A 72,089-nucleotide genomic window follows, 5' to 3' on the forward strand; every position below is an offset into this window, starting at 1 on the left:
CCGAACATCTCATACAATTTTTGGTACACAGCCTAGTCATCCAGTACCCAACCATAAATTCTGGTGCTCTACGATTATGGTGTCCCATTCTTTCCTCGTGTTCAAGGGTCTTGTTGTTCACCTTCTGTTTCCATACATCCTTCAACATTCTAGTGAAGTTCTGTAGAAATTCCCGTTCGGCAATATCTTAGGCTTGATCACATCAAATACTAAAGGCATTTGCCTCCCTTGTGTTCCTCATATGACGAGAAAATTGTAACAACACGTGTTTACATATTATACGCTGCTACCATTTATGGTAAGAATAAGTCCCAATCACTGTGACTGCTACTGATGAAATAGCCCAGCATCTTACTGATCACAAGAGCAACGTAATCCATCATTACATTAGTTCCTGGGTTTAGTGTTCTATTCCGCAGTTTGTGAATACGTAATAAGTGACACAATTGCCTCGCTATCTCTAACGTAAGGCAGTGCCATGATCTATGATTATCGTCTCTGAAACGTTAAACTTTGGCACCCAGTTATTTACCATCCCATACACTAATTTGCAAGTCTACTTGGTGGATTCTTCAAACGTAATGTGTAAATACCGTAAACTTCTTCCGAAGCAGATACCATCAGAAGTATAATACACTGTATATTATACGAAATATCATCTTTTCGCTGTAGTTTTATTTAGGCTTATTAATTTATTTTATATGTAACAAACTAGATACTCCTTATCTTGTACTTCCTGGCTTAGAACAGAACTTACCGTATGGCGGCTTGCATTACTTGATAAAATAAATTCCCTTTCATAATCCTGGATGATCAACCTCAGACTAGTAATTCTTAAAATTTTTCAAATGCAACTTGACATTCTGTTGTCCACAGGACACCCTTGTTCAAGAAATACATAGGTGGCCATGCAATATCTGTAAATCCCTTTGTAAAATTCCTGTAATTAATTTCTAATCCCAAGAATGACTGCATCCATTAAGGAAACTTCGTTGTGTACAGCAATCTCACATCTGTTTTTACTCCATCCTGGCTAATAGTGCCTCGTAAGTAATTTACTTTTTTTAATCGTAAACTTTACTTTTCGATCCTTAGCAGCCGTGCAGGATGTAATCTCTTGAAAACGGTCTTCATCAATAATACATATGCTTCCAAATCATTTGAAAATACAGTAATGTTGTCAAGGTACACAACGCATTGTCTCAGCCTCAAATCGCTTAGTACTTCCTCCAGCAATTGTTGAAATGTGGGCATACATTTCCCAAACCAAATGACAATCGCCAATATTGGTAAGGACCCCAAGGAACTGTTAATGTTGTCTTTGACTGTTCCACAGGCACCACGGTTAGCTGATGATTTCCGCTTTTAAGTTCCATTGTGGAAAAGTGCTTACACCATCCCAAGTTATCCAGGATTTCCGTAATATTCGGTGTTAAATATGCATCTGTAACAGTCCTGCAGGTCAAGTAATGACAGTGACAACAGCATCTATATTTCCTTGAAACATTCAATGATTTTTATGGCACAGTAACGGCTGGTGCACCCCACAGACCAGTACTTTCGTTAGCGACGCCATTGTTCCATTGCTGGTAAATGAATTGTCCCAGTACTGGTTGCAAATGATGGGGCACTCTGTATGGCGTACAGTACACAGTTGATTAATCTCCAGTTGGAATCCGGTGCTGCATCACTTGTGTCACCAGCAATAGGCTCTGACGACACAATATGTCCTCGAATTCTAACAATTTCTTTTCCATTGCTATACACTCTGCTCCTTATAAACGTTCCACTTTGTGCATAATGCAGTTATATTAGCGGATTGCTAATGGCTAAGGTCCAAACTTGACCTGTGAAGAGCACCTTCATCTAGAAACGTTAAATTGGCAACTAACTATCCTTTGGACAAAAGTATATCAAGAACACTGGAAATATAGACACTAATGGGAAACATTCGTTCACAGTCTAAATCTTGTATGCACGTGTAATTCCTCATCATCTTCCACTATGTCCACCACAAACAATACAGTTCTGCTCTCGCGTTCACCCAAAGTAGTCTTCCTGCACCTTGCAGCACATTATCACACAAATCGACTATAAATGATTTTTCATGGAATTTAGTTGGTTCCTGCTTCATGAGGGATGAACTTTATGGCAGTACATCACTGGCAACAGCTATGCCTAGCAACAACAATTAAGGTACTGCTGAATATCCGTTTTTTCGTCGTGTTTATACGCGAAATATAAGTCTAGGACTGCAGAGTACATTTGATCTACATATGCAAAACTTCTGTACTTCCCTATAACCATTTTGATCCAGCTTCAGTATCTGATGCACGAAATCTAGTGCCTTGTCATTATCCCCTACTGCACATAAGGTACGTCATAGGTGGTTTAATCACCCCTTCCCACAAGAGGTCCATATTCGCCTCGGACAGAGGAAACACAGTATGTAATAATAATAACAATAATAATAATCTGTGCTCTCCGCCATCTAGTAAGCCAATTAAGGAACACACTGCCTCTGAGTACGGCTTTATATCATCGAGACTTACTTGGAAAGCCGTCAGACGGATCTGGAGTATCCAATGGTATTTCACACCGCCTACCCATACACTACCCCTGCCCAGCAGTTTAACTTCCACAGCAGCGAGTTGGTGCCAAACAATTACAAATTCTTTACACTGTGGTTGAAAACATTGTCTCTGAATGTGACCCAAATGTTCACACTGATAACAGTGCTTATCGGTAGAGATGACGCTCTTTTTATCTTATACTTTTGTTACTAAGTCTCTTCGAGATCCATAGCCGACCTAGTGACACCAGCCGTATCCGTCAAGGATTCTGCCACCACACTTATCGTCCTTATGCGGTAATCTGATTGGGAAAGTATCCAATGAACTATGTCTTGCTTCCAGCAGAGTAATTACGTCGACATCATTATTCCCTGTGAACTCGACGGAATTGGCATAAATCTTTATTATTCTATCCACAAGAATTTCTAGCAATTCTTTACATCTCTGCGATCTCGTATTTAGTAATTCCCCAAAGTTTCTGGGACTATTCTGTTCCTTACATAACACTGCACGAGACCCTATTTCATTTGCTCGAAAGTAAGCCCATTTATTAAATCTTCGCGACATGTAACATACGTCTTTGCTTCCCCATCTTGTCTCGATACATTGTTTACCACAATGGCCAACCTGTGGCAGATGTGACATTTAACTCGTGTTGACCCTGCATTCGGTGCACTATGGCCTAGCAGGTTACAGTGGGTGCTCGTTACTGGACACATGGCAGTTACAACTCAGTAATATCACCTCAAAACTATGAAAGGTCCATGGGTTCCTCAGGTTCGATCTGGCTGTAGACGTCAGAAAATGAAAACGTGACATCTGCTTTAAAAGAAGCTAATCTTTTAGAAGACGTAATCAGTAGGACTGGCAGAAGAAATTTCTGTCGAAAAACGCACCGATATTTCAGAAAATATATACTTGGCGGGTAGAAACGGTTAAAAATTTAAATATCTTGGGAAAGTACTCCAAGAAATAGTTCGGGAAAAGCTGTTATTGAGGAAGGAGTGCAAAAAATGGTAAGGGTACATGGTACAATTAACAACTTCTTTGCTTGTCTAACAATCTAAAAATAAGTACAGACAGTACGTGTAAACGCAGCCTAATATCTAGCTTTAATCTGTAATTTAGATAAATTAGAAATAATATACAATCAAATAATTAGGAGAAATAGGAGGCTGAAGAAAAGCTTCGCAAGGTTGGAAATAATTAGCAAATTTATCGAAACACAGATAATATATGAGAAGGGCTGTGAAAAAGAAGACTCGATGCTTAGGAGATTTATATAGAATGCAAGACAGCAGAATAACGAAAAGGATCTTCAAAAAATTTTGAGATATGAGACCAACAACGCGTTGGACCAACAAAGTAATAAAAAAAAAACTATTAATAAAGAAATAATACGGAAGCTGAAGAAACAACTGAAAGAGAAATGTGTAGGGGAAAATATTTTGACTTTGTAAGGATTCTAAAATATCAGAATGGAAGAAATTTGTACGAGGTGGTCAGAAGACAGGAAGATAAACGCAGTGAACATACAAATCAGAGTACAGAACAATGAATAAGGAACTGAAACTGCCACATGGTCCTTTGTTGGCACATCCAAGAAGAAAAGAAAAGTTTTTTTCTAGAGTACGTTTGTTTGTTTACTACCATGTAATCTATAAGGAAATATTTTGTTTTTGTAGTCTCATTTCGACGAGATCTTGCTCACATAGCTGACTTCACTAACCACTATCATTCTAATTGGCATGTAAGCTGAAATAGTTGAAGAACTGCACCACTGAGCACTAAAATTTATCCAAGAACAGCAGTTATCACGAAAGGAATCGCTGGGCTATATCAGGTTTATTTAATTCACCTCACGTCATATTCCAAATACATTTTGCGGTAAAATTCTTTATTAACTTGGCTGATGTAAACGTGAAAAAAGCATGAGTCGTAACTCGAAAACTGGCACTCAGGTGACAAATTAAGATAGAAAAACGTGCAAAAGGAGTTATATGATTCGGAAAAATTTACGAACAATCGAAGGCAAGGAATTCTATAGCACGCATTTAAAGAAACTAATGTAGAAACGGAAGATTAATTACTTCTCATGATTTTGTGTTTCGACAGCTTCAGTTGTGGAGCGATTCAGTTTAACACTCAAAGGTATGATGTTCTGAACATCTCAAAGAACAACGTTCTTTCAAATGGGCTGATATGTTGCAATATCTAGTAACTCAACACCATCACACAAAACACAAAACAATTAATGAGGCAAGTTGATGTGAAGGTTAAAAGCCGTTTGTTCACTGCATATAATAATATCAAGTTGCTGGACACACAAAAAGCAAAATTCAAAGTCAACGATTTTTTCAAAATTAGCAGACATTCGATTATTTTCGAAAAAAACTGGAATTCAACTGATCACACACATTCAGAATTCGAGCAGTTCAGAAAACGAATCGAAGGAAGTATGTGCTAGAAGATGTCTTGGTGCAACATGTAGCATGAGGTTTTTACAGCACATAACTACAGAAAACCAAATATCCATCCACATACCTACAGGAAATAAAGCTTTCACGAAATGATTAGATTCTGATAGAACATACTATTCCTAGGTAACTTTGCGAAACGGTGCGTGTGGTAGGACTTGGGTGCAAGTAGATAAACAAAGTTTATGCTAGTTTACACCATCCCAGGTGGACAGTTACGCAGTTTCTACCACCACTGGATGAAAAAGTGATGTTGCACATCCTTACCACTGAGAAGTCTCTCATTAGCTCGTTAATTTTTATGTCAGTGCAATACAGATCTATGGTTAGGGGAGTTAAATATGTGTAATACAGTTTGCTTCGAAGCTGACCTATTTGCAAAAACGGGGCTTGGCTTTCGAAGGGGGTTAGAAAGCTGTTGGATGAGTTGATAAAGAGGGAAGATTAGAGTTGAAGGTGCCGTTGGCAATGGCGTCGTTAGCAATGGGGCACAGTGTGGTTTAGGGAAGGGTGGGAAGGAAATTGGCAGTGCCCTTCTTCAAAGGCACCAACCCAGCATTTATTTTAAGTGATTTAGCGAGATCACGTAAAAAACAATAATCTGGATTTGAAGTATCGTCCTTCAGAATGCGAGTCCATTATGCTAAACACCGCTGCTATGGTAATAAATTACTGTGCTGTTACTGGGAGAGTTAATTATTTATTTCAGTGACCTGTTTCTAATTAATAGGCGTGGCTTAAGAAATAGAAATCAGGAGTCAGGTGTGGGGAATGAGTTGGAGAGGGTCATGGTGGTTGAGTAGGGGAGGAGGGGGGTCTTCGATTAGGAAAGGTGTGCATGGCTTAGGAATTGGGCATGGCTTGGTAGGTGGGACATGATAATGTTATGATTTTGCCTCTGCGTATAGTCCTCAAAGATCTAAGGTGAAATTACATCTGACGAGTGCGCTCCTCTCCTACACATAATTGTTTGTCTGGTAGCTATCTATTTCTTCCTTGTATCTTTTTCAGAAGTCCCTCCCAGTTTGTCCTACATACAAGGATTTGCATGAACTACACACTCTTTTACAAATGCGTCATTGTGTGTTCATCAGTCTATGTGTTCATGTTGTGTTGCAGTATTTGTAAAGTTTGCTATGGTTGTGAAAGAAATATTATTGTTTTCCATTCTGAAAAAAATTACTGATTTGTAAGAGAGTCTGATTGTAATGGTATCAAGACAGTGGATTTCTTTTAGTTTTTTTTTGTTTTTTTGTTTTGTTTTCTGTGTAACAGTTGGTTTATCATCGTTTTTCTTTTTCGTTTGAGGATTTAATAAGTGTATCATCTAAGCCACAGATATTTTTTTAAGCTTGCTTAGTTCGCAGTGAGTCACATGTTTATCCAAAGGTTTAGAGGGTGTTTGCCTATTACGGGCACAGACGAAGGCAGCAACAATAGATAACAGTAAAACAAACAGATTTTTCCAATGAACCTAGATCTCGAAAGCAATGGTTTCCTCATTACGAGTTATGAACAAGTGCAGTGACGCCAATAGTAACATTCATTGCTATGTTTATTTCAAAACACTGCAAGATAGGAGTAAATTGTAAAGCTATGGGCTGTCCTCGCTTGATTTTAGCATTGTTTCATATACCTACGTACCTGTAAATAGCGTTTTGGCAAATATATTATTGCTTGTTGCTCACCAATAACATTTTCTCTCATGTCCTTCGGCTTGAATCCACTGTTTTTTTTTTGTGTGTGTGTGTGGGGATATTTAAATACTGTAGTGTATTCTGGCCCTTTTGTTAGTATTGGTGTTGCCTCGGAGAACATTGGGGACGGTTGTGAGCCCATTCATAACAGGTTTGAGATTTTTGAATGTGTATATCCATCGATCAGGAGACGTGGTGAAGCCCGCATTAACGTGCATGGTCTATCCTCAGGTACATGTCTGGAGTTTGGATCTTTGGGGATTCCGTTAAAAGGATCGTGCACTGGGTTGCAACACGTCTTGTTGGGGAAACCGTTAGTTTCCGAATCCATATTTATTAGAAATATTTGCTGCTATCATTATCCTTTACTCGCTACTTTCGTTTGTGCCTTTCAGAGTTAATTAACCTTCAGCACCCAGGATGTTTGCGTGTTGTACGTTGGCTAGATGAGTTGGCTGTGGTGGTGCCTCCCGTTATTTTATTTACTTATGTTCAGTTCTAGTAAGTTTATACTACCAATGTTTTTCATATTCAATAGAAGATTTACACTTATGCCTAGTTCTCAGAATGTATCGATTGTGTTGTTAATATTACTTGTGTCACCACCAATTTAGAGCACTGCATCACAAACATAATATTAGTAGTGAATAATTTTACAAATAGAGAATGATTTCACTGGAAGAGATTTATGTTTCATGTCGTTAATGTATGCAGCGTGAGTCACTAACTATTGCCACCTAGAATAACTCCGAGAGTATGATAGTAGCTGAAACGTTTGTGGGACAAATGTATCGTGGGACAACAGGGGCCATAATATGACGTTGGTATTTTGTTGCTAGGTGGGGTCGCTTCAGAGATATGAAGGTCAACTTGTTTTTTTTTTTTTGTTTTTCTTTTTTTTTTAAATGGGATGCCATAGTTTTGTACTTATTTTCTGATAGCGGCTATCGAGATGAAACCATTAATGTGTAACAGTACGGTCTTTGAAGGTCAACGAATGTAAAAAAGTTGGCATGAACGTCCATTTAGAGAAGATGTTCGAAGTGATGACCATTGGTATCAATGCAGTGCTGCAATCTTCTTATCATGGATTGGGTGGTTTTCCTTATCACTTTGACACTTATCGAAGCACATGCTCCGAAACTGTCTCTCGTACATCGTACAAATAGTAAATATTCGCCGAATACGGCGTATCCATCTAACGTGCCATTGATTTGTAAACACCATCTGAAGTTTTAGCAATACAACAGTAATAGCAACGGTAAGACTAGTATCGTCGAATCAAGCGAATGTGAATGATGTATTCCTTCGAAGAACAAGTCGATATGCTTCTCATTTACGGAGAATGCCAACGAAATTCAGTGAGAGATAGAGACTGATTCACTGAAAGATATCTTTAACGTACTCACCCTACACGCCGGACATTTAAATATGTGTATGATAAATTGAGAACAACTGGATCTTTAACGCATCGGAAATATATCCGGCAAAGGAAAGTTACTAACGAAGAATCTGAAATTGGTACTCTTGCCACTGTGGTTCGAGATCCTTGTGTTAGTTCATGTCAGATCTCAAGGGAATCTGGCTTGAGCCAGAGTAGGGTTTTTCGTGTTCTACATCGACATAAATATCATCCTTACTGTGGTGTCACCGCCAGACACCACACTTGCTAGGTGGTAGCGTTAAATCGGCCGCGGTCCATTAGTACATGTCGGACCCGCGTGTCGCCACTGTCAGGGATCGCAGACCGAGCGCCACCACAAGGCAGGTCTAGAGAGACTGACTAGCACTCGCCCCAGTTGTACGGACGACGTAGCTAGCGATGCACACTGACGAAGCCTCGCTCATTTGCAGAGCAGATAGTTAGAATAGCCTTCAGCTAAGTCAATGGCTACGACCTAGCAAGGCGCCATTAGTAACATTGCATGTATCTATGGAGTCTCACTTATATCGTCAATAGCGATGTATACGACAAGGATGGATTAAAGTTAAGTATTCCAGAAGCTTCGTACTTTTCTTTATGGCATTCATTACGTATCCTGTTACAGACCTATCTCTTGCCTGCGTAAACTAAACGCGTGCCTTTCGGCTACTTCCGTGGCGTGGCTGTCTTGCTGCGCCACAACACTTACCATATCAGTGTCCACCAAGAATTAACTGGTACGGATTGAATTCTGCCTATGGGCTCAACTTCAGATTCAGAGGGATGACACATTTATTAATTTGATTTAATTTACTGACGAGGCTACATTCACGAACCATGGGAATGTTAATTTGCATAACATGCGTTACTGGACAACTGTAAATCCATGCTGACTGCGGCAAATTGCACACCAAAACCGTGGTCGGTGGATGTATGGTGTGGGATAGTGAAGGACAGAATAATAGGCCCCTATTTCATCGAAGGAAGTGTTAACGGTAGGAAGTACACCACATTCCTGCAAAAGACGTAAGGTCTGTTATTGGAAGGTACACCTTTAGGAACAAGGAACAGAATGTGATGTCAGAACGATGGGTGTCCGGCACATTTTTCGCTGATGGCTAGAAATGAGTTGCAGAGACAATTCCCAAATCGTTGGATTGCACACGGAGGTTTTTCGTGGCCGGCTCGTTCGCCAGACATGACACCTCTGGATTTTTTGTTGTGAGGATTCGTAAAAGAAATCGTTTATAAAGACGTTCCCACTACACCTGAAGATACACGAGAGAGAATTGTCAGAGCATGAGCTTCGATAAGTGCCGATGTGATAAGGAATACCACTCAATCCATGATAGGAAGATTGCCGCACTGCATTGGTATCAATGGTCATCATTTTGAACACCTTCTGTAAATGGTCGTTCATGCCACCTTCCTGTCCTTGCTGTTACACATCGTTGGATTCGTCTCGATAGACTTTATCAGATAATAAGAACCAAACTATAGCATCACATTTACTAAAACAAAGCTGACCTTCATATCTCAGCGCCGGCCGGGGTGGCGGAGCGGTTCTGGGCGCTACAGTCCGTAACCGCGCGACTGCTACGGTCGCAGTTTCGAATCCTGCCTCGGGCATGGATCTATGTGATGTCTTTATGTTAGTTACGTTTAAGTAGCTCTAAGTTCTAGGGGACTGATGACCTCAGAAGTTAAGTCCCGTTGTGCTCAGAGCCATTTTTTGCCTTCATATCTCTGAAGTGACCCCACCTAGCAACAAAACACCAACGTCATGTTGTGGCCCCCGTTGTACCACGCAACTTTTGTTCCACAAGCTTTTCAGCTCCTGTCACACTTACAGAGTTATTCTAAGTGGAAATAGCTAGTTACTCACCCATTATATTGGCAATTAAACCTGCTGATCTTGAACACACTCTGCATGTAAATTTTCTGCTACGTGTATGTATTAGTTCTAGTTTAATACTAGTTCAAGCAGGTCCACGAATTCTACAGTTACAGGTTGTTATAGTTTTTAATGCATTACAAGGTTTGACTCCACGATTTTGAGTAATTATAGGATATGTATGCTTGTTTCTAGGTTAGTAGTGTGAAAATACTAAGTACGCTGAATTGAAGATTTTGATGATTTAATTTTGTCGGTTACCTGCTGACTGTATTTTACTGAGCAGTTGTAAGTCTATTTATCTGCCTTGTTTAGTATATGTTTAGTTTTGTTCCTGATTTGGTAATCAGGTCTGATTTTGAGTTGACAGTGGCCTAACTGGGAAACCTTCGTGGTACCTTTTAGGCTGGGAACTTTGTACTGCTGTCTGAGGATTCATGGGAGTGCTATGCATCCTCTTATATTTGGCAGGAAATGGGTGTTCTTATAGACGCTCGCTTCAGTAATTTCCCTACAACAAGGGTAATTTGAAATATTATCTACTCTTGACTAACACTTCCATAATGCAGTTTATCATAGTTTGTTACCTACGATACGATACGCAGACTTGACGATTTGGAACAAATTCTGCTGTCAATAGTCGCTTCTTCTTCCATTTCCGAAACATTAGTTTTTCAACTTAGTGCGAAACTACGTAGGTATAATTTAATAATAACTCACTTTCACCACCTCTCTATTAATTTATACAGTTAATGAATAAAATGGATTATTATGGTGGAACTGAGTTCGTAAAACAATCCATTATATGTAAGGCATTGATGGTGTAACTGTTCGGATGATGGCCTACAAATTATATTTGATGATTAGATGCGCTGGCGATTATCTCGTTAAAATAGATGATGTCAAAGCTAAAACCGCATCTGCTACACACTTATTGGAATAAAATGAAAAAAGGCTGAAACAGAGAAAAAATAAAATGCATCAGTGGAAACCATATTTTATTGACTGACCGCTGGTAAACAAAACAATCAAAAAGTCAGATGAAACAACGTAGTAGAAATGCACGAAGAATGTTTGGTTTTGATTTTAAACAGTCGGGAGGATGCGGAAGAGAACACAATTTTATGGAAATATTATGTGGAAAGGTTAGATTAGAAATGCAGCCATGAACTTTGAGTGTCAAGGAGAGCGTTGGAAAGGTCAAGCGATGCAGTTCTGACGCTTTAGAGCGAAAGAGTGAAGACAGCAGTAGATTCTTTACTTCCTTCTTGCTAACGAATTTATAAAGTTGTTCAGTTTATAATGTTTATTCAGTCGTTGTGATAAGCAATGGACTACAGTTCCAATTAGAGGGCTAGTTCTCAGTGAATGAAGAGTTGTCGTTATGATGAAGCAGCTCAGTACAGTATTCAAAAGAACTACAAGTAGCTTAATGGGTATGGAGTAGGCGTAGAAAATATGGGTATGGTCCAAATTCAGGTGGTATGTGCTCCATGAATTGTCTACCCGGGTTTGATGAGGGGCCAAGGGAGTTTCTCACTTTAGTATTGAGAGATGTAAGTGTTGTTTCCGCCACAAAAAATTAACCTGGAAGTGTCTAAAAGGCGAGGTCGTACATATTGAAATATATATGCGATTGGCAAAATGTAGGAGTAATCGACTTTGGCTCTACTCTTAGGATGACTGTCCAGACATGACAATAACCAGTTAATCCATAACAGATAACAATTCTGTATGGGACGGCCCTGAAAACAAGAATAGAAGCAGTAAAAGTAGGAATTCTCTCTAAAGTAAAGAAGAGTTATTATCAACTGGTTAAATACGGTTCTTCTTTGATATTACATTAACTGGATTCGATAGATGAATGCATACTGACAATGAGAATAACCTGAAAGAAATGGTGAGCTCTAAATGCAGTTTCATACAAGTGAACACAGGAATCATATTAATAGTTGCAATGACGTGTGACCATAGAACAGACACCAGAGTGACCGCGTTGTTAGACCTGAGACAGTATATAAAGTGCGTGGTCTGTGGGAAATGGGTAGTCATAGCTTTGAAAGACAAGATAAAATAATCTATGCTGCTGTGAGATAGGTAACAGTATTAGTAGTAGCTTTACTCAAGTGTGATCACTTTTACGAGGATATGAGACATTTCACTAGCATCAGAGTTTATTAAGATAATCATAATGCGCATGGACAGGCATACTTATCGATCGCTTTTGGCAGTGAGGACAGTTATTGACTATGGACTTAACAATGGGAACGAACACAGTATTTACGTGAAGTAAGTTAAAGAACTCGGCAGAAACCTAAACCAGGTGGACGAATGGGGTGGACTTCACCACACCCAAAAGTGGGGACAGTCAACTAACAAGAGCGCCACCTAGTTCCGTTTATCCCTAGTGTGGAATACAGTTGTGCACATTCTTGCAAAGGAATTTCTTGATAATGTAAAAATCTTGTGCTACACAATCGATTCACTTGTCAGTATCAATCACAGAGCACACAGCACACGTAGTATAATCTGACATCAGGATCATAATGATGATATTTGGCTATGTTCCTGTCAATGTACAAAGTTCGACACTGGCATCATTGTGTGCCTGCATGTTGCTGGCTGGTCGAAAAACGATGTAATCAGGACTGTGGGCCAGTAAGACCCGCCAGTGACTCGATATTATACTGAAATGAACTTGGCGGGAAACGGATGGCGGTGTCTAGTTTCTGGTCGATCGAGACTGACTATACAAAGCATATAATAACCATAAATCACATGCACTTACAATTAGGACACGGGTGTCATCATAAACCATAGGTTGGAGATTAGCAAAAGCCGACTACCGAATCGCCATCCGATACTAGGGTTACCGGTAACACGAGAACAGAGACTGCAGTGTTTGGAATTTTGGCATACATATAAGCATAGTTTGCTGTCGACTGACTTCACAACATGGTCAGTGAATTTTAGTTCAGCACAGCCTCATACGAACGTCGCCTGCTAATGCGACGACGCAGAGGATAGAGGAAACATTATGTCAATGTTTTAGGGTGACACATCATTGTTACTCATTTCGTCATGGAATAAGGAGCCGTCGGACATTATTTCAGGTAGCTACTGCTAATGGTGTAGAAAATTGTAACGCACAATGGCTCTTAACGTATTTAATTTGTCCTATTGTGTTAAAACTAATTATGCAGTAGCCTTGTACCATCGGCATGTGTCACTAAGAACTGCGTGCTAGATGTCCTCAATTACTTGCGGGATGTATTGCAATCTCTGTCTTCCTCTACACTTTTTGCCCTCTACAGCTTCCTCTAGTACCATGGAAGTCATTCCCCCATGTCTTAACAGAAGTCCTATCATCCTGTCAATTCTCCTTATCAGTGTTTTCCACATGTTCCTTTCCTCTCCGATTCTGCGCAGAACCACCCCGTTCCTTACCTTATCAGTCCACCCAATTTTCAAGGTTCGTCTGTAGCACCACATCCCAAATTCCTTGATTCTCTTCTAGTCCGGTTTTCCCACAGTCCAAGTTGAACTATCACACAAGGCTGTACTCCAGATGTAAATTGTCCGAAATTTCTTCCTCAAATTGAGGCCGATATTTGATATTAATACTCTTCTCTTGGCCACGAATGCCCTTTTTTGCCATTGCTAGTCTGCTTTCGATGTCCTCCTTGCTCCGTCCGTCATTGGTTATCTTACTGCCTAGGTAGCAGAATTCCTTAACTTCATATACTTCGCGACCATCAATCTTGATGTTAAGTGTCTCGCTGTACTCATCCCTACTATTTCTCATTACCTTCGTCCTCCTTCGATTTACTCTCAGTCCATACTCTGTCCTCATCAGACTGCTTATTCCGTTCAGCATATCATGTAATTCTTCTTAATAGCAATGTCATCAGAGAATCGTATAATTGATATCCTTTCACGTTGAATTTTAATTCCACTCCCGAACCTTCCTTTTCTTTCCATCATGGCTTCCATGATGTACAGATTGAGCAGTAGGGGCGAAAGGCTACATTCTTGCCTTACAACCTTTTTAATAGGAGGACTTCGTTCTTGGTCGTCCACTCTTATTATTCCATCTTGGATATTGTACATACTGTATATGACCCGTCTCTCCCTATAGCTTACCCCTACTTTTTTCTGAATTTCGAATATCTTTTTCCATTTTACATTGTCGAACGCTTTTTCTAGGTCGACAAATCCTATGAACCTCTCTTGACTTTTCTTTAGTCTTGCTTCCGATATTGGCCACAACGTCAGAATTGCCTCTGTCGTGCCCTTAACTTTGATAAAGCCAAAATATCACCATCTAGCGCAATGTCAATTTTCATTTCGCCGGCCGCTACCGTTACGGTCACAATTTAGAATCCTGCCTCAGGCGTGGATGTGTGTGATGCCCTTAGGGTAGTTAGGTTTAAGTAGTTCTAGGTTCTAGGAGACTGATGGCCCCAGATGTTAAGTCCCATAGTGACAGAGCCATTTGAACCAATTTTCATTTCCATTCTTCTTTATATTTTTATTGTAAGCAACTTGGATGCATGAGCTGTTAAGCTGATTGTGCGTTAATTCTCGCACTTGTTAGCTCTTTTAAATTCTGATTCTAGTACTGGATCCGCTATATCTTCTAAATGGACTCCTGCTTCTTCTTCTCTTACATCACACAAATTTTCCTCCTCATAGGGGCTTTCAATGTATTCTCTCCACCTATCCACTCTCTCCTCTGCATTTAATAGTGGAATTCCCGTTCCACTCTTAATGTTATCACCCTTGCTTTTAAGGTCACCGAGGGCTATTTAGACTTTCCTGTATGCTGAGTCTGTCCTGAGAATCATTTCTTTTTCGAGCTCTTCACATTTTCCCTACAGCCATTTCGTCTTATCTTCCTGAAGCGCCTACTTATTTCATTACTCAGCGGCTTGTATTTCTGAATTCCTGAGTTTCCCGTAACATTTTTTACTTCCTCCTTTCATCGATCAATTGATGTATCTCTTCTGTTACCCATGTTTTCTTAGCATTTACCTTCTTTGTACCTATGTTTTCCTTCCCAACTTTTGTTGTCGCCCTTTTAGCGGTATCCATTCCTCTTCAACTGTACTGCCTACTGGGCTATTCCTTATTTCTGTATCTATAGCCTTAGAGGACTTCAAACGTACCTCGTTATTCCTCAGTTCTTCCGTATCACACTTTTTAGCGTGTTGATTCTTCCTGACTAATGTCTTAAACTCCAGCCTACTGTTCTACGTATAGCTGCTCCTGGGTTGACCTTACAATCCAGTATCTAATTTCGGCATTTGTGTCTGACCATGATGTAATCTAACTGAAACCTTCCCGTATCACCTTGCCTTTTCCAAGTAAAGATCCTGCTCTTGAGATTCTTGACCAGAGTATTCGCTACTACTGGCTGAAACTTGTTACAGAGCTCATTAGTCTTTCACCTCTCTCATTCCTTGTCCCAAGCCCATATTTTCTTGTAACCTTTTCTTCTTCTGCTTCCCCTACAACTTCATTACAGTCCACCATGTCTAATAGATTTTCGACTCTCTTTATGGACTGTGTTACCCTTTCAGTATCCTCATATACTTCCTCTAACTGTTCATCTTCATCTTGCGAAGTCGGCATGTATACCTGAACTACCGTCGTCGGTGTTGGTTTGCTGTCGACTCTTATAAGAAGAACCCTGAGCTCTTCACAGCAACACACTCTCTGCCTTAACTTCCTATTCATAACGAATTCTACTCCCGTTATATCATTTTCTGCTGTTGTCGATATTACCCCATACTTATCTGACCAGGAATCCTTGTCTTTTTTCCCCTTCACTTCACTAACCCATACTATATCTAGATTGAGCCTTTGCATTTCTCTTTTAAGATTTTCTAGTTTCCTTGCCACGTTTAAGCTTCTGATATTCCACTCCCCGACTCGTAGAACGTTATCCTTTCGTTGATAATTCAATATTTTTCTCATGGTAACTTCCCTCTTGGCAGTCACCTAACGGAGTTCCGAATGGGGGTCAATTCCAGAATCTTTTACCAGTGGAGATATCGTCATGACACTTCTTCAGTTGCATGCCACGTGTCCTGTGGATACACGTTACGTGTGGTTTCCATTGCCTTTTGCATCCTTATGCCGTTGATAATTGCTGATTCTTCCGCCTAGTGTGGTGTAAATTATTAAATGTCGACGTCTGGACATGACTAAACTTCCTAGGCTGGTGTGAATCGAATTTATTTCATGAAAATGAACCTAATGTGTCACAAGACTTGGACTGACCATCCAGCAGTATATAAAATTCATGCCAAGAGTTCATCTAATTACCAAATGAAACAGAGATCCAGATCAAATTAATTTCTTACAGATGGTGATTAGACAACATAGAAATGCGCTCTCCAGTGGATAGGTGGGAGAAGTTCTGGGCTGCAAATTGAAAATCAATGGCCGAGTTACTGCCCTGAGTCACACTGAATTGTGTGGTAGCCCCAGTATTTAGGAGGCAGAGGTCGAGGTGACAGTAAATTTTCTACATCTCTGCTGCCAGTAAGCATGTTGCTATCCCACAATGGGTTACGTGCGTTAAAATCTCCCTAAAGTAGCAAAGGTTTAGGGAGTTGATCAGTCAGTGCAGCCAAATAGTTCACGGGTGCCACATCATCTGTGGGAGAGATATAGATTGCAGACAGTTGCTTCCTGCGTCATCTATATCTTGACAGCCACAGCTTCAAGAGGAGACTAAAGGAACACAGTTTCACTACATACAGAGTTCAGGACATAAATACCTGACACTATGGTCATGTTGTAAATTATTAGATGTCGACGTCTGGATATGACTAAACTTCCTAGGCTGGTGTGAATCGTATTTATTTCATGAAAATGAACCTAATGGGTCACAAGACTTGGACTGACCATCCAGCAGTATATAAAATTCATGCCAAGAGTTCATCTAATTACCAAATGAAACAGAGATCCAGATCAAATTAATTTATCTGCTACGGTTCTTGTAATATCCCCTGTAGCTGTGAAGGGCAGGCATCAACATTGCTGGAAACCATGGGTGCCACCACAATTCCCTTGGTCTCGGAGGTCTTCTTTCTGGATTTCCGATTCTTGGGTTTCTGTGTCTGGGAGGGCTTCACTGATTCGGTCTCCGGAACTGAGGATGATTGTGAAGCCCTATGACCAGGTGTTTTTGGGCACTTCAGCCACTGGTGGGTGTCATCTTTCCCACTAGCGGAAACTCGGGAATTGAGTAACTCCAGGGACCCCTTCCTAGCGAGTGGAGGCGAGGAAGACTTACTCTTCTTCAGCTGAGAAGTTGGGACTGGTGTCCCCAATGATTTGGTGGACAGTGCTCCCAAAGTAGGTGGTGCAGGAGCAACAGGGTGGGAACTGCCCTCCACCATCAAGGGGTCAGATGAAGCTGCCTAGCTCTGAGAGCCGATTGGAACTCGTGTTATTGATGGGGCTGTTCTCACATCTGTGGCATAAGATGAGGTCTTAGCCACAGAATATAGGCATTCAAATTTCCTCATGGCCTCAGTGTAGGTCAGTCAGTCCAGGGTCTTGTATTCAATGAATTTCCTTTCTCGCTGTAAAATCCTGCAGTCTGGTGAGCAAGGGGAAAGATGCTCTCTGCAGTTGACATAGATAAGAGGTGGGGCACACAGAGTATTGGGATGGGATGGATGTCCACTATCTCAACATGTGATTTTGGAAATACAGTGAGAAGACATATGGCTGAACTTGCAACACTTAAAGCACCACATTGGGGGAGGGATATTCAGCTTGACATCACAGTGGTAGAACATCACCTAGACCTTCATTGCTGTCACCCTCGAAGGCCAAGATGAAGGCTATCCCTTGGACCCCAATGGCTGTTCTGGACGAAATGAACTCCACGTCACTCAAAGTTGGGGCGCAGCTTGTCGTCAGACTGCAAAAGAATGTACCTGTGAAATAGAATACCCTTAACCTTATTTAACCTCTTATGAGGCGTGATGGTAACGGAAACATCCCCCAGTTTGTCACAAGCGAGTAAATCCCGTGACTGGCCAGAGGTCGTTTTTATCAAGACTGACTCTGACCGCATTTTGGCCAGGCCATCCACCTCCCGAAACTTGTTCTCTAAATGCTCTACAAAAACTGAGGGATCATCGAGACACCTCTCATACATATGTGGTACTGGGTCAAATAGGGTTTACTGCCATCCATAGCCTGGCGTTCTTCCCATGGTGTGGCCAGGGAGGGGAACGATTTAGGATCATACTTCCTTGCATTTTACTGAGACTTGGAACGGTTAGAGACTGCTGGCGTTTGATCTCCAACAAGTGATGTCGTGGTACACTTCGTCACGCATCATCCGCCCTGATGCCACCGACTCCGACCAAGGGCACTCCCCACAGGGGCTACCCAGTCACAGCAAAGGCTACCTGGCGGGATGGCCATTGCCGGGAGTCTCGATGCCCCATGGTGACGGGCATCTACTCCTTGTCATACTGGGGAGTTAAAGGCTCAGGCATCAGCAGAGCGGTCTCTGTACGGTCAGGGGGCTACGACCAACATGGAACATGGCGGCCCCACCACAACGGACTGGCTACCGTGCTGGATATGAGTTGCAAAGAATTCCATGGTCTCGTCGATGTAGAAAAAGACACTGCATAGTGGATGGAGGAAAACGCAGCCAGGAAGGTGTCCTCGCTCAAGAGATGAGTGATGAGCAGGACTGCAGTGCATTGACGAGAAAGTGGGCTAAAGATCTCAGTGCGCGATGGACACGATGCACCATTTAAGGCACCCTTCCCCAAAAGGCTCGCTCTTCGGGAAAATTTTGAAAACTGGAGGTCAAACTCTAAAGGGGACCATCACATAAAGGCCGGAAGGTGTGAGTCTCCTTTCAGCCGCTTCTTACGACAGGGAGGAATACCTAGGGCCTATTTTAACCCCCTCAAGAACTACAGTAGGCAGTTCGATTGGAGTGGAATGGAGTCTCTAAAAACTGCTGTCACACAAGTTGGGCGGACAAAAGCAGATACAAGGCAGGTAACTGCGAATAAACTTTGGGTAACAGAAGAACTACGTCTGTTGATCGACGGAAGAAAAAGTACAAAAATGCTCAGGGAAGGCAATATAGATCACCTAGGAACAAAATAAACACAGTCTGAGTTTTACAAACCTTTCCAAGACTTGCTATCAAGTAAAGAACAAGGCATGATAACAGTTTTTCAGAATTTTTAAAGTGCTGGTGGGAAATGGCAAACAAATAACTAGAATGTTGGTGAGCAGAATCTATGTAACTGAACACATTCCATCAGAAAGTCGGAAAAGTACCATATTATCAACTTCATTCTAAAATACCAACGTCAAATTGAAAGACTGCAACAAGCTATCAACATGTAGTATATTCCTATGTTTTTATTGAAAATTACCCGATTTTCACTGACAGTACATGAACTGCTTGTAGGCGTATTATTTGTTGAGAATAGAGTTTGGCAGGTCTGGTAATTTCACAGCCTGACAGAAGATCAAAGCAAGCCGAAGCGCACCATTAACTTAACGCAAGTTACAGAAGGTGCCACTGACATATGGTAGGACAGCATTCGGCGAAGACCGTTGTGTGTACTGGACACAACGAGGGGGTTCCCGTCATGAGGCGACGCGGTGTTGACAGCTGGTAACCCACGGCCATCCGATAGGAGAGCAATATACCGTTGGACACTATCCAGGCCTATCCAGGCTCTGTGAAAGCTATAGGTATTTGTGGCTCTATGCTCAGCAGAACATTACAGGCGAGCTGTGTGGACTCTGTAAGTTGGGACTGCAAATTTCTCGTCCCAAACATACTTGTAGCTCGTCCCTCGTGCATATAAAGCAGATAGGAACCTTAGGAGGGTCGTAGGAAACAACATGCTAGCACACTAGTTTGAGACATCGTTAGGACACGGCCAAGACACACTTTCCTTTCCTTAGCTATAGGTTTCTGGCCGCGAAGATGTGGGAAATTCATTGGTCAGCCTGGTGTGATGAAGTAGTTTTGGAAAATCGTCGAGAAGTGGGAAGACGCTCTAGTGGAGAATTGATACTTCTTAGAGGATGACTGCTCGTGACAGGCTCAGAGTGGCTCTCGAAGAAGGGACGAATGTGACGACGGAAGAAGGGTGGAACTGAGGTGATATTTCGTCGTCTCACTCCGAATCACTCCGAATTCTGCTCGCAAAATTCGATGCGAGAATTAATTATTTGATTTTGCAGGTCGAACTGGGACATGTTTGTGTTAGGTAGCTTTTCGGGTTTCAGAAGCATAGTCCGAAGCAATGGAGGCCAACAGCAGCTCTGGCAGACAACACCACGACGCTGTTAAACAAAATTATGAGACCTGCAGTCGGCTTCGCCGTGTGTAGGTAAACGTTGGAGTGTTGATGAGTAGGACAAAGACGCCCTTCTGGCATGCATAATATTAAGAACTCAAATATTTTCAGTCACTGTTGTCAGATCGCAGAAACGGATGAGTGTGCTAATAACGTAGTAACCTCCCTATCGGATGTTTGTCTTGAAACTCCGCCAACCTCAGTTACTTATAACTGTTTCATGTTCTTGTGACAATTAATCTGTGAATAGGAAGATGTTAAACATATTCGTGTTATACTTCAGTGCAACTACTGCACTCATTTTGTGTGAGGGTTTATAATATACTGTACAACTTATTGCAACTTTGACTTTCATTACATACGCGTCTCATCTGGTCACAAAGTTAATTTACATTGTCACTATTCCAGTACCCTTCTGAAGTCTGCAGGACCATGGCTTACCGTTAACAAAAAATTCTTGCGTAACAAGTGATAGTTTATAGTGTTCATTGGGCATTTACATACCGACACACATTAACTGCCTAAAAGCATAGGCGATTGGGTAGTACATGAGATAAGCGCGATTTTCATCGCCCAGTCTACGTCTACATTTCTTCTCCGCAAGCCAACTCAATGTGTGCGGCACTGTATGTACCACAGCCACTTCTCTGCTTTCCTGTTCCAGTCACGAAGGTTTCGCAGGAAGAACGATTGTCAGTAAGCCACCGTTTTGCGTTCGTGGCTTTTTCTCAAAATCCACGTAGAGGGACGCAAATAATTGTAGGCTGTTCTGTGAACGCTCTCGGAATTTTTACAAGAAACCAATGCTATGATGAAAACTCACTTGCCTTTCCCCTTCTGCGCCTGTCACTGTATTTCGCTGAGCATCCCCGTGACAATTTCTCACTTACTAAACGACCTTGTATCGAAACGTACAGCTCTTCTTTGGATATTCTATATTTCATGTATTTGTGGTACCTGGTATGGAACCCAGACTGACGAGCAATATTCAAGTACTGATCGTAAGTTATCTCCTTTGTGGATGGGCTGCACTTCCAGAATATTCTTTCAATGAATCTCAGTTTCGCAACTGCCAAGCCTCCGATTACCTTTACATGGTCGATCCACTTTAAATCGCTTCCTACACATATATTCAGATATGTAAACGTAAGTGCTTCTGATGACTTTTCTACAATCGTTTAATCATATAATACTGCGTGTTTCTTCCGATTTATGGACAGTGCGTTACATTTGTGTAAGTTGTGGGTCAACTGCCAGTGCCAGAACCAATCGTAGATCCTTTGCAGCTCTTCCTGCATTTCGGAATAGTTCCCTAGCACTGCGGCTTCTGTGTATACAAAAGTGTCATGCGTGAAAATTCTAATTGAACTCTCGGCGTTATGCAATAGATTATTAAAATTTGTGTGAATGGTAATGATACTATAATAATCTCATGGTTTATTTCTATGTCTGAAGATTTGTTCTCTGTTGAGAATGACATACTGTGCTCTGTTTACTAGAAACTTCTCGATCCAGTCACATGGTTGTTCTGATGTCCTTTAGACTCGTATTTTGTTGAATAGGCAGCAGTCCTGAGTCGTATCGAACACCATCCAGATATGAAGTGTAACAGTTCTGACACTAAATGTAACTGGGTTTTCTCTTTTGATGCTAGTCAGTTGTCAGGATGAACATTTCTGGAAAGGGCATTTGATTCTAAACCATTCTACCAGAGTGAAAAACACTAAATAAATTACTTTTTCTCTCTTAACAACATGAGGGCAGGGTGGGTTCTTCCTTGGCTCGGGTATGAGGTAGAATGGAACAGTATTTTTACAAAAGATAACATTTATTGAAAGTTTTGTACAACTGTTCCCTTACTGGATGTTCTGGCGCTGAGAGCGGCAGCTGTGTCGTTTGCGAAGCCTTCTGCTGCGGCAGCGGCGGTGTCTGATTACGCGTGGCGGTGTGTATCTCGTGTCGCCGTCTCGCCCAGTTGACTGGAGACGCACATCGTGCTGTGGCCCGTTTAATTATTGAGAACGAATCGGATGGTGATACCTTGGATGTGGCGACCCGGTGTTTCTCTTCTCTAAGCGGCCGCGTGTGTCAGTGTTGTGCGTCGGCCAGCGGAGCGGCGTGGCGGGGTAAGGCCAGTGTCCCGGACTCGAACAACGGACTCCAGCTTGCCAGTTTTCGGCTGTCCGATCTTCATCAAAGCTCACAGGTGACTGCTGATGTGAGGCCGTCTCCTTCCCGTCGTCACGAGTCACCCGAGTACGTAAAAATCAGTCTTCAAATACCCTATAACTTCTGTCTTCTGGCAGCGAGGCTACTGCTTGCTATTCCATTACAGCGGCGGACTTGGTGCTTCTGTGTACGATGTAGTCTCTTCCTGCATGACGGTCTTCAGCACCGAAAGTGATCTGAAAACTACTCTTCTTGTCGGGCCCACTGCGTCTAGCGTATTTATTCACTTCAGTTCGCTGGAGGTGAACTACTTCACGGTCATTGCCTCTTCTGTCACGTTGAAAAGCTTCTCGAAGAATCTTCTTAACGTCGGTCATTGGCTCTCGGAATGTAGGCGAGGGTCGTTGATCGCATGACATTGAGAAACACGTGAGCCGGTCGGGCGATGCCCTAACGGTTGAATCGACAGCGTCCGCTTATGTGGGGAGTGCGATGGCTTCCTCTGTCACGTGAAAAGCTTCTCGGGGAGTCTTCTTGACGTGAGCCGGTCGGGCGATGCCCTGACGGCTGAATCGACAGTTTCCGCTTCTCTCCTGAACGTACTGACTTCAGGCGCCGGCCGTTGCCACTGCTGCTTTGCCGCTGTTTGCCAGTGTGTAATTCTTCTAAACTAAACTAAGTTTTTCACTTATTTTCTAATGTGAAACCTGGAGAAGGTTTGTGCGGGTCTGTTCATTTAAGTTTCTTATATTAATTCTTTTCAGTCCCCATGTAACCCACAACCGATCACGGTTTACTGGATAGTTGTAGACCTTGAATTCACATATTTCGCGGGCAGCCACAGTCAGCATGCGTGTCGTGTAGTAATTTCTAACCTAACCTTGTGGGGAGATTTAGCACAGAATGAAGGTTGAGAGCAGAACCAAAGATAGACGCTAGGTTGTAACTTTGATTCGTGGCACTCGGCCAGATCCATCCATCTGTCTGAAAGAGGAGCCGTCTTAGCTGGGCCCTGCGTTCATCACATTGACGGCGTCCCCTGGAAAGCTAACAGGCATGTTATTACGTAGGCTTTCCCGGCGTAATAAGTCTTGAAAGTCTCTTCAGGTTTGCTGTCGGATCCTAAAATCAACTTGACTCGATATTTTGGCGATCCAACTGTTCGCCATCTTCAGGAAAATGCTGCTTCTGTTGATGAGTCCCGCTGAGAAAAATAACAGGCATGTTCTCTTGAGCTATCTTCTTCAGTTGTGAATATAGATATGTGAATCTAATAGTCCAGTCTGCAGATGTGTTAACCCATTCCATTTCTCCCACATTTACATTATGGAAACGTTTTATAGCTCACATATTTTAATTCGTTAAAGTAATTATGTACGTGAGAGACATCTGGTGGTGATTGCTCTCTTCGAACTTGAGCCGTCAATCGGCGTGTCCAGAGCCTGGTGCCCTAGCACCATCGACTCACCTTTTGCTGCTATTGTTTAGTAACCCATGTACCGTCCAAAGAATTTTAAGTGAAGTTTAGTATTATATAAATGGGTGATGCTTTCTGCGTAGTATCGGGATGTTTGTGCATTACAATCCCACATGTTCGTGATCTCATACAGTGCTAGGAGCTCTGTAGTGGGTGAAATTCTGTCACAAATGAACACCTATATCCAAGAATAATTGTTGTCCGTCAATCATTTTTCGTATTCTTAACAAAATGTTTACGGCAACGAGTAACTAATGTGCCGGCGTACACCAGTCCTTCAGTTCGCTCCCTGTTTGCCTTGCTAGTAGTACTGGGTAGAATAAATCGTTGTCTGCTTTTTCACAGGACGAATCTGCATCTACATCTACATTTATACTCCGCAAGCCACTCAACGGTGTGTGGCAGAGAGCACTTTACGTGCCACTGTCATTACATCCCATTCCTGTTCCAGTCGCGTATAGTTCGCGAAGGAACGACTGCCGGAAAGCCTCCGTGCGCGCTCGAATCTCTCTAATTTTACATTCGTGACCTCCTCTGGAGGTATAAGTAGGGGGAAGCAATATATTCGATACGTCATCCAGAAACGCACCCTCTCGAAACCTAGACAGCAAGCTACACCGCGATGCAGAGCGCCTCTCTTGCAGAGTCAGCCACTTGAGTTTGCTAAACATCTCCGTAACGCTATCACGCTTACCAAATAACCCTGTGACGAAACGCGCCGCTCTTGTTTGGATCTTCTCTATCTCCCCTGTCAACCCGACCTGGTACGGATCCCACACTGATGAGCAATACTCAAGTATAGGTCGAACGACTGTTTTGTAAGCCACCTCCTTTTTTAATTGACTACATTTTTTAAGGACTCTCCCAATGAATCTCAGCCTGGTACCCGCCTTACCAACAATTAATTTTATATGATCATTCCACTTCAAATCGTTCCGTACGCATACTCCCAGATATTTTACAGAAGTAACTGCTACCAGTGTTTGTTCCGCTATCATATAATCATACAATAAAGTATCCTTCTTTCTATGTATTCGCAATACATTACATTTGTCTACGTTAAGGATCAGTTGCCACTCCCTGCACCAAGTGCCTATTAGCCGCAGATCTTCCTGCATTTCGCTGCAATTTTCTAATGCTGCAACTTCTCCGTATACTACAGCATCATCCGCGAAAAACCGCATGGAACTTCTGACACTATCTACTAGGTCATTTACATACATTGTGAAAAGCAATGGTCCCATAATACTCCCCTGTGGCATGCCAGAGCTTACTTTAAAGTCTGTAGACGTCTCTCCATTGAGAACAACATGCTGTGTGATTTACGCGACTTTTACTCCCCACTTTGGAGCTCTGATATCTCGGTTTCGAGTCTGCATCAAGCCGCAATGATCCACGTTTCCAAAAAGCTCCACTACGAATTTACAGCCTCTAGTCAATAATGAGTTATGATCACGTGCCCCCTCTTGCACTATAAATTGTATTTGATAAATTGCTTCAAAACATTGTCAGTGGCAATCCTATGTTTTTGTTGAGTAAAAAATACCGCTGTAACTGTGTGTTTACTTTATTTAAAAAGTATGGCAGGTTTCGTAACCATTTTTATATCACGTAAAGTCCTGGAAAGTAGCAATCCGTGAAATATCATCACGAAGTTACAACCTTTAAGACAGTAATATTAATCCCAAAAGTGGCTGAATCCAAGTAATACAAAATATGGCAGTGACCAATACTTATAGTTCCATCACCATATTGTAGTGAAAATAATATTAAACTATCACCTGATTCGTGTAATTCCACCCAATTTTAAAAATCGTGTCACAGCCCACTGTGTAGAAGAGTGGGAAGTGCAACAGCCGGAAACGTCATAGGAATCTAAATAAATAGCTAAAATGCGATATTTTAACGGTTTACTTATATTCCTTTTTAGGTTACGACAATTGGCCCTTATTTTAGCGGTTCATTTATATTCTTTTTTCAGATTCCGGCAATTGCTCCTCCACCTTTCTGCACTATCTATGGTGGGCTGTGACACAATTTTTAGAATGGCGTGAAATGCTAGGTATCGGGAGAAACTTTAATATAATTTGCACTCCAATATCATGTTGTAACTGTAAGTATCGGTCATCGCCACATTTTGTATTAATTATATTCAGCCACTTTTGGGAATGATGTGACGTTCATTTTATAGAAAGTCTTCACTTACTGGTATTACTTCACGATCTCTTTCTCTTCAGGAATTCACGTTACGAAACAAGTCGGACTTTTTAAATAAAGTAAATGAACATCAACACGATTTTTTATAATTGCTGATGTCCGTTGAATATACTTCACTGTCCTATGCTTTTGCGTAAAGAAGTCTTCACCATTCATGATAAAAGAGTTTCACCTCTTTCGTAAATAATTTATCCCCCTCCCATACCGATTTTCATCCGCCCACGTATACATACTCCAGAAATATCAACGCACTTGTAGTATTAGAATACATCTAAAGAAAACTGTACGATACAGCTTATTGTGATTTCCGTAGCGTTACCGTCTCTGACGTCCTTATGTTTCTGTTGTACAAAATCATACACTATGTTATTTGTTAGGACACATCCATCGTGCTATTCAGATTGAGTATACAAGCATGTAAAGCAGCGAATCTGACATAAAAGGATATGCACCTGGTCATCAGTATTTGCACGTAAATTAACGCCTATTTTTCATCAGCATGAAACACACCCGTTTAAATTTCGAATATTATTACTGAATGCTCCAGACGCCTGACGTTTGTTCTACGTGAACTTGATCTCACAGTTAGCTGGTCGCTTTTATCCGTTACGGGAATTGTTTAAACGGGATTTTAGCGGCCAATACCATTGTTCTCAAACAATACAGGTTTTCTCAATAATCAGGGTTATTGTAAGCTCACGCTGTGTAAAGCAATATATTACTATCAGACACAATTGGAGGCAGCCACACATATCTATTCCCGTATAATCTCCGCAAAGGCCACATACGTCGAAATATGGTCACGCGTTGTTATAGTAACCTGGACAAGTGAAACTCACCGCAATTCATTGTTCACTCCAATTTTTGCGAATGTGTATTATCGGCACGCCGTATTTTCACAGTAATTTTTTTTCTAAAAATACATAATTTGTCACTGATCGGTGTAATTATTAACAGGGACACGATACTTCCACAACTCCACCTCCAACTACGCCATTTCAGTCACAGATCTATTACTGTCTGATAACTGTCACATACTCACTCGGTGCTACCGGCGCTCTACAATCCACTCTTTAATTATTCTCGCCCTGTGCGAGCAAAACATGTCTTAGAGTAAGGGACCGTGGATCTGCTACAAGCATCCCCATTCAGATGTATTTATTGCCAATAGTTGGGAACCCCTTTTATGTGGCATCCCTGGGCACCCAAGATCATAGATTATGCTTGTACACTGAAGCGCCAGAGAAACTGGTATAGCAATGTGAATTCCAATACAGAGATACATAAAACGGCAGAATACGGCGTTGAAGTAGCCAACACCTATATCAGACAACATGTGTATGGCGCAGTTGTTAGATCGGTTACTGCTGTTACAATAGCATGGTTATCAAGATTTCATTGAGTTTGAACCTGATGTTATAGTCAGCGCACGAGCATCTCCGAGGTAGCGATGAAGTGGGGATTTTCTCTCGCGAGAATTTCACGAGTGTACCGCGAATATCAAGAATCTGGCATACACCTAATCTCCGACATCGGTGCGGCCGGAAAAAGATCCTTTAAGAATGGGACCAGCGACAATTGAAGAGAATCGTTCAACGTGACAGAACTGCAACACTTAAGCAGACTGCTGCCGAATTCAATGCTGGATCATCAACAAGTGTCAGCTTGCGAAGCATTCAACGATTTGTTATCGATGTGGGCTTTCAGAGCCGAAGGCCCACTCGTGAACCCTTGATGACAGCACGACACGAAGCTTTACGCCTCGCCTGCACCAGTCAACAACGACATTGGACTGTTGATGACTGGAAACATGCTACCTGTCCGGACGAGTCTGGTTTCAAACCGTATTGAGCGGATGGACGTGTACAGGTGTGGAAACAAACTCACGAATCCATGGACCTTGCATGTCCGCGGCAATTGGAGGCTCTGTAAAGGTGTGGGGCGTGTGCATTTGGTGTGATATGGGAACCCTGATACGTCTAGATACGACTCTGACAGGTGACACATACGTAAGCATCCTGTCTGATCACCTGTGTCCATTGTGCGTTCCGACGGACTTGGGCAATTCCAGCTGGAGAATGCGACACCCCACACGTCCAGAACTGCTACATAGTGGATCCAGGAACACACTTCTATGTATAAACACTTACTCTTGCCACCAAACTCACCAGACATGAAATTTTTGAGCATATCTAGGATGTCTTGCAAAGTGCTGTTCAGAAGAGACCTCCACCCCGTCATTCTTTTACGGATTTTTGGACAGCCTAACAGGATTCATAGTGTCAATTCCCTCGAGCACTACCTCAGACATTAGTTGAGACCATGCGGAGTCGTGTTGCAGCACCTCTGCGTGCTCGCGGGGGACCATACTCGATAATAGGTAAGTGTACCATTTTCTTCTTCAGTGTAGATCATTTAATCGCAGTATTCGAAATTTAAACGGGCGTGTTTCATGCAGAACAAAAATAGGGGTTAATGCACGTGCAAATACTGATGAGCACTTGCGTTTGCTTTTGCGTCACATTCGCTTCCGTGGAATTTTAAAAATAGTGTATAAAACCCAACTTTTGTGTGAGATCCTGCTCAGGATCTTTTACGGGTGACAGCTGGCACCAATATTTCCGAAATGTAGAAAAATCATTTTACAATGTCTGTGTATGACGCTCCAGCTACGTTTGAATTTCAGTGAAGCTTACTGTGCTCTCGTAGCAACTTTCTGCCACAGCTATCGAGCGACAGAATGGGTTTCCCATCCCTCACAATTTCCCTCACATACCTCTATAAGGAATATTGTACAATGCTGTTGAACTTCGTCCTTCACTGCTCAACGTTTTCGATCCTGGGAATGATGTTTGCATGTTGTCTGTTCAGGTATTGTGAACTTTGTCTCCGTCACTCTTACTAAACATAAATATCGTTGTCCCCTCCATTATACTGTTGTTTTCTGCTGTATTCAGTGATGTTGCAACAACTTTTTGATCAGATATTCTCTATTCTATGTTGTGTCTAGGAGATCTAATATGTTTTGAGCCGTGCAGGCCCCAGCTAATGCGTTGGTTTAAACCTTGACTGTTACTCTGCATTTCGTTTACCACGGTTGTTGCGGCTATGCCGTGGTTCTTCCTCTTTCTACTTGTGGCAGCAGCGGTGTGTATCGATAGTCGCACCTTGTACTATCTTTGCTCTGGTGCTTATAGTTTTCGGCTAACCGGTGTGGCAGTCGGTCGGTTGCTACGGATCAGCTAGGAAATCTCCGCGCGACGCAGTGGGCAGGCCCTCTGTCGGTCTCTACGTAGTGCCGGAGTGTGTGGGAGCTGTTCCGATTGCTACGAAGTACCTGGCTCACCGACCCAAGACATCAAAGTTGAGTGGTGAGTTAATGACCGAAGCCAGACTGTTCACATTGTGCCATTGGTTTTCATGGTTGGCTGTTGGGGGTATTCCCGTGAGCAACAGCTTGTGTTCGAGTTGGCGAAAGTTTGGCCACTATCCGGTGGAGTTTAACTGAATTTTGGTTATTTGAAGTCCAAGTGCACCAGCGGAATTTTCTGCCTTGTGGCCGTTAGCTGCAGTCATGGACTGTGCGGCTGGTCCCGGCGGAGGTTCGAGTCCTCCCTCGGGCATGGGTGTGTGTCTTGGTCCTTAGGATAATTTAGGTTAAGTATTGAGTAAGCTTAGGGACTGATAACCTTAGCAGTTAAGTCCCATATGATTTCACACACATTTGAACACTTTTTTCGCCGTTAGCGTTCCGGTTACCTGCTCTGGCCGCTGACGTAAAATACAGGCAGTGTCCTTTCCTCACCGTGTAGTCGCTGTCCAACACGTGTGTGTGGTTTTGACAGCTTATGCATACTTGGTTCTGAGCGGGTACGACTTTTACGTTTTGGCATTGAAGTTCCTTGTTTGCTAGTCGGGTGGAAAGCAAGTCGTCTTGTCGGTGGGTCCGTTGACTGTCTCTTGGTTGGGTTGCCGCCGGATCGGATATAGTTGGGCCGACTACCTATATTCCCTAAGCGAATGTTAATATTACAAGTGGAGACCGACTGCCGGAAACTTCTGAGCACCGCTGGCTGTACTGCCTTTTCTTCAAATGGTTCAAATGGCTCTGTGCACTATGGGACTTAACGTCTGAGGTCATCAGTACCCTATAACTCAGAACTACTTGAACCGAACTGAGGACATCACATACAGCCATGCCAGAGGCAGTATTCGAACCTTCGACCGTAGCGGTCGCGCGGTTCTAGACTGAAGCACCTAGCTGCCTTTTCTAATTGGTGTTTGATTGTGTATTTTAACGACTCATAGCCGATGGTTTGAATTTGTACGCTTTTAGTTGTGTTTTAGATAATGGGCCTTCAGCCGTTTTAAAATTGAAAGTTCCTTACTTGTTAAGTATTAGATTGTTTGGGCCTTCAGCCTCATTTGAAATGTTATTCAAGGATAAAACCTTGCGCTTTCTGCCTTTTGAAAATTTGTTGTAACTGTGTTTCAAATCATGGGCCTTCAACCGTTTCAAAAATTAACGAGGTTGTGCCATTAAGCCATAAAATTGTGTGACATATTCAGTCGATAGTTAAGCTCGGAAATTTGCACTGTAATTTTGAGGCAACTAAATGAAGTTATATGTGTTCGAGTGTAAGTGACAGCTGGTCATTTTTGGCCCCTTTCCACGATTACAACTACCTGTTCTCTCCTGCGTATTTAACCAGGCGTTTCATGTTGCTTCCCGAGTAGGTTCTCTGATTATCTGCTGAAGTTGAACGTCAGATATCAGACCAGTTTCACAAGATTCCCTGTTTTCGATAATATCATTAGTCTCTTGAGTTTTCCAGAATATAGCCAGTTTGTTCAAATCTCCACCTAATACTGTAATATAACTAGGAAACTTACACAAAGTCTTATCAATGTCTTACCTTCAATGTTCCGCTATTAGTGCTCGTGAGGCAGGGACCCCATAAAGGCATTCGATGACCCTGTTTGATCTTCCTTTAATACTTATTTGGTTACAAGTTATGTCCTCATCGGATCATCTACTGAACTTATTAGATAATCTTCTACCGTATTCTTATAGTTAGCACCACGAATCCATCACTGACGTTAAATCTATTTTTACGGCAAACATTCCAGTTTGAATTTATAATTACAGTGCTGTTAACAACTGGATTCAGTAATCTTTCTGTCCCTAGTACTATGGAGGCACTGTTGCCGTTTACAAGCGGGACTGGTTCTGGGATCTTTCAATAGACGCTCCTACAGTTTAGTGATGCTATACTGACATTTCCTTTCTCTGATCTGCCATAACGAATGCTATCCTCTTTAATAAATGAGAATAGTGTTCCTCCCTTTCTGAAATCTGAAATTATCATTTCGAGCCTTTGGAGGGATTTCTCCATCCTAAAAATCTCACACGTACACGTCACACGTACAGTCAGTCTAACGCTACTGACAGACTAATACATGAAAGAACAGAAAGACAACTGAGGATCTGTTAAGTGACAGTTTGGTTTTAGGAAACGTGTAGGACCAGAGAGGCAGTTGTGAGATGCACTTGATAACTGGAGCAAGACTTGAGAAAAGTCAATGGTGTTTCGTGCAGCATGAAACGTTCGACTATTTTAAATGGTGCAAGATTTTCGAAATACTGGAGAAAATAGGTGCAAGTTCCACGGAAAAGTGGCTAATATACGAGAATAAGAACCAAGAAGGGGCGATAAGAATGGTAGACCGAGCATGTAGTGTTCAGATTAAAACGTGTACGTTGAAGAAGCCATGACGGAAATGAAATACAGGTTCAGGCGTGGTATTAAAGTTCAGGCGAAAGAATATCGGTACTAAAATTTGCTTATGGTATTGTTACCCTTTGCGAAATCGAGGAAAATTACAACACACAATGAACGGAACGAGGAATCTATCGAGCATAAGGACTGAAAGTAAACATAAGAAAGGCGACAGAAATTAGGAGTAGCAGATATTGAGACCACAAAGTAGTGGAAATGAAGGGATTCTGCTACCAAGGAACCAAGAACGACACAAAAATACACTCCTGGAAATGGAAAAAAGAACACATTGACACCGGTGTGTCAGACCCACCATACTTGCTCCGGACACTGCGAGAGGGCTGTACAAGCAATGATCACACGCACGGCACAGCGGACACACCAGGAACCGCGGTGTTGGCCGTCGAATGGCGCTAGCTGCGCAGCATTTGTGCACCGCCGCCGTCAGTGTCAGCCAGTTTGCCGTGGCATACGGAGCTCCATCGCAGTCTTTAACACTGGTAGCATGCCGCGACAGCGTGGACGTGAACCGTATGTGCAGTTGACGGACTTTGAGCAAGGGCGTATAGTGGGCATGCGGGAGGCCGGGTGGACGTACCGCCGAATTGCTCAACACGTGGGGCGTGAGGTCTCCACAGTACATCGATGTTGTCGCCAGTGGTCGGCGGAAGGTGCACGTGCCCGTCGACCTGGGACCGGACCGCAGCGACGCACGGATGCACGCCAAGACCGTAGGATCCTACGCAGTGCCGTAGGGGACCGCACCGCCACTTCCCAGCAAATTAGGGACAATGTTGCTCCTGGGGTATCGGCGAGGACCATTCGCAACCGTCTCCATGAAGCTGGGCTACGGTCCCACACACCGTTAGGCCGTCTTCCACTCACGCCCCCACATCGTGCAGCCCGCCTCCAGTGGTGTCGCGGCAGGCGTGAATGGAGGGACGAATGGAGACGTGTCGTCTTCAGCGATGAGAGTCGCTTCTGCCTTGGTGCCAGTGATGGTCGTATGCGTGTTTGGCGCCGTGCAGATGAGCGCCACAATCAGGACTGCATACGACCGAGGCACACAGGGCCAACACCCGGCATCATGGTGTGGGGAGCGATCTCCTACACTGGCCGTACACTACTGGTGATTGTCGAGGGGACACTAAATAGTGCACGGTACATCCAAACTGTCATCGAACCCATCGTTCTACCATTCCTAGACCGGCAAGGGAACTTGCTGTTCCAACAGGACAATGAACGTCCGCATGTATCCCGTGCCACCCAACGTGCTCTAGAAGGTGTAACTCAACTACCCTGGCCAGCAAGATCTCCGGATCTGTCCCCCATTGAGCATGTTCGGGACTGGATGAAGCGTCATCTCACGCGGTCTGCACGTCCAGCACGAACGCTGGCCCAACTGAGGCGCCAGTTGGAAATGGCATGGCAAGCCGTTCCACAGGACTACATCCAGCATCTCTACGATCGTCTCCATGGGAGAATAGCAGCCTGCATTGCTGCGAAAGGTGGATATACACTGTACTAGTGCCGACATTGTGCATGCTCTGTTGCCTGTGTCTATGTGCCTGTGGTTCTGTCAGTGTGATCATGTGATGTATCTGACCCCAGGAATGTGTCAATAAAGTTTCCCCTTCCTGGGACAATGAATTCACGGTGTTCTTATTTCAATTTCCAGGAGTGTAGAACAGTAGCACAGGGAATAAGGGCATACTTGCCATAAGAAATCTTCTAGAATCCTTTATTCATAGAATACATTTCTGAAGATGGACGTCTGAAGCACAGCATTGTATTAAGTGAATCAAAGATTGTGGGGAAACTAGTAAAGAAAAGAATCGAAGTGTTAGAAACGTGGAGCTGTTAAATAATGTTGAAATGAAGTGGACTGATAAAATAAAATATGCTTCACCACAGAATCTGTGAGGGGAGAAATATGTGGAAATCACTGAAGAGGAAAACGGACATGCTGACAGAAGTCGTAAGACATCACTTAATAGCTTTTATAGCTTCGGAGGGAGCTTTAGAGGATAAAACCTCAATGTGAAGACTGAAATTGCAATACAGTGAGGTTACATATATCGCGAGATACCTTCCAACACCGTGTAGTACCTCATTTGCCCGATTTACTGCAGCAACTCGACGTGGAACGGACTCAACAAGTCGTTGGCAGTCCCAGTAGAAGTACTGAGCTTCGCAGTCTCTATAGCCGTCCGCAATTGCGGAAGATTTTCCGGTGCAAGATTCTGTGCAGCATCTACTGATCTCTAGATTACGTCCCCTAAATGTTCGATTGGGCTAATTTCGGGCGATTTGGGCGCCAAGTCATTCGCTGAAATTGTTCAAAATGTTCTTGAGACCAAGCGCAAAGAACTGCGGGTCGGTGAAATGGCGCACTGTCTTCCATTAAAATTCCATTTTTGTTTTGGAATAAATGGCTTCCAAGTAGCAGAACACAACCACTTCCAGTCAATGATCTGTTCATTTGGAACAGAGGACCCAGTCCGTTCCATATAAGCACAGCCCACACCATTATAGAGCCACCATCAGCCTGCACAGTGTCATATTGACAACATGGGCCCATGGCTTCGTGAGATGAGCGCCATGCTCGTACCCTAGCATCAGCTCTTACCAACAGAAATCAAGTGACCAGGCCACTACTTTAAGTCGTTTAGGGTCCAGCCGGTATAGTCACGAGCCAAGTACAGGGGCTGCAGGCCATGTTGTGCTGTTAGCAAAGGCGCTATCATCGGTCGTGTGCTGCCACAGCCCGTGAACGCCGGATTCCTCCGCAGTGTCCTAACGGATAGCCCTCCGTTCGTCATACGTCCGACACTGTGGTTATTTCGCGCAGTTCTACCTGCCTCTTAGCACTGACGCCTGTACGAAAGTGCCACCGCTCTCGGTCGTTAAGTGAATGCCGTCGGCCCCTGCGTTGTCCTTACTAGGAGGTAATGACTGAAATATGGTATTCGCGACACACTCTTGACGCTGTGGATCTCTGAATACCGAATTCCCTAACGATTTCGGAAATCATATATCCCATGCGTCTAGCTCCAACTACCATTCCGCGTTCAAAGTCTGCTAAGTTCCGTCGTGGGGCCAAAATCACTTTGCAAAGCTTTTTAGATGAATCACCTTTGTACAAATGACAGATCCAATAATCCTCTAATCTCTTATACGTTGTGCACGTGATATACAGCCAGCTGTATGTGTGCATGTCGCTATCCCATAACTTTTGCATCTCACTGTACGTCAAACAAACAATACAAGACGTTAGCTGCAAAGAGCTACTCCGTGATAAGGAGTTTGGAGCAGAAGAGGAAGATGTGGTGGGCCACATCAATGAAGTCAGAGAACTGACGCAGTCTCTCTCCCCTCCTCTCCCTTCCCCTACAAAGGAAATACAAAGGAAAGGCAACAGTGTAGTGCTGACGGCGTCACCTTAGGTTTTCATAGATAACAATGGTAAATAGATGTACCACAGTGCAATAAGTAATTTGACATTCTAGACGAGAATAACCGGCTTATGAGAAACATTTTAATCCATACCACCTCTCAGAAACAGTATACAGAAATCGCCACTTCATACGTGTAACCCATTGCACCCTACGCCCTGTAGATGCATACATATTTGAGGGTAGCTCTCATTATCACGTTGATGACGCCAGAAATGCTTCATGATGTAGACACAATAAGATACCGAGGGCATCGGTAAACCAACATAATCGAGTGTCGGTCAGCTTTCAGCCCCATGTTGAGGCGACGGGTTGCAGTTGGCGTCTAGAAGCGATGCATTCCCCTTTATTGATGTGTCGATGGCAGTCGTTTGACCTGGCAGTTCGGAAATAGACCAGTGTATATTCTACTTCGGGGATGCGGCTGTAATTAAATGAGACGTGTGTCTTGTCCACTCTGCACTTCACTGCCGCGCTAACGGCCGGCGCCGGCGCGGCGTACTGCAGTAACCGCGGCGAGGGCGAGAGGCGCACGGCTGCCGTCATTAATCCACTTGCTCTCGAGTGCAGTTTCGTGTTTCGTAATGCTCGAGTTGGCCACCTATGAATAAATAAATGTCTTTCGTGGGCTCAGAGTGGGTGGAGCGTGTCGAACGCTGATTAGCTGTTTGCGTGAGTCGCAAGCGGATTCCAGGATAAATCGCGAGACCAGGAAGCGGTCTGGTTTAGTTAACTACAAAAGGCCGTGTGTCAGAACTGTTCGGTCGTAGACTTGCCTCCTCAGAAGAGATTTCGTTAATCGAGGATCTGGGTTTTTCGGATTATGGCACCACCGCAGTGCCAGAGGGCAGCAAAGCGTTTTTAACAGTTTTATTCGAAGGAGCTGTTATTAAATTCTTCCGGAGATTAAGTCAGCGTCGTTCATAAAAATTAGCATCCGGAGAGCTGACATTTTGAGCGGACAGAATTCATCCAAAAGTTTCATTTTTCGAATGGGTTTATGGTGTGCGATCAAATAAGGCGAAAGTCATAGGCAACATCTCTTTGGAATATCAAAGTGACAAACAAACGACTATTCATCATGATTTCTAGAATCTGTAAGTCTGGAGACATAGCACCAGATATTCGGCAAAATATCATACACCAAATCCCGGAGATAGGAAGGGCTAGTGTGTGTGAGAACAATCACACTAACTCTTATCAAACTAAAATCACTTGAATCTGTTTGCTGATTAAAGTAATACACAAAAAATGATAAAAATAAGGATCTTTTGACGACTAATAACTGTGGTTTATGAGAGGTAAAGACACCAAAGAGGAAATTCATAACTATAGGATACTACCCTCTTTGCTACACTAAAAAGACCACGCACACAATCACGAAGAAAATGTACCTGGAAAGGCACTCCTTCGTAGTGATGAGTACCTTTTCTACAACACATGCAAATTACATGCGTTCCTACAGCCGGCCAAATCGCGGTAGGTGTGTTCTGTTCCGTCTGGTCCGACATAAACACTGGGAGCTATTGTGGTTTACGGCTCGGGTGGCCCGTGGCACCTGTTTCTTTCATTGTAGGAACCCAGCCTGTCTTATTCGTTGTTGGTGGACCGCTTGGTGTCTTCTCTGGCCGATATATGGCAAGGTATTGCTTTTTCCAGCGGAGTTTTCTAAAGCAGGAATGAATGCGTTTCAGGATATTATAAAAGGTATCGACTTCAGCCCGGGTAGGGACAATCAGGCCACTATCGTATTGGACTGGATCTAAGCAGGCCCAGGTATAAGCGGAACACATCATTTTCAGAGAAGAAGAAAGAGAGTAAGGCAATGGAGAACATTTGTGTCACGTCACCAATTTACAAAAGCCGATCACAGAACGCCTATAGCGATTCCAGCCCGCAGTTGAAGCGGACGTCGTTTGTCAGTGCTCCAAAACCCGCAAAATCCAAGGTAGCCATTGATGGAAAATTCGAAATTTCAAGATAACAGTGGCAGAAAATTTAAAAAGTCAGAAACAGTGCAAATGTCGAAGTTGTTCTAGCAGGAAATAGAGATTGGAAGATGGTGGAACTTGCCCTTTTGTGCAAGGGACAATTATGGCACCATGTTCAAAACTTACGCACCATCTAAATTTTTTGTCGTGTTCAGAAGTATCAGATCGATCAGAATTGTTTATCAAAAATATGTAAAAGGTGTAACTCACTATATTTCCATATCTGTCATGTCTTTGAGTCAGGTTGGGGGAAGAGACCAAACAGCGAGGTCATCGGTCTCATCGGATTAGGGAAGGACGGGGAAGGAAGTCGGCCGTTCGCTTTCATGGGAACCATCCCGGCATTTGCCCGGAGTTATTTAGGGAAATTACGGAAAACCTAAATCAGGATGGCCAGACGCGGGATTGAACCGTCGTCCTCCCGAATGCGAGTCCAGTGTGCTAACCACTGCGCCACCTCGCTCGATTTTCCACATCTGTATTATTTATCGGACATAATAGAGCTTACCTGAATTGTGAAAAATGGTGCCAAGTTCAAACGAACCTTAACGATGAGAATTTTACAGGATGTTCAAAAGTGTCCAAACGAAGATTACATTCGCATGCCATATCCAAAGTATCCAAAGGGTCTATATTAACTACATTTTTTAAAAAATTAAGCATTCACACAGACACACACATACACACACACACACACACACACACACACACACACACACACACACACACACGCACACAAACACAAACACGCTCGCACACAACGTAAAACACTCCATCTCTCTATCACATATAAAAATCGTTTACGTTAAATAATGTACTGCCTTGTTAGTAAATTTCACTTGTCTACTTTACTCATCACTAGAAAAGATTGTGTCAAATACACTATTACCTCATCAGTAAATTTCATTTTTCTCTAACGGTTACTTTCTGTAACAGTACAAAGCTCTGCTGGCTGAAATCTAAACAGGAAGTTGAAACAGCGTTTTAGGCACAAATAATTCTATTACAGAAACGAACCTAACCAAGCTTCTGCACAAAAAGCATGTTGGCTAAAGTACTACATCAGCCAAGCAATCAGTAACAGCTGACACAAACAAAAAGGCAGTGTGAATTATTATTCTGTAACTGTCAGCTACTGAAATAGAGCAATGAATGTGCAACTTAGACTTGACGACTGAAAACGACTGTGGAATCTCAAATCAAGTTTTACATTGCTACTTACATGTCTACATTCCATGTTACATTTATCAAAATTCGTAAAGCTACTGGCCTTACGATCTTAGCGTATTCGAGGCAATTTATTCATGGTACAGAGATTGAACTTTCATCATCTGATCTTTTTAGCATTTTTTCGGTAATGCTTCGCATCACTAAGGATTATTTTACGGAGGAAGAAGATAATGGATCATGTTCTCCATTATAAAAATATAGCAGGTGATATTAGGTGGCTAAAAAGCTTCTTGTTACGTTTACCCTATGGCCTACGTGGGGTAACATGATTATCCAACTATGCTACACTTCTTGACTCTTTACCACAACAAACCACAGTTCAAATGAGTGTTTAGAAAGATTTTTAATGTATTGCATCGCTTACACTGCATATTTTCGTCATATACAAGGATAACATCGTAATGCTGCAAATGTGAAATGTAATCATACAAGAAGGCCAATGACAGGCACAGAAAGGGATGATTGATATCACGAAAATATGATCTTTGTCCAAAAACAAATTACTTTTTAAATATATATGGATTCTGAGTACAAAAAACATCATGCAAACTATTGTCCCGTAACATAAACTGCTTATTTTCATCGTACTCCACATACAAACGTGAACAAAATATGGTGGACAAAGTTCTAAAAATAGGGAAAAGTTCAGTATCTAGAAAATGCGATGTTTGCTACAAAGAAAATTATTTATTAAAATACATATAAATTTCGAGTACAAAAGATACACTGATTGCTTATTGTAACAAGCAAATACAATTTACAGATCGAACATCATTAGTGAAAGTGTAGCTGACACGAAACAAGCACTGTAACGTCGTAAGAAGTACAGAGGCGAGCGAGTGTTCCGGGACCTAACCCAGTCCACTACTACCAGCGGCACGTCTTCATAAGGGGCCTGTGCTTAACACACAACAGATTGCACCATAATCTAAGAATGAAATTAAAAATTAGCATACCTTTGCCAGACATCGTCACTGGTTGCTTTAGGGTATTAATGTTAACATTGTAAAGTTCATGAATATGTCAGGCGAAATGTACGATCGTAAGACAAAACTCAGTGGCGCTGAATAATGAAACTCAAACGCTAAAAAATTGTTCAGAATATGCAAATGTATGTCACATTGAAAAGTTAAAAGTCTCAACATGATCAAAGCGATACTGTGGTTAAAATCGGCGTCTTTACGAAAAACTGAAGCCGTTAGATATTATGCTCAGAAAGCCGAAAATTCATATGTAGCCTCGGTTTCATGAAAAAACATTAACTACGTGACACCAATAACCTACCTCTATTAGTTTTGAAGTTATTTTCTAAAAATCAAATTTTGAACGAAAACGTCCATATTCATTTTAGATTAAGTATTTCATGTAATTCTAATAGAAGGTTCTAATTACAGCACTCGATTACATTCATGTAATAACACAGCAAAAATCAAATTTGGAACGAATACGTTCTTACTCATGGTAGATTAAGTATTGTGTGTATTTGTAATATAGAGTTTTAATTACAGTACTGGATTACGTTCATGAAATATTACATTCAAGTCTGCAAATAGCAGCGCTTACTCGGAATCTTAAAGAGGCTGTTCAGTGGTCACGTTCTGCTGTCGGTTCCGTCCTGAAACTTCTAACCAGTAAAGTTTAAAAGCAGTCGAGCAAAAACCTTTTCAGTAACTAAAGCATACTAACTCTATTTATACGCAAATTAAGAAAATTGTAAATTGCTAAACGACAGAGCTATTATTTAATACTTGTCCGCGAAATGGGCCATTTAGATATTGCTGTCTGTGCCTAGGGCAGTTGATAACAGTGTTGTATTCGGCAGTCCGCTGCGCCTCTAAATAAATACAGCGAGAGACGCAGTAGAAGGGATAGCCTACCTCGCACCGAGACATCAATCCGTCGGCGTCAGTCCTGCGCCTGCGAGTGGTGTGACGGAGGTGGGCAGACTTGAATGCGTTTTCGGTAAAAGTAGAATGTGGACTCGAGAGGCATGCGCACCGTTGTGGGTCGCTTAGATTTTGCGGAAGTAACTGTTCGTGTATCGTCCGTAATGTTGGCAAAACCACGCAGCAAGTGGCGAGATTATTTTCCTCCTACAATGTGAAAAAAAAAAAAAAATGGTTCAAATGGCTCTGAGAACTACGGGACTTAACATCTATGGTCATCAGTCCCCTAGAACTTAGAACTACTTAAACCTAACTAACCTAAGGGCACCACACAACACCCAGCCTACAAGGTGAGAAATTAGCTTGCAGTGATTAGAAGTCTGGGCGAAAGACCATTTACTTGGGACTTGCTGTAGAGGTCGCCTCTGAACAGTCAACTGTGCTGTTTCCAATAACAATATTAGCTAGAATACTAACAAAGGGAGGCCGCCAATTGTGAAATTCAGATTCGATTCATACTGCGCATAATAAAAGGTCATGGCCAGAGGTGCAATGTGGCAAAGCACCAAGACGCACTTCTCAGCCGCTGTCGAGAAAATCGACAGTTAAAAGGACCCGTTGCGGTGCAATACTCTCTACGATTTACGATTTCCTACAGCGTCGTGGCGCAGCGGTAAGCGCTCGGCTTCGTAATCCGAAGGCCGACGGATCGAATCTCGCGCAATGCAACTTTTTTTTTTTTTAGTATTTGTTTCATATATATATATATATATATATATATATATATTCCCGGCAATCAGTTGCAACAATTATGCATATAATAAGTCGTTGAAAGTCGTTTGTCGTGGAAAAACTGGCGACTTCGAACATGAATATGTTTTCCGCAAACAAAGTTGTATTTCACAAATGTTATTAATTGTCTTCATAATGTTGACACGTGTAGTTAACGGAAGTAGAAACGATATTCCGAAACGAATAGGTATAGTGTAAGTCAAACGTTCGAATTAGAGTAGAGACCCCACGATATATATATATATATATATATATATATATTTGAATTACAAAAAACAAATACTAAAAAAAAAAAAGTTGCATGGCGCGAGAATCGATCCGACGACCCTCAGATTACGAACCCGAGCGCTTACCTCTGCGCCACAACGCTGTAGGAAATTACAAATCGTAGAGAGTATTGCACGGCAACGGTTTCTTTTAACTGTCGATTTTCTCGACAACGGCTGAGAAGTGCATCTCGGTGCTTTGCCACATTACACCTCTGGCCATGACCTTTTGTTTTTGCGCAGTATGAATCGAATCTGAATTTCACAATTGGCGGCCTCCCGTTGTAAGATATATTTTTTGCATGTCAACTTTTACGTATAATAATCCCAAAGAAAGCAGGTGCTGACAGATGTGGAAATTACCGAACTGTCACTTTAATAAGCCACGGCCGCAAAATACCAACACGAATTCTTTAACGACGAATGGGAAAACTGGTGGAAGCCGACCTCGGGGAAGATCAGTTTGGGTTCCGTAGAAATGTTGGAACACGTGAGGCAATACTGAACCTACGACTTATCCCAGAAAATACATTAAGGAAAGGCAAACCAACATTTCTAGCATTTGTAGACTTAGAGAGAGTTTTGACAATGTTGATTGGAATATTCTCTTTCAAATTCTGGAGATGGCAGGGCTAAAATACAGAGAGCGAATGGCTATTTACAATTTGTACAGAAACCAGATGGCAGTTATAGGAGTCGAGGGGCATGAAAAGGCAGCAGTGGTTGGGAAGGGAGTGAGACAGGGTTGTAGCCTAACATTGATGTTATTGAATCTGTATATTGAGCAAGCAGTAAAGGAAACAAAAGAAAAATTCGGAGTAGGAATTAAAATCCATGGAGAAAAAATAAAAACTATGATGTTCGCCGATGACATTGTAGTTCTGTCAAAGACAGCAAAGGGCCTAGAAGAGCAGCTGAACGGAATGGACAGTCTCTTGAAAGGAGGATATAAGCTGAACATCAACAACAGAAAAACGAGGATAACGGAATGTAGTCGAATTAAATCGGGTGATGCTGCGCGAATAAGATTAAGAAATGAGACGCTTAAAGTAGTAAATGAGTTTTGCTATTTGGGGAGCAAAAACACTCATGATGGTCGATGTAGAGAGGATATAAAATGTAGACTGGCAATGGCAAGGAAGTGTTGGGTTGTGTTGTTTTGGGGAAGGAGACCAGACAGCGAGGTCATCGGTCTCATCGGATTAGAGAAGGACGGGGAAGGAAGTCGGCCGTGCCCTTTGAAAGGAACCATCCCGGCATATGCCTGGAGCGATTTAGGGAAATCACGGAAAACCTAAATCACGATGGCCGGATGCGGGATTGAACCATCGTCCTCCCGAATGTCAGTCCAGTGTCTAACCACTGCGTCACCTCGCTTGGTGGCAAGGAAGGAAGTGAAATTTGTTAACATCGAGTATACGTTGAAGTGTCCGGAAGTCGTTTCTGAAAGTATTTGTATGGAGTGTAGCAGTGTATGGAAGTGAAACGAGGATGATAAACAGTTTAGACAAGAAGAGAAAAGAAGCTTTCGAGATGTGGTGCTACAGAAGAATGCTGAGGATTAGATGGGTAGATCACATAACTAATGAGGACGTATTGAATGTAATTGGAGAGAAGAGAAATTTGTGGCACAACTTGACTAGAAGAAGGGATCGGTTGGTAGGACAAGTTCTGAGACATCGAGGGATCACCAATTAGTATTGGAGGGTAGTGTGGAGGGTAAAAATCGTAGAGGGAGACCAAGAGATGAATACATTAAGCAGATTCAGAAGGATGTAGGTTGCAGTAGGTACTGGGAGATGAAGAAGCTTTCACAGGATAGAGCAGCATGGAGAGCTGCATGAGACCAATCTGGACTGAAGACCGCAACAACAACAAAACAATCAATCAGTTAAAACTCAAAACTTTTATTCACATTCACAGTTCCTCATCCCACTGAATAAACAGTATGCAGGAACATTTTCTTTCAGTGAGTAATATGTGGACATGCACACTGTAAATTATGGTTTGTATGTTCTCCATCGCTTTGTGGCTAACAGCAAAAATAGTTTTCCGGCTTTTGTTAACGGGGAAGGTAGGTGTAAAGCACGCACAGACAATTTGTCTTCTCATAACGACATAACGAAGTATTTTCACTAATCAACTGTCCTTATTACTTACCAAAACGTGTAAATATTTACAGTAAAAACACATGGAATACTAGTGTTGTAACTTAAATACTACTGTTGTAACTTAATAGTTCTGTGAGATTAAAAAAATATACATGGTCTCATGTTGGCACAACTGTTGTAAGTTCCATTCTAAGCAGCACTTGTCGGTAAGACTAGTTCGATTAGTGCACCACATTTTGCAATCAACAATGGAAATTCATCTGAAATATTTCCGCTTCTAAATAGTCTATATTACTTATTAGAACTCATGTAGCTACATTACTACAGGTTAAGCAGTTCCTGCCAACGAGCTTCTCCTCTGTCTTCATGCCACACATTAAAGAAATGAGAAACTGTCTGTGTTATTGTTGTGTACATAGTTCCGCGTAGTCAGCGCGTACACAACTTTTCCACTAGAGCGCGCCCCGCTAAGCACAACAGCGCAGGCGCAGCGCTCGTCCGTCGCCGCACTACGAGATGGCGCTGTCTTAAAGACGGACAAAATTCTGCTTCCACCAATTCGCGTATTAATATGTAACGGAGCAAATGACATTGCTGCTAACATAGAACCTTTTCTTCTCGCGGATCGCACTCGTGCAGTGATAAATGAACGGACGAGGTATTATAACGAGTGTACAGACCTCCAATTATTCAGCCTGCATTTGTCTGCACCAGTCTGTACCAGTCGACATTAGTCTGTACCAGACCATAGTCAAGTTTCAGTCTGCGCCTAATAAGATTACCATATTCCTGTACATAGCCATGAAGATAAATGAATAGACACTTTGTCAAGTGTCAGAGATATGTGAGAATAAGATTAACGTACCAAGACCAAAGGAACTTCAGATTGTCAATTGTAAACAGCATCCAGATTCAAGTTACGTAATATCTATGATTTTTATTATTTCAATAAATGTGTGTGAAAATTAATCAAGTTCTGTTTAGAGTTGGTCACCGTCAATCTGCTACTCTAAGCATGCAAGTGGCATTTCTATCGTCTGACCTAACGGCAGCAGATAAACGCGCCACGAGAAGACCACGAGACATATTGTTGACACCTACTTCGTTAGACCGACAAGTCAAATAATCTGATGGTGTGTGTACCGAAGGTCTTACAGTACGCACACCACAGTTATTTAACAGAGTAAGTAAGAATTTGCTCTAAAAATTGCAAAACATACATGGAAACCTCTGCTGATCTAACGTACATCGTATTATGCACATTTGAGTGAAAACTGTTCGACCATTGTACCACAATTTAATGAAATAAAAAAAACTGGCTCAAAACTGGCTCTATTAGTTACCAAAACATATACGGCACTAATGGTATAACCTATTGGTTAAAGCGCACTTACCAAGTAGAGGACTGTGTTATGCTCTCGAACTTGATGAAGTACATAACTTTGATGAAATAGCATACTAAAAAGTAGCAATATGCATTTGTGTCGCTATGAATTGAGGATTGCTATGCTTTCCACTACCATCTTTAAACCGCTTTTCGGAGACAACTAAACATTACAGTGACCCACTTGCTAGAGGATTATCTTCATCTTTCAATATTAATGGCTTGTTTCCTTCTGCTGGTAATGCTAACTTGCGCTGTAGAAACAACATGAGCATCGAGGGAAAAGAGTACTGAACAGTAACATACACGTTTGTGTAGGTAAGAAATGAGGGTTGCTACGCTTACACCTATGTATTCTCAACTACTTTTAAAAGTCATGCAAGCATTATAGCGAATCCACGCTAGAGTATTAACTTAATCTTCCAGTGCATAATATTTGTTATTTTCTGCTGATGAAACTAACTGATTATGTCACACAACAGAGACTACATTACACTTTGGCCTCATATGTCGACTTTTACAGCGTATTTTTCCCAATTTATCCCATACATTGATATGTTAGAGCAAAACTGTAACAAACTACCACATAAATCATAAATGCATGGTGGATACTGTTGGTGCACTGATTGTCAGTTTATATGTGGCTGCCATTACCCTAGATACTATTGGGTGAGACAATGATAATGAGTTTACATGGAGACTACCGTCACTCTTCATACTATTGGAGGTAAAGATGACCATTGGATAAGGGGACAACCGTTACTTTTGATATTATTGGGGCAATTATGGTCAGTTGATATGGTGAGTGCCATTACCTCTATACAACGGCTACTGTTCTAAATCATTACCATCACCCAACAATTTTGGTAATTAGTATTACCACAAATACTATGGCTGGGACAATGCTTTTCAGTTTCCATGTCATTATCCCACTATCATCATTGTCTGAGATAGCACACATACATTTATGTTGGCTCTGTTGCATATGATATACCTGGGGAGCGTGACAATGTTCATCTGCAGATAACATAGGTCTAATCTCACAAGCTGCGACATCGTCGCGAAAAACACAGTGACCCGTATACATAATAAGTTTCCTTTAATTTACGTCTATGGTCACAATCTCTTCTGTTTAACAGATTACCGGTTTCTGTGCTTAATGACCATCATCACATCTGGCTCATAAAAACAAAGTCCTAATGCACTGCAGCCATGGTGCCATGGTCAATTGTTAAATGCGGGATCAGCACCAGCATCGTCAAATACATATCAATCACATCACATGCACGAGTCATGTTGTCAGTAAAACTCAAAAATTCTCATGATGGTCATTAAAGACCGAAACCGGTAATCTGTTAAACAGAAAAGATTGTGACTATAGACGTAAATTAAAGGAAACTTATAGGTCTAATCATGATGTCACTTCTGGTTTTGTCTCCTATATTTACACGTGATTCAACTTATCTGAAAGTGTCCCGACCAGTCATATGTTTACATTTCACCACAATTCTCCCTTAGGTTACACATACGTCCCGGGTCCGATTCCCGGCTCGGTCGGGGATTTTAGCCGCCCAGGGACTCGGTGTCTGTCTTGTCCTCATCATCCCATCATCATTCGTGTAGTGGCGAGACTGGAAACGGAAATATTGGAACTTGTACAGGCGCTGATGACCACGATGTTGAGCGGCCCACAAACCAACATCGTTATCATCTTCTACCCACGCTTGCAGACCTCTCTCATCTCTCATCCTCGCATTTCTCTTTGATGCACAGATTTCACACAACCGATTGACATATAAACACCTCCTGAATGCTACGGCTGTGCAGGGTCATGCTGCAACAGCTGCACTTACTGCTGGAAACATGATGATATGCACTGGTTCTGACACTCACACATTCTGCAGGTGCTGTAGCTGGACAGGTACACTTCAAGGATAAGTAGCTAATGTTCTTTCCACTCACATCGCTTCTTCTGTAGTTTGTTCCTTACACAGAAAGTATCACACGGTCATGGTTTTATTGACAGCATGAGGATCGTTACACATAGGCTCCTTGGCTGTTGCATTGTGCACTGAAATAATTTTTAGTGATGCAATGACACTTTTTATTCATTAGAAAAACCATCCTTGTGAAATGTGTACGACTCACAACCAAATAATTTAAAAAACTACCAGGAACGGAAAGACGAACTAAACATATCTCTGTGTTAAGCACGTTTTTCGTTGTACATCAGCACCACCAGACTGGCGCCAGCCGCCCATGTCAGGCCGTTCTGGAGTCTTTCTCATAACTAACCAAGCAGAGGCCACGAAAAGCGATAGGCGATTCTTCTTTAGAAGGGCATGCGGTGGACAGTCAGGAGGAGAAGACAAAACGTAATTTTCAGTGATGTCCTCGAAGGTACACCAACTATAAAACATTTGTCGCCGAGTGTATCCTGTACTGCACAACATTAGAGCTTACATATGAAATACTACTTGGTAAGAATAAGCGCCTCCTAACAAACCACCATGTTGCGGGTTTCGCACATCTGACGAGGAGAACTTGGTTGGAGTGGGGTCAAAACGAGTGAACACATGTCTTACTTTATCTGTAGATAATCGACCATTTCCGAGAACGATGGTCAAAGTTTCGAGGTACTTTATGTACATTTTAGAGAGTAAGATGTTCAACTGAAATGATGGTACAGCGGCTAGCGTCGTGAGTTCACTCTTTTGACCCCGTGTCCGAAAGTTATTATTCCTCTTTTTGTTTTTCATTTATCTATCCATGTCTCTAGAAGGCACTTACAGATATTTATCCAATGTATGTTGAAATAACGTCCTTATTGGTCTACTAATAGCATCTCTGGGGAATGAATTAAAGAAAACAACAGATGAAGCCAAAATTGTTTGACATTGTTTTCGATGAACTTCCTGTTGTGTATCCTCACTGATTGTCCATTGCAAGTGCGAGTTTTGGAAAAATGGTACGTTATGCGTGGTTTGTTACGAAAAGATTGGAAACTGCTGAAATCTTTAGTCATGTTTAGGAAGACTCTTTCCCAAGTGAGATTCGTAAGAACAAATGTCATTGTGACAAATGTGCTTTTGGGCGACGCTCATGGCGTTCGGATTTCCTGTGTTTTGGACGTTACTACGATCGGTATCATCCAAGGGTTTGCACCTAATCTTCCAGAAAAAAAATGAAGGTAAGAATAAAATGTACGAATTACCATAAAAACAGATATACGAGGGTCACTCCAAAAGAAATGCACACTACTTTTGTAAAAATACAGTTTTCATTCTGCATGTGTGAAAGTTATACGGTGTGTAGATGCATCCTTCCCGCTTGTTTTCAAACTTAGTTCAATCAGTTCCCGTGAGCTGCGCCCTCACAACATGTCTTCAAGATGGCTGCTACACTATACGTTCGTCAGAAGCAACGTGCTGTCACAGAATTCCTGTGCTGTGGAAACGAGACAGTGGGAAACATCCACAAAGGGTTGAAAAAGGTGTATGGGGATGCTGCTGTCGATCGCTGTACAGTTAGTCGGTGGGCAAGCAGGTTACGTGATGAAAGCGGACACGGCAATATTGGGTATTGTCCTCGCAGCGGCAGGCCTCGTGCTGCACACACTCCAGACAATCTGCAGAGAGTTAACAAATTGGTGACTGCTGACAGACGCATCACAGTGAACGAATTGTCACGCTACGATGGGATACGGGAAGGAAGTGTTTGCAGAATACTGAAAGTGGTGGCGTTAAAAAAGGTTTGTGCCAGGTGGGTTCCCAGGATGTTGAAAGTGGCTCACAAAAAAACAAGAAAAACGGTATGCAGCGAACTTTTGGAACAGTACGAGAATGGTGGGGATAAATTTCTTGGAAGAATTGTGACAGGTGATGGAACATGGCTCCATCATTTTGCATCAGAGACGAGGAGGCAATCAATGGAGTGGCATCATGCAAATTAACCCAAGAAAAAAAAATTCAAAACCACACCTTCTGCTGGTAAAGTTATGGCTACGGTGTTTTTAGATTCCGAAGGATTTAAGTAGTGGTGGTGGAGGGAACTGAGACCATGAATCCTGTAGGACTCTCCATAAATCCGTAAGAGTGCGAGAAGGTGGAGATCTCTTCTTAACAGCTCGTTGCCAAGCATCCCAGATATGCTCAATAATGTTCATGTCTGAGGAGTTTGGTTTCCAGCGGAAGTGTTTAAACTCATAAGAGTGTTCCTGGAGCCATCCTGTATCAATACTGGACGTGTGGGGTGTCGCATTGCCCTGCTGGAACTGCCCAAGCCTGTCGGAAGCCACGGGGGACATGAGTGGATGCAGACGATCAGACAGGATGCTTACATACGTGTCACCTGTCAGAGTCGTACCAAACGTATCATTTGTCCCGTATCACCCCAACTGAACACGTCCCACACCGTTACACAGTCTCTACCAGGTTGAACATTTCCCTGCTGACACGCACGGTTCTTGGCCTCATGAGGTTGTCTCCATACCCGTACACGTCCATCCGCTCGATACAGTTTGAAACGAGACTCGCCTGACCAGGCGGCATGTTTAGAGTTATCAACAGTCCAGCGTTGGTGTTGACGGGCGTAGACGAGGCGTAAAGATCTGTATCGTGCAGTCATCAAGGGTGCACGGATGGGCCTTCGGCTCCGACAGACCACATCGATGATGTTTCGTTGAATGGTTCGCACGCTGACACTTGTTGGTGGCTCGAAACTGAAATCTGCGGCAATTTTCGGAAGGGTTGCACTGCTGTAACGTTTAACGATTCTCTTCAGTCGTGGTTGGTCCTGTTCTTGCAGGATCTTTTTTCCAGCCGAGTATAACACCACGTTCAAATCTTGATAACTGGCCATTGTAACAGCAATAGCCGATCTGACACCTGCTCCAGACACTTGTCTTATATAGGCGTTGCCGACCGCAGAGCCGTAGTCTGACAATTTCCATATCTCTGGATTTGAATACGCCTGCCTATACCATTCTCTTTGGTGCTTTATTATATATTACGTGATAACTGCATGATATTGAGAAATTCAGTTGTATTTTAATAACTGATACAACAACACTCTTGTATCCGTAACTCGATAAGAAACATTCGTGTAGTAAGTCTGTACAGACATGAGTAGATAATTGCAAAGATGAAAGTAGAACAAAACAAGTAATAAAATTATCGGGTTTCGATCACGGGACGCAAAAGTAAAAAGCTGTGACACTAGCCTCTGTACAACACTTCCCGCTGACAGAGTAGCGCTTTAAAAGATTTCTAAATTAGGTCGACAACTTTTACCCGCGTTTTTCCACAAACGGTCGGGTATCGACAGATAAACATGGATTCGTGTTTGCTTATTTTGACTCATCTTCCACTGAGGGAAGTTCCTGGGACATCGAGTTATGTTACTTGCCGTGATTACCTTGTCAGCATAAGGCCACTTATCCCAAACAGGATACAATGTGTCCACGTGATTCCGTTTACACTGCATCTAGAGCGGTCTGCAGCTACAGGCACACTCTTTTAAGATGGTGATTGGTATTTCGTTCAGTGAGTTCGGAGGGACGCCGATACTACGCCTTCCAATAATGAATGTGTGGTGTCACCGCCAGACACCACACTTGCTAGGTGGTAGCCTTTAAATCGGCCGCGGTCCGTTAGTATGCGCCAGACCCGCGTGTCGCCACTATCAGTGATTGCAGACCGAATGCCGCCACACGGCAGGTCTAGTGTAGAGAGGCTCCCTAGCACTCGCCCCAGTTGTACAGCCGATTTTGCTAGCGATGGTTCACTGCCTGCATACGCTCTCATTTGCAGAGACGACAGTTTAGCATAGCCTTCAGCTACGTCATTTGCTACGACCTAGCAAGGCGCCCTATTCAGTTACTATTCTGAACAGATAATATAGTGAATCATGTACCGTCAAGAGCGACGTTCATCTTTAATAGATTAAAATATCAAACTAATTTCGTCCGCTTTCTGAATTCTAATTCCTTGTCATGTTCCAGACCTCACGTCAGTATAGTTCCTCCCTCTTCACGCCAGCCTTTTTTTTTTTTTTTTTTTTTTTTTTGTCATCAGTCTACTGACTGGTTTGATGCGGCCCGCCACGAATTCCTTTCCTGTGCTAACCTCTTCATCTCAGAGTAGCACTTGCAACCTACGTCCTCAATTATTAGCTTGACGTATTCCAATCTCTGTCTTCCTCTACAGTTTTTGCCCTCTACAGCTCCCTCTAGTACCATGGAAGTCATTCCCTCATGTCTTAGCAGATGTCCTATCACTCTGTCCCTTCTCCTTATCAGTGTTTTCCACATATTCCTTTCCTCTCCGATTCTGCATAGAACCTCCTCATTCCTTACCTTACCAGTCCACCTAATTTTCAACATTCGTCTATAGCACCACATTTCAAATGCTTCGATTCTCTTCTGTTCCGGTTTTCCCACAGTCCATGTTTCACTACCATACAATGCTGTACTCCAGACGTACATCCTCAGAAATTTCACCAAAGGTTGTTTTGACTTTCCTGTATGCTGAGTCTGTCCTTCCGACAATCATATCTTTTTCGATGTCTTCACATTTTTCCTGCAGCCATTTCGTCTTAGCTTCCCTGCACTTCCTATTTATTTCATTCCTCAGCGACTTGTATTTCTGTATTCCTTATTTTCCCGGAACATGTTTGTACTTCGTCCTTTCATCAATCAACTGAAGTATTCCTTCTGTTACCCATGGTTTCTTCGCAGCTATCTTCTTTGTACCTATGTTTTCCTTCCCAACTTCTGTGATGGCCCTTTTTAGAGATGTCCATTCCTCTTCAATTGTACTGCCTACTGCACTATTCCTTATTGCTGTATCTATAGCGTTAGAGAACTTCAAACGTATCTCGTCATTCTTTAGTACTTCCGTATCCCACTTCTTTGCGTATTGATTCTTCGTGACTAATGTCTTGAACTTCAGCCTACTCTTCATCACTACTATATTGTGATCTGAGTCTATATCTGCTCCTGGATACGCCTTACAGTCCAATATCTGATTTCGGAATCTCTGTCTGACCATGATGTAATCTAGCTGAAATCTTCCCGTATCTCCCGGCCTTTTCCAAGTATACCTCCTCCTCTAGTGATTCTTGAACAGGGTATTCGATATTACTAGCTGAAACTTGTTGAAGAACTCAGTTAGTATTTCTCCTCTTTCATTCCTTGTCCCAAGCCCATATTCTCCTGTAACCTTCTCTTCTACTCCTTCCCCTACAACTGCATTCCAGTCGCCCATGGCTATTAGATTTTCGTCCCTCTTTACATACTGCATTACCCTTTCAATATCCTCATACTCTTTCTCTATCTGTTCATCTTCAGCTTGCGACGTCGGCATGTATACCTGAACTATCGTTGTCGGTGTTGGTCTGCTGTCGATTCTAATTAGAACAACCAGGTCACTGAACTGTTCACAGTAACACAACCTCTGCCCTACCTTCGTATTCATAACGAATCCTACACCTATTATGCCATTTTCTGCTGCTGTTGATATTACCCAATACTCATCTGACCAGAAATCCCTGTCTTCCTTCCACTTCACTTCACTGACCCCTACTTTATCTAGAACGTTATCCTTCCGTTGATTATTCAATCGTTTTCTCATGGTAACCTCCCCCTTGGCAGTCCCCTCCCGGAGATCCGAATGGGGGACTACTCTGGAATCTTTTGCCAATGGAGAGATCATCATGACACTTCTTCAATTACAGGCCACATGTCCTGTGGATACAAGTTACGTGTCTTTAATGCAGTGGTTTCCATTGCCTCCTGCATCCTCATGTCGTTGATCATTGCTGATTCTTCCGCCTTTAGGGGCAATTTCCCACCCCTAGGACAAGAGAGTGCCCTGAACCTCTATCCGCTCCTCCGCCCTCTTTGACAAGGCCGTTGGCAGAATGAGGCTGACTTCTTATGCCTGAAGTCTTCGGCCGCCAATGCTGATTATTTATCAAAGTTTAGGCAGCGGCGGGGATCGAAACCGGGACCGAAGACTTTTTGATTATGAATCAAAGACGCTACCCCCTTTTTTTTCTTTTTTTTTTCCTAGCTTCTGCCCAATTAGAGCTTGCACACGCCTCTAGCCACCTTGACATCGACAGGACATTAAACTATAAACTTTATTACATGAAATGTATTCTCAGCTGTGAATACGAACAACCATTAGCTGCATAAGGGAATGACGACAGTGAAAATTTTCTCTGGACCCGGACTGGAAACTGGATTCCCCGCTTTACGAGAGCAGCCGCCTTAACGACTTTTTTTTTTTAATTGAACAAACCGAGAGTACATATATATATATATATATATATATATATATATATATATATATATATATATATATATATACAAAGCAAAAGCTCTTCAAGGTACCAGTTAAACATATACAAATGAGTGTTAGGTAAACAAATTATTAGAATAACATTAAATACAACAAAATATAACATATCCTGTTTTCCTTTTTTCTTGTTCTTTTTTTTTAATAATTTGTATTGAACAAACTAAAAGTACGTATATATTCACTATGCAAGAGCTCTTCTAGGTACCATTTAAACATATACAAATGACTGTTAGTTAAACAAAAAAAATATTAAAAAGGAAAACATTAAATACAACAAAATATAACATATTCTGTCTTCTTCATTTTTTTTAAAAATTTGTTTTTGTTTTTGGTCGATGCATGAGAACGTGGATAAGGGTGTTGCATCATGTGACAGGTAGGCATGGTACACCCCAACTTTGAGGGGGGTCAAGGAAGACGCTGCGGAGATAACCGGCAAAAGTTTGTCGGTAAGATGGTTTTCGGGTGAGGGTGCTATGTGTGGTCACAACTTTGTACCAGAAGTCAAGGACTGTATGCGGACCACTCTGAAAGAGGTATTCTAAAGCCTGTCCTCGAAACCAGATTAGGGTATGGTGCTTAGCAAGAGGGTAGTCAATTGTCTGGGGCAACAACAGGAAATCCGGGGTTACCGTCGTTGGCGGGGCACGGAGGTAAAAGCCCACGATTCGTTGGATGAGGAGCCATACGTTTCGTTTCAGGGGGCTCGTAAGACGGTGCTCGTCGGTGTCTTCGAGCTGACAGTCAGGGCAGAGTGGGGAGGTGGCCAGTCCTATGCGATAAAGTCGACTATTAGTCGGGAATTTTCCATAGACTAAAACATACCAGAGTGCAGACACAGACGACGGTAAAAAGGGTGCATGCACACACCCCCAAACTGTGCGCCAGTTAATGTCAGGATGCTGTAGCACCATGGGGTCGCAAGGGTTGGACAGCATAAACAAACGATAGTAATCTTTTGTACGGGGAGGACGGGTGACTGGAAGATCGGCCCGAACGTAGCTGAGTTCTATGAAACAATTGGCGACGTGGTTCAATAATGGAGAAATAGGTGCCACATTGATCGGTGGATCGAGAGAAGCTGGTCGGAGGATATCTAAGAGACTGCGTGTTAAGGACGGGACCGGTCCCTGCCAGTGCCGCAACAGAGTGTGGACAAAGAGTGCAGAAGATCGTGCCCGCACGTTGACGAGTCCAAGACCACCTTTTGCAGGAGGCAGTGATAGAGTGTTGTAGCGGACTTTGAAAACTGCCCCTGCTGACGCGCCCTAGACCACGCCAGCCTGCGTGAGCTAAACCGCGTGCATTTCGGCCTCCACTCGCAACACGGTGTTGGCTCTCCTGCCGACACAACAGAATGGAACCTGTCGGAGCCCTAATGACTGTTGTGAGGAGCAGACGACGGCTGCTGCACGCACTGCGGCAGCAGTCGCCGGAGGACCGGCAGCAGCCTGGCCGACACGCGCCGCCCACGCAACGCACTCTCACGCACGTATCGGCGCGGCGGCCGGAATAATGCATGGCGGGGCGCGGGGCGGCGCTGCGTCGGCCGGACGCCTGTGTTTGCCGAACGTGATGACCGGCGCCAACAGCGGCGCGCCGCCCACAGGCTGCAGGCCGCGGGCGGCTGCCGCAGTTCGTCAGGGCGGCCGGCGCCGCGTCACGCCTGCACCCACACGCCTCCTGCTTTGCGTGCGCTTATCGCATTCAGTTAGTTACTGTCGTGTCCCGTGGATACAGGAACCTCGCTATGATCTGGAACGACTCAGACTTGCAATTACTCTGAGACGAGTAAAGTCGTGGGAGGCCTCCTAATATCGTCTCGGAGCTCCTCCTGCCCTACGTAGTACAGCAATTCGAGGTAACGTGGACTCAACAAATCGATGAAAATCCCCTGCAGAATTGTCGAGCCATGCTGCCACTAAGCCATCCGTAATTGCGAAACGTTGCCACTGCAGAATTTTGTGCCTGTAATAACCTTCAGATTACGACCCATAGATGTTCGATGGGATACATGTCAGTCGGAATCGGAGGCCAAATCATTCGCTAGTATTGTCCAGGATGTTCTCCAAACCAATCACGAACATCTGCGTCCTGGTGACATGGTGCGTTGTTTGGTTTGGCAACATGGATTCCACGAACCGATGCAAACGGTCTCCAAGTAGCCAAACACAAACATCTCCAGTAAATGATCGGTTTAGTTGTACCAGAGGATCCAGTCCAGTCCATGTAAACAGAGCCCACACCGTTATGGAGCCACCACGAGCTATCACAGTGTCGACAACTGGAGTCCATGGTTTCGTGTGGTCTGCTTCAGAAAATCGCTCAAATGGCTCTGAACGCCATGGGATTTAACATCTGAGGTCATCACTCCCCTAGAACTTAGAACTACTTAAACCTAACTAGCCTAAGGACATCACACACATCCATGCCAGAGGCAGGATTCGAACCTGATTCCGTAGCGGTCGCGCGGTTCTAGACTGAACCGCCTAGAACCGCTCGGCCACACCGACCGGCGGTCTGCTCCACACTCGAATCCGACCAGCAGCTCTTAACAACAGAAATCGCGACTCATCTCCCCGGACATCAGTTTTCAATCGTCTAGGGTCACGGGCTCACAAGAGATGCTGCAGGCGATGTCGTGCTGTTAGTAAGGACACTCGCGTCGGTGCTCCATAGCCTGTTAACGCCAAATACGCCCCACTGTCGTAACGGATACGTTCGTCGTGTCACACACTGATTTCTGCGGTTATTTCACTCACAGTGGCTTCTTTGTTAGCACTGACAACTCTATGCCGTCGCTTCTCGGTCGTTAAAAAAAATCCATAGGCCACTGCATTGTAGATGGTGAGAGGCAATGGCTGAAACCTGGTAATCTCAGCGCACTCTTTACGCTGTGGATCTCGGATTACCGAATTCCCTATCGATTTCCGAAATCGACTGTCCCATGTGTCTACCCCAACTACTATTCTGGTATTTCGGAGACGTTTTCCCATAAATCACCTGAGTATAATGACAACTCTGCCAATATTCTGCCATTTTGTACTTTCTGTACACGCCATCTGCATATGTGCATATCGCTATCCCGCGACTTCTGTGACTTCAGTGTATATAACGACATTCACTCCTAGATGAAGTTGCAATACTTTTTTTATCATCTACTTTATTTTTCATACCTTTGATATTTTCACTCTACGTTGACAACTTCTTCAGGGGCAAAGTATCATATTCCACATAACCAGCGTCCTTTTCAACTGAAGTGGTAAAAATCAGGACAGACGTTTCCGCCACTGTTTGGCAGACACCACCAGGGAATCATCTTCTTCAGATGAGTCTTTTAGTTAACCGAAGAGGCGGTAATGACGCGGTGCTAGATCAGGGCTGTGGGATAGTATCCCAAACACGGCACAAACTGTAGCATTATAAGTACGATGGGAATCATAGAGCCAACAAGATGCACGCCAAAAATTTATAGAAAGCTTAACCAACGTCTCGACAGATGTAAACCTGTCTTCCCTAGAAAAAGTAATAACATCAAAAAATATGATTTATTAAAACCATTACATGGAAGTGCAGTGAAAGGATCATCAAAAATCACATATAGTGTGTACAGGATGGCGGGTATGGGCAGGCGGTGGGCGTTATGGACTAATAGTGTAATTTTTAGAGAAAGGCCATTTATTGGCTAAAGCATGATGAAAGGGGCTACATAGGCCTAGGGAGGTGAGGGTGAGCCAGAGTTTGCAATTTGGCGAACATTGTTCGCGAAGCTACCGAAAGTGGTTGTCTGCCAAAACTAAGTCCACAGTGCCGCAGCACCGGGAGAAGCGGGAGATGATCAATGCTACAGGGCGCGCATCCGACTCGCGGGTGAGCAAGAATACAAGAGAGCGAGCCCGGCGACGGGCGGCCGGGTATATTCGACGCACCACGCGGCTTCCTCCGCCCTGATTGGTCAGAACCGAGAAAACCGTGCGGGCGGCATGGAACTTTCCAGAGCGTTGCCTGCTAAGCGACGCCTGGGACGGCGTTACCTCGTAAGCACACGAGAGAGGCGCGTGAACAAGGTGCCCTTCGTCGGTGCTGACTTCCTGTTGCTAGACCGTGGGACGAAAGAATTTACAGGCAGCTAACACTGCCGGCCGTGGCTTGGCCGCAATGGAAAAATGAAGTTACCGTTTGGGTGCTCATATAATAAAGTAAAATCCCTTATTGTCTGGCTCTTCCTTTACATTCCTCCCCCTTCCGTGGGAGCGGAGAACGTATGTGAATTCGCTCAATGCAATTATTATTTGAATGTAAACAAATTTAAATTTATCTTGCAAAAGAAAGTGAACATTGGCTCTCACGGAAGACGGCAGGGGTCTTAATCTATGGGAGGGTATAGAGACTCTAAAGACCTCCTAAGGGTCGCAAGGGGACTTACATCAACAATATTGTGTGCATGCAAGAATCATCATAAGACATCAAATCATCATAGAATATCAAAACATCATAAAATATCAAAACAAAATTAGAACAAAACATAGCAGTGTGTATTAGACAAACATGTCAAGTGTTCTTGTTGCTAAGTTGAAGTAAAAATGTCTTTTTTTTTCTTTTGTTGGAATAAGTTGAAAATATAAACACATCACCACTGATGAGTCACGGCGAGGGCGAGTGGCACGAGGCGGCGTGGTGTGTTGTCCTCAGCGGGCAGCGTGCAGGTTGCCGGCGGGTAGGGGGCGTGGCCGTGGCCAGGTCTGTGCACTGGAACTCAGCGCAGGGGCGGTATGAGGTGAGGTCCACATGTTTCAAACACTTTAAAAAGGGGAGTTATCACTAAGGTAACACTTCACTACACTACACTACTTTCTCCAATATTAGTATTGCACTCTTAAAACTAAGGGAGGGCACATGCCTGATAGGTTCTTGTTTTCTCTTTATTGTTGAGTTTAGTTTGTGGCTGTTTACCATTCATTTAAGTGCCAACAGGCGAACGTAAGAAATTTGTCCTTTTCATGTTTTAGCAAGTCATCAATTGACGATAGGTGATCATTTGATTTATTAGATAAAGCTGGCAAGTCAGCTGACAGAGGAACCATGAATAGGCTTTCAGGTATAAAAAACATAATTAAAGGGGTGTGAATACTAAGTAAGCCGTAGTGGCATGAAAGGTTATTAATGGTGTTCCAACAGGAACCGTTTGCTGAAGATCTGCGCGGAGGCTACGTCAGAGTGGCAGCTGACTGCAAGGCCAATCTCGCGCTACGTCAGGCAGGCGCGCGGCAGATAATTTCCAAGGCCAGCGCGGCGTCGGGGCTGCACGCGGCAGCTGAGAAGCGAAGCCGAGGCGGCTACGAGCGCAAGCAGTGCGCACGTGCGCGGCGCAGGAAGCATGCGTCAGGTTTAAGAGCGAGAGAGAGACGAAGCATACCGACGCTGTTCACTGCGCCGTCTGTACTTCACACTCTATCCACATGTTCTTGGGCTCCTGCGCCCAATGAGCGTATTTATCTGCTTCGAAGTGAGAGGTGATGAATACAAATGTCACAAAAAGGGGTATAACATTACTGAATAAAGGGGAATAGATATGCGTAATCGATATGTTTTTTTTCAACAATGACCAACAATACAAAAGTGGAATTACGCGTGACAGAGCTAGATGAGTTACTCAGTGGGTTCTGTTTAAAATTACATTATGCATTAGTAAGTTGGTTCGTAACCAAGTTCCTATGAAATCCATTTTAGCCCAAACATAATTGTTATAAAAACATGAAAATATAAAAGCGAAGTACACAAATATCATATTAAATTTACTGCATATTCCATATCGGTAAACAAAGAAAGTTAAGTGCGTCTTTGGGCTGACCCTCTACGTGTAATAACATTTACATTGTGAGAGGAAGTTTCTCATACATCAATACATTTGCAAAACACCATAAAGTGAGAGTGACAAAGAAAAGTGACACCAGTTTGGTGCAGGTGGGACATAGATTGTGTCGTAGGATGTCAACGCTGTTGCTAGCGAAAGGAGAGAAACAAAACTCGAAGGGAATCTAGAGATTTCCATAGTGGAGACAGAAAGCGTAAGAAATTGGATTACAATATAATTTGAGCGTAATTTCTGAAGGACTTTTCCTTTATGAAGGTTTAGCGCACGGCGCATCGTTGACACGACGTTATCGCCTACTTAACTGTGTATATGACAATGCTGCGACTGCAAGATAGCTGCTACTTACTTCTTCCTAAAACACGGCTTCTCTCACTTAAAAAAATAAATCTTTACTGTGCGACCAAATTCGCCCTCTGTATCCTCTCAACATCTTGCGACTAACTTTACTTTGCGACCAAATTCGCCGTCTTCATCCTCTCAACATTTTGCGACTAACTTTACTTTGCGACCAAATTCGCCGTCTTTTCCTCTCAACATTTTGCGACTAAACTCGCCGTCTCTATAACACCATGGTGCTGGCCTCCTTGGGCCCAGCTGGTTGCTTAAAACTCCGTCTATCCTTGCTTGTATCGCAGTGTCCTGGGACACGTCATACAGTTAAATGCTACTACTTCAATAGTCGGTGTTCCTTCGGAAAATACAATGGGGGAAACAAAGAAGGCTCAAGGTTTTGAACAGAGATTTCCGCTTACTGGCGTTTAGCTGCGGGCTAGACGCGGTTAGCGTCTGATGTTGCCTGATCAGCTGTCGTCAGAGAGCACGGAACACTGTTCTCGTGAACTCTTCTTCGAGATGGAAGACCAAAGTCTGGGCCGAATAGTTTTGTGTCTGTTGAAAGTTGACAGATGAAAGTGAGTAGGGTGGACTATGTCGCGAAATTGAAAAGTGAAGGAACGGCACAGACAGCTAAGGGACCGCGCGGGTGCCAGCCGCGTCACGTAAGGTACGTGCCCTTGCGGGTGGTTCTCTTGTTCATCCAACAGACTAGGTATATGGCCAAACCTTGCTCGTTCTGGGGGTATGATTCACTCTGTTTACGTTATCTATCACGGGGGTGGGCATGTGGTATGTCCCTCCTGATAAACATTCAAATAAAAATGATAATAAAGCATGGTTACATCCTAAACTACTCTTCCAAAACAATTTATCACCTAAGACATCATTATTATTAAACAAATAATTGGCAGTACTCGGGGACTTACTCTAGCATGCTTGAAATCCTACAAAATTATTATCTTCATCAGTATAGTAACACAGCGACACATGGAAACACTAGGTTGATACAAATACTAAATTACTGGTGCTGGCAAACTCTAGCTAAAACTGTCTAACCATTTGATAATAGCATAAATAAGACCTGGACAAAATGAACAATAGTAAAAATAATACATCGAATTAGTAATTAGACATAACTAATTGGATGTAAGTAATTGGACATAAGCAATTGGACATAATCAATTAGACACAAGCAATTTGACATAAGTAATTGGCAACTCGTCATAGTGATATAAGCGGTGGCAAAACCGTAACAAAAGCAAAAGTTTAAAATATTATTTCCTTCAAACAAAACTTCCTTATCCTCCAGTTACATTTCGTAGCAAAATGAATGTAAGCATCCCCTGGTATTCCTTTATGCTCTCGTTTGTATTTTCATTCCAACCGATCTTTGGTACTTCTACCCACAGGAAAACTGTCATTAAGCAATGGCAATGTTGTGTGTAATGCTGTGGAATAGTGTAGTGTCACGTTAATACTTCCTTTAGCAAGATTCTGATGAAAAATGATTTTATGTCTCCTTCAATGGACAGACCAATAATTATTAAACGTGTGATAAACCGTTTCCTGTGTTGATTTGTTTTTGCAAATATTTGTGATTATCAGTCACCCAGTCAATCGTTCCGGTGTGCATTTGTTGTTCTTTTTTGTTCATTCTCTCACTTACCTGCTTCCATATAATCAATATTGGTGGCTCGACGAAGGTAGTTGCATCTCGGAAGACGTCGATATGACTTACCTGTTGGTGCTTTGGTTTTTTATAAAATTAGAGTTCATTTGTCATATAAAGAGTGTGTAGGGAGCAAAGTAAGTTCCTGACTATTGAAAATGTGCATAACGTTATTCATAGGGTTCGTTATATAATGGTTAAGAATTTCTGTGTTGAGATTCAGTGCAGCTTGAGGTGCTAAGGTGCGACACGCGTCGCGCTCGTGAGATTGTAAGTTGCTAACAGCACAGCTGACAGTACGGCTGCGTCCGGTTTCACTGGCTCGGCTCCATAACTGGCGTTCACGCTGGGTCCGTCCTCTTACTACGCATGGAGTTTGTCTCTCGGTACAGTCACAAAATTTCCTTCCAGAGTTATCTTATGTTGTTCACGGCAGTTATGCATGGAGGATGTTCTTTTCTAAGGGACTCTAATAACTTCAATCGTTAGAGGTCACAAAACTATCGGGTTACAACTATTTTACTTAAACACTCTGTTCTTCAAAATTTAGGTAAATGGCAGGTGTTAGACTTCTATATAAACTATATTTTGCAATGGCATTCCAAACCCAACTCCTTGGCTAACGCGTTCCCCACTCAGCGGTCGTTTACAGGACGGATATAGCGGCAAGTGCCGGCTTCCTTGACACCATATAGATCCGTTTATTAACCGTGGTGGTAATACAACATAGCCGGAGATCGATCTGAAATTCCAATGTTTTCTAATCCTGATAGTTTCCACAATGCGTACCAGGAAAAAGTTCTCTCTTACGATTTTTGTTCCATACTGAAAATTCAAATAGACAATACACATAGATTCCCGTCTTTAGATAAGACTAATAAAATCTGTAGGGCAATATTAAGCTGGTGATTTTATTTTTATAACCATCCCTTTAGGTTTGCTGTTTAAACTGCAACGTACGAATATACGAATGTGTAGCGTGGCTGAGGCACGTGGCCTGCAGGGCGATGGTTGGGTGGTGAGGAGGGGCGAGGGGAGAGGTGCAGATGCTGCACGCACCAAGGACAGAGGCGGTGGGTGGGGTTAGGGGGAACTGCAATGGCCGCTCTCTCGGCAGGCCGGTGGATGGGGAGGGGGCCGCGTCGCCAGCTGACAGGGAGGGGCGGGACTCGGCGCATGTGAACAGCTGTAGACCACAGAGGAGGTATTTACGCACTCCTTCCGTGGCATTTAATATACAGAAATACGTGGTACCAAAAACTTACCTCGTTGTCTGTTCAACATCGCATCACGAAAACAATAAAATAGCACTTCAGGGAGACTCCTTTTACTTTAGAGTAGCCTATTTGTTGTTTAACTTGGACGTATTTATTCTTGTTATTATCGTTGTGTGATCATATTGCAAAACATACATGTAATAGGGCGTCTTTCAAAGTACAGGTAGACGGCTGCATGTAGTCACTGATCTACTGGCAGTTACGAAGGTGTATTAGTATCATGTTTTTATGGTAAAGCTTTAATACCTGTGTTCGTGCACTATTCACTAAATTAACAAGTGAAATGTGAATCTCTTTGAAATATACAAGATTAACTGATTCTTTCTCTACGTGTTCTTTTGACAAGGACAACTTTCCCCTTAATTCCATGATTAAAGAATGTTTGTGGTTTTAATTCTCGACTGCTACGATAACATGACTGGAGACGTTAAATGACAAGACAAAATGATCACATAACTTCAGTCACTTCCATTAACATGTGACGTCATAAATTCTATTACCAGTTACCAACAGTTGCCAATTCTTATGTCTACTTATAACTAACATGCACAATTTAATTAAATGTATAGTAACTACGGTGTTTTCCGTCAATTAATTCTCTTGCTGCATGCAGGACTTTGCCAACTGTTTACATACCATTCCAGACCTACTTTCAGGAACGCAAATCATAGGGGTTTGACCTTAGAGCATATCTACGTTGCTGTCTAGGCGGTTGTATTACCTTCTTCCTTGCTTTTTTGGGTGGAACTACTGGCGTAATAGGCCCGGTTTCGCTGTTAGGTGGGGGTGGCTCGGGTCCTTCATACAGTTTCAATCTGTCAAAATGAACGATCACTGTGCGTTCCGCTAACTGAATTTCCGCATTTACTGGTGAAGTAAGCCGGATGATACGGTACGGTCCTTCATAAGTAGGTGTAAACTTTTTGGTTCTTCCCTTTTTTACTACTGGATTGCTCAACATAACTAGGTCTCCTACCTTGTACTCAGGCATTTTTGCTTTTTGATTACTTCTCTTTAGCTGTTGGGCGGTGGCTCGGGCATTGTTCCCTCTTACTTTTTTCCAAATGGATTTTAGACGTCGAGCTAGACCTTTCACATCTTTGGATTTAATTCCAGGGGGCAGTTTGTCAATTTCAAAAGGCGAATTCATAGGGCGGCCATATACTGCTTCATAAGGTGAGTACCCTGTAGCTTCATGGACACGGCTGTTATATGCTGACGTGACGTATTGAACATACTTATCCCAGTCAGAGCGATGTTTATTAACATAGTAAGACAGCATGCGCATAACGGTGCGGTGGACTCGCTCCAGGCGACCGTTTGCTTTTGGGTGGAACGGTGTCGTTCGCCACTTTTTAATTCGCAATAACCGACAAACTTCGGTAAATACCACAGACATGAAATTCGTACCCTGGTCTGTGAGTACAGCTTCAGGGCTTCCGTATGGTAACACCAAATGGGTGACAAAAGCACGCGCTACTGTTTCAGCGGACATATCTGGTATAGGAATGAGAATCAAGAACCTAGAGAAATGATCTATAAGGGACAGAATATACCGATTATTTTGGGGGCTCACAGGGAAAGGACCGACAATATCTGCTGCTACTACTGCCCAGGGATAAGTGGCTTCTGGTACCTGCTGTAAAGGCACTTTCGTTCGAGGTGGTAATGACCTCTTAACACAAGGTAGACAATTTTGTATATACTTTTGCACGTCTTTCCGTCTTCCTGCCCAGAAATAACGGGCGGCTATTCGGCAATTTGTGGCGCGAAGGCCGTTATGACATGCCTGCAGGCTATCGTGACACTGGGCGATAATCTTGGAACGTAATTCTTTCGGGATTACTGCCTGTTTACCCAAATGGGTCTTTCGATATAAAATTCCATCTTCAACGGAAAATTCAGGCAAAGCCACATATTTCTGACATTCGGCGTCTCTTTGCTGTGCCTCCCTTAATTCTTCAATAGAAACGTCATTAGCTACGATCACTCTGACCTTTCGGCTTAATGCGTCGGCGTTCTGATGTAACTTGCCCGGTTTGTGTTTCACCTCATACTCAAATTCGCTCAATTTCAAAGCCCAACGAGTTAGCCTACTACTAGGGTCTTTTAAGCTCAACATCCACTGTAACGCGGCGTGATCAGTGATGACAGTGAATTTTCTCCCATACAAATAACATCGGAAATAAGTTACACCAAACATGAGTGCTAGTAGTTCCTTCTCAGTTGTGCTGTAATTTGACTCTGCTTTATTAAGCTGTCGAGACGCATAACCAATTGGTCGTTCTTCGCCATCTATCTCTTGTGACAGGATGGCTCCTACAGCATAATCTGAGGCGTCCACTGACAGTATGAATGGTTTTTCAAAATCCGGGTACGCAAGTACAGGGGCTCTAGTTAAAACGTGTTGAATTTGTTGCATAGCTTTATCACATTCTTTGGTCCAAATAAAACTAACTCCTTTTTTCAATAAATTAGTCAGGGGCTTAGCAAGGGTGGCATAATTATTAACGAAACGTCTGTAGTAGTTTGCAAGGCCTAAAAATGACTGTAGTTCTTTGACATTTGTCGGTATTGGAAATTCCTTTACTGCGGTGGTCAAACGGGGGTCCGGTTTGACACCTTCTCCACTTATTATATGACCTAAATATTGTACTTGTGACTGGGCGAAAGCACACTTTTCTAATTTTACACTCAAATGAGCTCCTTTTAACCTTTGCAAAACATCCCTCAGTCTTTCTGCATGTTCTTTTATCGTTTTAGAAAAAATAATAATGTCATCTAAATACACCAAGCAGGTTGTAGGTTTCAACCCACGCAGCAGCAAGTCTGCAAATCTTTGAAAAGTGGCAGGGGCGTTTCTCAATCCAAATGGCATCCTTACAAATTCATACAATCCTGTAGGTACAACAAACGCAGTTTCATGGCGGTCCTGGGGTGCAACAGGGATCTGATGGTACCCAGAACGCAAATCAAGGGTGGTAAAATACTTACAGTTGCCCAATCGGTCCAATGTTTCATCAATGCGCGGTAACGGATATGTGTCTGGTGTCGTTACCCGATTTACTGCCCGCACATCGACACATAGGCGATAGGCTTTCTCCCCATTTACTGATTTCTTTGGCACAACGACCACGGGGGCCCACGCACTCGAGGAGGGTTGTATGATTCCTGCTGCTAATTGCTGCTGAATCGTATCTTCAACTACAGACTGCAAATGATATGGTATACGGTAAGGTTTTTGTGCAATGGGCCGAGCTTCTCCGGTCGGAATTTCGTTCTGAACCAAATCCGTAGCCGGTAGAAATTGCCTCTCTTCAAACAACCACGAAAATTCCTCTAATACCGGCTGCAACATCCTTTTCTCCTCACTGTTTAAATGACCTAACTTCTCTGCTAACTGACTCCTTATCGTCGACGCGACATATCGCACTTCTCTAACTGAACATTTCTTTCCTTTCCTTCCTTTCTTATCTTTATTTCGCTGCTTCTCAGCTCCTCTTATTTCCTCAAAAATTTCCTGACCACTGGCAACAATAGTACCCTTCGGTATCACAACATCTTCTACACCAAAATTATCTATACTTACTGGTATCGCAAAACCCTTCTGTCTCCTTTCCGGTCGGCAGATACGTCTCTTTATATGTACTGACTGACGATCTGAAACATCATTCTGGGTGAGCGGGTCAACCAGAATGTCTGTATTAGGCTGTTCTTGATTTTTGACATCTATCCAGAGAATCTTTCCACTTTCGCCTTTTATCCTCACAGGGTCAGTGGTTTTTATCGCCCACATCTGCGGTTTTATGGGAGACTGTGAACGGCGCCTTTCGCAGCTCCCTCGCGTCTGACGGGGGTGCGCACTGCCAAATCGGTGAATTGCTTCGCCGAACTTCACAGTTCGCGTTCGATAATCCACTATCCCCTGATAACGGTGCAGGAAGTCATTCCCTAGTATGATGTCAAATTCACCCTTCTTTAGCCTCACTACCTCCATCCTCTGACTGTATTTACCATCGTCGATTTTCAGGTTCACTACACACGAACCTGCAGGGACAATTACTTCCTCTCCAAGGCCACTGATATGGTACCGGGGTGGCTGTAACACCCTTCGATCATTTTTCTCCACAAACAATACACTAACTTGAGCACCAGTATCAACTAAAATTCTAACTGATTTGTTCCCGAGTACGCCAAATAGACTAACGTGTTCCACCTCTTTACATTTTTCGGTCCTAACCGGGTGTATTATTTTTGTCGGGGGCGCGGGTGGGTGGCGGAACCTGCCCCCCCAAGCGTTTCCCTGATTCGACCCCGCGTTGCGGCAGTGGCCGCGCATCTGATTTGAAAATGGTAACTTTGTGAAGCAAACATTATTAGCATGACCTACTGTCTGGCAAATAGTGCAATACGGCGCGCGACAGCGCATTGCCGTATGGTTGGGCTTCCCACAACGCTGACAAAATACTTCTTTTGCTGGGACCGGTACTGGGTCCGATGGGCGCGGGGCGGCAGCGCAAAAACGCAACACCTCTTCGCGAAGCATTGCCAAACGAACAGCTTCAAACAGAGAAGTGGGGGAGGCTGCTTTGACTTCTCCTCCGATGCGGGGGTCAATACCGCGGACAAATGCATCAATTGCACGCGCTTCGGCTTCTGAACGCAAAATTCTGTTTTCACTGGCATTTTCACCTAGCTTGTAGGTACGACAAGATACTGCTCGTATGCGATCTGCAAAGGCATCAAAATCCTCATTAGGCTTCTGCCTAAGGGTTGATAATTGATCTCTGTAATATGCGGTACCTCTGGTATCGGAATAACGCGTAGTCAATCCGCGGGCCAATACTTCAAATTCGTGCGTGTCACGCAATTCGTCCACTGTTTCTACGAACATTCGAGCTTCCCCTGTCAACTTGAGTCTGGCTACATTGACCAATAGATCATCCGGCCAGGCACACGTGCGACCCACATCACGAATATTTTGTAAGAACATAGCTACATTTTCGTGGGACTTCCCAGAAAAGGTGGGAATGAAATCAGCCGCAGGAAAATTGCTTACAGTCGCCATGTTAGCAGAAATTGTGGCGTTTGTATTAGAGACAGAATTAGTGTTAGTTGCCTCTGTTTGAGCATTTGTTACAGGGGTGGAGCTAGCCACAGGTATGGAAGTTCGCGCACTAGCTTCCAGCGTCTGTTTCAAGACGCGGTTTTGCTCAAGTAACTCCTGATTTTGTGCGAATAACTGGCGCATTTGTGCATTTATGGCCTCGAGCGGGTCTTGCGAGACAGATGCCTCTACGGGGGTATCCCGTTCCGTCGCTCGTGTCCCTATCGGCATGTTTACAATTTTATGGGACGCTAGTGACCAGAAAAAAGTAATGATTGTTACAAAAAAAGGACGGCCACAAAGATTCTCAATCCAGCGGCGGAAGATCGTCGAAGATATAGTTGTAAGCATCGCGGCGACTTACATGGCGATGGAGGCGGTGCGACGCATTGGCGGCGGCGGCGGCGGCGGCGGCGTCCGGACCCTCGGGCGGCGGCAGATGTGTTGGCGGCGGACGGCGCTGGCTCGGCCGGTCGGCGATGGCGGCAGCCCCTGGCGCGTCGGTGACAGCGGCGGATGACGGCGCCCCGGCCCCGTCGCGCAGCGCAGCGCAGCGCAGGCCCCTCCAACTCAAGCAGCGGGCAGCGCGGCGGCGTGCGGCTCACGTGGCTGACTAGCGTGGGCTGCCTCGCTGCAGCGCGCGCCCTGTGCGTGTTCACTGGCGCAGCCACGGCCCACGTGGAGCAAACGTGGCGGCCGGTTGGCGCATTCCATGCGCGAAGTGTACGGCGTTTTGCCGGGAAAAATTTAGTGTAGCGACAAAGTCACTACGGGAACGGATCCAAACTTCTGACACCAACTGTTCAGGATGGCGGGTATGGGCAGGCGGTGGGCGTTATGGACTAATAGTGTAATTTTTAGAGAAAGGCCATTTATTGGCTAAAGCATGATGAAAGGGGCTACATAGGCCTAGGGAGGTGAGGGTGAGCCAGAGCTTGCAATTTGGCGAACATTGTTCGCGAAGCTACCGAAAGTGGTTGTCTGCCAAAACTAAGTCCACAGTGCCGCAGCACCGGGAGAAGCGGGAGATGATCAATGCTACAGGGCGCGCATCCGACTCGCGGGTGAGCAAGAATACAAGAGAGCGAGCCCGGCGACGGGCGGCCGGGTATATTCGACGCACCACGCGGCTTCCTCCGCCCTGATTGGTCAGAACCGAGAAAACCGTGCGGGCGGCATGGAACTTTCCAGAGCGTTGCCTGCTAAGCGACGCCTGGGACGGCGTTACCTCGTAAGCACACGAGAGAGGCGCGTGAACAAGGTGCCCTTCGTCGGTGCTGACTTCCTGTTGCTAGACCGTGGGACGAAAGAATTTACAGGCAGCTAACACTGCCGGCCGTGGCTTGGCCGCAATGGAAAAATGAAGTTACCGTTTGGGTGCTCATATAATAAAGTAAAATCCCTTATTGTCTGGCTCTTCCTTTACAAGTGGAAATATAGGCGGCCGCTATGGTCTAGCGGTTCTAGGCGCTCAGTCCGGAAGCGCAACTGGCATGGATGTGTGTGATGTCCTTAGGTTAGTTAGGTTTAAGTAGTTCTAAGTTCTAGGGGACTGATAACCACAGATGTTAAGTCCCATAGTGCTCAGAGCCATTTGAACCATTTTTTTTTTTTGGAAATATAAAAATAAACTTACGTGTTACACACTGTGTGAAAAGAGAAACGAAGTCATAAGGCTTAGTCAATCATAAAATGACGCATAAAAATGCTATGGGATAGCCACAAATCTTATTCAGTTGTAAATGTGATACATGTAAACTCCATGGCAGATTTGCGTCATACACACAGACATCTAGCAGGACGTAAGAGACAAGCCAGCAGGATTCTTAGGCCCGGTGCTATCCACACAAGAAGCGGTGCCTAACATAAAAGACACGTGACATGTTAATAACATTACATTAAAATAACGTTACAGATGCAATAACGTACCAAAAAAGTATATAAAAGTATATGAATCCATGCAAATGGCGAACAAAGCTACGACGCACACGTAAGTGTAACAATGCCACAGTGTGTCTTTGAGAAAAAATAACATCTAGAAACAGCGTGGATAACGCGATACAACTGCTATGTCAATTTAATAACAGGCTGAAAGCCATCGATAAATTTTTTGTTTTAAAGCTGTAATTCATCATTGAGAATAAAGTCTCTGTAAAAGAAATTGTGCTCAAAAATTTGAAACACTTCCAGCAAATCCAGTCTACAACCCTTCTCTGCCTGATATAAAATAACCGTGTCCTCCAATTTAACAGGGGAATGTGCGCATAGTTTAAGATGTTCGGCATAAAGAGGGATACGAACGTTTGCGCCTTCCATACCCAATAAATGTTATTCAGTCGGATAGGTGTTTCAGTGCTATCCTTCCAGGATATCTGATCTCACTACTTGTTTCCTCCCTCATACGCCGCCAGCGTCAACGTGTTGTCGATCGCGATACTCAGAGCATGAGTTTTTTTAATCCTTTGAGTACCTGTGGTTCTTACCGTTAATCACTATTTTATCATTTGTTTTTGAAATGCCTGTGACTTTTGCATGAAACTACCGATAGTGTTGCAAGAGAAAGACATTTGGTAGTGCATTGAGGTACAGCTACCAATTCAAGGTATTGCAGCAGTCACTCAGAGCGTTCAAAACAACAGTCCGGCGCGGAGACAGTGTTCCGTGATTGTAGCTGATTGCCCATACTGAGGAGATCACTGTCCGTGGAAGTAATTACATCTGAGGTTACTGTAACGTAAATTAGACTCTGTCATACAGCTTTTTTCAGTGGTTTCGAAATGAAACCACTGGGGTAGTAAGTAGTTTTGCTACAAAAATGATTGAAATTGGGCCTACTTTTGCTTGTTATTTTGGACTATAATTTGTTTGCGATATTATGAGTCCTTGGACGTTACTTGATGTGAGACTGTATCTGGGAAAAATCTGAATTTGTTTTCAAACGTACCACATGAAACAGTGAGCGGCTGAAACCTGTATGTCCTGGTTGTTCTAAAGTGGAAATACCTTTTTACTTTTTCCCAATTTCTTCTTGTATTCTTTGTTTTGTATGATAATAAATGATCAATTTGTGAAAAATTTTAAAATTCTACTCCAAAATGAAGCCACCTCCTTAAAACAATTGAGGGTTTACTTTCTCCCTGTTTCTTCTTTTATTCGTAGCTTAAAACGATAGTAAAGGCTACTTTTGTCAACTTTTAAAATTATATATGTAATAGTATTATTGGTATTAAAAAGTTTAAGGCTTAAGGGCTGCCACACGAGCATCACAGTTGATAGTGGTTCCTTGTGGCATGATGTTCACAAGCAAAAGCAACAGTAATCGTAACTTACAGGCTTTCAAGAACGGCGTCTTCATTAATTACGACTTTCCGGCCAAGAGAACGTGGTCGAACAGTACAAGTAAGTGCTCCTGAGGTTTCGTTGTCAACTGCGGGCAGTATCTGCCGCGGTGACTCGAAAACTGGCTGCTGGACCCTGGAGGTACCGTTTACGTAGAACTCCTAGAGCGCGCCACCACTAGTCACGTGCTATCGACAGTGAAACTATCTCTGACTAAAGTCATTACCCTCGATCACAGGTAATCCATTGTCAAATCCTTGGCACAAACTCGATCGCCATACCTCATCAACTTTAAGCCCTCTTCTTATCTGTTAAAATTATTGTCGTATTTATAAATCTCTACGGCTTCTCTGTACTTACGTGCATAATAATATGGTCTTTTAGTTAGGACGTTTGTCTCGCTAAATCTTATTGTATGTTCGCCGTCTTCAAGAACATGTTCCGCTACAGCCAATTTTTCGGTGTGTTCCTCTTGTGTTCTGTTAGGCGGGTATTAACACTTCATTTCGTTATTCCAGTATAAACCTTATACACCCTAGGGATTGCAAAAGGTTGTCGGCCGTCTTTCACCGAACGTTCGCTGGTCTTCTTGGTGGCTGTAAAGATGGTTTGAACTTGAAACTTGGCCAGAACCTCCCCGGTACGGTCCGTAATATTGTGGACAAATGGAAAAGAAAAGCTCTCCATGCAGACGGTTATTGTTGTTGTTGTTGCATGCCTACGGACACTTTTCTTCTGGGATGGAGTGTTCTATCTATCTCATTATCAGCGTATCCATTTTTCTTAACAGCCTTTCGCAAATGGTTCAGCTCCTCTTGCAAATAAACAGGCTCACAGATTCTATTAGTTCTGTCCACCAATGTTTTAATAGCGCCTCTCTTCTGCCCCGGTACGGTCCGTAATATTGTGCACAAATGGAAAAGAAAAG

Source organism: Schistocerca americana, chromosome 7 (genome assembly GCF_021461395.2).
Source record: "Schistocerca americana isolate TAMUIC-IGC-003095 chromosome 7, iqSchAmer2.1, whole genome shotgun sequence".
Classification (NCBI taxonomy): domain Eukaryota; kingdom Metazoa; phylum Arthropoda; class Insecta; order Orthoptera; family Acrididae; genus Schistocerca; species Schistocerca americana.